The sequence below is a fragment of the Poecilia mexicana genome, unplaced genomic scaffold (genome assembly GCF_051168715.1).
Source record: "Poecilia mexicana isolate PSO_F unplaced genomic scaffold, ASM5116871v1 scaffold_10, whole genome shotgun sequence".
Classification (NCBI taxonomy): Eukaryota; Metazoa; Chordata; class Actinopteri; order Cyprinodontiformes; family Poeciliidae; genus Poecilia; species Poecilia mexicana.
In genome coordinates this window covers 2163964-2236052 of record NW_028263379.1, presented here as the reverse complement: position 1 = coordinate 2236052, position 72089 = coordinate 2163964, and the positions used below count along the sequence as shown (strand labels likewise).

The 72089-nt window shown below is 38.8% G+C and overlaps 1 protein-coding gene and 1 long non-coding RNA gene across 2 annotated transcripts; one reads left to right on the top strand and one right to left on the bottom strand.

Moving 5' to 3' along the window:
* Positions 1 to 35854: 35854 nt before the first annotated feature.
* gfra3 (GDNF family receptor alpha 3) lies at positions 35855 to 67867 on the bottom strand (the record flags this gene model as incomplete). The annotated part of the gene is made up of 7 exons (XM_014970531.2): positions 35855 to 39732; positions 52398 to 52534; positions 55621 to 55755; positions 57193 to 57302; positions 57830 to 58184; positions 59437 to 59508; positions 67480 to 67867. Coding segments are annotated over 7 exons (1419 nt in total), but the record flags the coding sequence as incomplete, so codon positions are not given.
* Positions 67868 to 69005: 1138 nt separating this feature from the next.
* On the top strand, positions 69006 to 69619 carry LOC148156657 (uncharacterized). The gene is made up of 2 exons (XR_015764392.1): positions 69006 to 69089; positions 69506 to 69619. It is a non-coding gene; the product is annotated as an uncharacterized LOC148156657 (long non-coding RNA).
* The last annotated feature ends 2470 nt before the right edge of the window (positions 69620 to 72089 follow it).

The following is a 72089-nucleotide window of genomic DNA, read 5'->3' as shown; positions in this document are numbered from 1 at the left end:
TAACACTATAACTTTTGAAAACAAATTAATCTAATCAAAGAGACAAATAAACAAATGATAATAATGAAACTAGAAATCAATAAATCAAACTCCAAAACAACCCAGGATTGTGGCACCAAGGTATTGTGCATACTGGGTTTTTATTTAAAAAATATAATTCCATCACATTGTTTGAAAAATAATATTATGCACACAGTATTGGTTCAAGAAAAATGCTCATCCGCCCAAACCTGCTGAATTCCACCACTGAGCTAGTTTTAAACATATCAAAACCCATAGGCGGCAGTGTTGAGCAAAGCTATAACCCATGTCAGCCAATCAAACTTCAAAACAAGAAGGAATAAATATGACACGGAGGTTCAGTTGTGTTGACAGACAGAGAGGTTGAACTACTGTTAAATACCATTTTGCTAAAGCGTGTTCTGATATTACTGGTACTGTTCCCGGATCCTGATGGGCTTTTTTTTAAATAATAAGAAATGAAGAGTTGCATGAAACTCAACCCCACTACCTGTTGTTGGTCCAACTTTTAAACTTCATTAGTAAATCAGTGATTCTTGAGAATAGGGACAAAACGGGTCCTATGGATAAAGCACAAAATTTGAATAAAATATACACAAAATATATATTTTTTTCAAATGTCTGACTAAGCTAACCTGGGTCATGTGAGCACAACAATGTATGCTTTCCTGGTGTTTGCTGAATATTTTTTTTATTTTAAACATTGTAGAAGGGGGATGGTGTCTTTAAAATCCCTTGTCCTGGAGCAGAACTCAATACATTATAATAGTTTAAAACAATTAAAGAAATACTAAAATAATATATTATGACAATTAAGTATAAGTATTCATATAAATAATTATAAAAGTATCAATAAATTGAATTAAAAATCATTTTTATATATTTTCCAACTCCACTGAAATCTGTCCAGTTTTTGTCAACACCGTCAGACATAAAAAGAATGTAAAAATAATCAGGCATTATTGGGGGGCACCCGAACTTCTGAGGACCCCATGACCACTTCCTTTCTCTTCCTTTGCTAAGAGAGCTAGTTAGCTCTGGTTAGCATATGTTGTTCTTTAGTTTTTTTTTTTCTTTTTCATTCTTAAGTTGTTTGTCACAACTATGATGTGTCAATTACAATTTACAAAACTGTGATGAAATTTTGTGAAATAAAAACTTAATTTTAGTATACTGTAAATATTTAATGGACCTGATGAGCTACAATATGGCCTCCTTCAGAGTAATATCATATAAACTGAGGTAGTTTGGCATTTTGTCAACTCCATCAGTTTTTGAGACTTTTGGTGAAATTGTTGACAAATCTCACTTAAATGTGCAATTAATTTATTTTTAATGTATTTTACATAAATGACATTACTTCACATGTATCAAGTATTTTATTTTACTCACTAGTTTGTCACCACCTTCAGTTCTGTGTCAACTCTGTCATGCACTGTCAACTCCGTCAGATGGAGTTTTTGTTGTTTTTGGTTTTAAATAATATTTATTTTGTTTCTTGAGAAGCATTTGTCTGTAAAACTAAGTAAAAACATCACTAATAGGGTAATTAAAAAATATTTTATATTTATTTTTGTCAAATAGTGATGACAAAGTTCTGGGTCAGGTCAATTAAAAATGTATTTTTTTTTTTAAATGTTGCAACCGGGAGCCTGCACCTTAGCATCTTTACAAGATTATTTGTCATATTTGCATACATAAAGTTGAGAAATAAAAAAAAAGGGAAAATTTAAACCCATTCTGTCCCTATTCTCAAGAATCACTGAAATCCATCTGTTTTACCTGTTCGTTCCACTTCAGTGTTTCAGGTCATCAATCTGATTTCAATATGAATCAGATTGAATAATTTACAATTCAATCTGACTTTGAAACTCCAAGGAAGCACAATAAGATTCATCATCCATAAACAGAGTCAACCTCCTGTATGATCAGCACTGGGGGCAAAAATGTGTTATTGAAACATCCAATAACATGATTGAACCAATGATCAACACTTCTCCTTAATTTCACTAATATTGAAATTAATATTCCAATATTAATTGGATGACTGTTCTGACTATGAACAGTCAGAGCAGATTAATTGGTGGCTTGTCTTCACAATAGTTTTGTGAAAGAGGCTAAATGTGAAATTTAACTTCTCTCTTTTAATTTGCTGTGTATAAAATATAAAATCCAGACATTGGTTAGTGTAGTTTGCAGCATAATGACTGTTCCAGCATGAGCTTTACAGTTATCTTGAACACATCAATTTGCAAAGTCCAAAATATGTAGCTGTACAAGCAGTGAGTCATGCATTTCAGTGAGAATTCCCCAGACGGGGAGATGTATTTAGTAAAAGATTTTAAAAAAAGCTTTGTGAGATATTCAGCCTGACAGCTTCCCGCTGTGTTGTCTCCACTTTCCAAGAGGACTATTTTAAGAGCTAATATATTTCTATTTGTCTTCTGCTCTTTCTTTCTCTATTACCCAAAATGACACAGTGTTTTTCCCCTTAATTCTCAGGCTGCTGCTGATCCTTTATTCCTGCTGCTCTCCTCCCTCTCTCCCTTTCCGAGTAGAGCCCTATAACCAGGAGTGATTTGATTACTCTGTGTAGCTACGGTCCCTCATTGTTATCAGCCTTCATAAATGTTTAAGGACCATTAAGGAGACGCAAAGAGCGCAGACGGACGGAGGGGATATCTTAATGCCTAAATGACCATTACCCCTCTCCATTTACAGATTAAAAGCTTTATTTTGTTTACTCCGCCTACTACTCATCATCCCCTTGCTTATCCCTCTGGCTGCATGTGTCCACTGAGGCTCTACAGAATGACTTTTTGTTTAGGAAGATGAGGGTGATGAAAATGCATTACACAGAAGAGCAGAAGTGTTTACAGACTTGTTCACTTGCAAAGTTCAATTTTCATAGGTTTTCTCCAAAGCTTCCAATGTTGTAATATTTTTATGGAAGCCAGGACGCCTGGAAGGAGAGTCTCAGGTCACTAGTTTGGTTCAGATCACTTTTCTCCCTAGATGAAATGCAAGTTTAGTAATAAGGCAGTTCAGTGGTAAAAATCACACTTCTTTTTCTGGCTGGTGTCTGAGGGAGACGCATTAAATATTTTCTCATAACCAGTGTTTGTTGCAGATAAACATGTTGCAGTATCACATGTTTAGCTAATGTCTGAAAGAACAGTTCACATTTCTAAAGAATTTCCTTGAATGATCAGGAATTCCTGAAACAATCAGATGGTTGAATAACCTGAATAATAGAATAAAAACAATAAATAAATGAATGAATACACTGTATTAACAGTGGTGGGAAGTAACGAAGTACAAGTACTTTGTTACTGTACTTAAGTAGAGTTTTCGTGTATCTGTACTTTACTTAAGTAGATTTAATAATCGATACTTTCTACTTTTACTCCACTACATTTTACAGTAAGTATCTGTACTTTCTACTTCACTACATTTCTACAAAAGTGTCGCGTTACTCATTACATCCAAGTCACATCGCTCTTTTTTCCATTAAAATGTGAAGTTCAGGGTCTTAAGGTGGCGCCATAAAATCAAAGCAATAACGTGACTTACCCATCGCCTCCACCTTTACTCTCACGCGGAGCTCCAGACATGCGGAGTGGTTTCCTCTGAGTGGGAGAAGATGTCTGTCAGTGATTCTTGAGAATAGGGACAAAACAGGTCGATAAAGCATGAAATTTGAATAAAATATACACAAAATATATTTTTTTCAAATATCTAACTAAACTAACCTGGGTCATGTGAGCACAACAATGTATATTTTTCTTTTTTTTTGCTGAATATTTTTTTATTTTAAACATTGTAGTCGGTGGATGATGCCTGTAAAAGCCCTTGTCCAGGAGCAGAACTCAACACATTCTTATAGTTTAAAACAATTAAAGAAATACTAAAATTATATATTATGACAATTAAGTATAAGTAGTCATATAAATAATTATAAAAGTATAGATAAATTGAATTAAAATAATTTTTAGATATTTTCCAACTCCGTTAAAATTTGTCCTCAGTTTTTGTCAACACCGTCAGAAATGAAAAGAATGTAAAAAATCAGGCATTATTGGGGGGCACCAGAACTTCTGAGGACCCCATGACGTTGTCTTTTCTCTTCCTTTGCTAGGAGGGCTAGTTAGCTCCGGTTAGCTTAAGTTATTCTTTAGTTTTTTCTTCTGTTTTATTCCTAAGTTGTTTGTCACAACCATGATGTGTCAACTCCATAACTGACAATTTACAAAACTTTGATGAAATTTTGCGAAATAAAAGCTTAATTTTGGTAAACTGTAAAGATTTAATGGACCTGACGAGCTACAATATGGCCTCCTTCAGAATAACATCATATAAATTGAGGTAGTTTGGCATTTCGTCAACTCCGTCAGATGTCAACTCCGTCAGAGTTTTTCTGACTCTTTCAGTGAAATTGTTGTCAAATCTCACTTAATTGTGCAACTAATTCATTTTAATGTATTTTACATGAATTGCATTACTTCACATGTATCAAGTTTTTCATTTTATTCACTAGTTTGTCACCAACTTCAGTTCTGTGTCAACTCCGTCATGCACTGTCAACTCCATCAGATGGACTTTTTCTTGTTTTTTGTTTTAAATAATATTTATTTTATTTCTTGAGAAGCATTTGTCTGTAAATTGAGTAAAAATATCACTAATGGGGTATTTTAAAAATCATTTTAGATTTATTTTTGTCAGATGGTGATGACAAAGTTTTGGGTCAGGTCGATTAAAAATGTAATTTTTTTTTAAAATTCGCAACTGGGAGCCTGTACCTTAGCATCTTCATATTTTCTAAACATTATTTGTCATATTTGCATACATAAGGTTGAGAAATAATTAAAAAAAAAAATATGGGAAAATTAAAACCCATTTTGTCCCTATTCTCAAGAATCACTGCTGTCTAATTTCAGTAATATAATAGCGCTGCATAAATCTTAAGATATGGCAACATGTAAATCAGCAGCGTTTCGCTTTCACAGACGGTGGGGACTTCGTCCAACTTTTAACGTCACTTCGAAGGAAAGCTTAAAGAAAGGTAAGCTCCATGGATGTGATGCTAGCAAAGCTAGCTGTACTGAGACACAGAGTACAGAGTACATTTTTGCATCTGCAATGAAAAAAAGTTGTCACTCATGCGCTGAATTATTGTGTGGAGGTGTTGACTGAGGTGTCGCAAATATGGGACAACGCTGTGACCAAAGTCTGCATTGATATGACATTCAGGAACGATCCGATTCTTCTGGATGGATCTTTACTGATTAAATTTATTTCAGCTCTAAGTATTTAATATCTAGGTGTTTTATGGGAATGTGGATATTTCAGATCAATTTGAGAAGCAATTTTGATAGGTAAGACTTAATTTTTTTGTGTCTCGTAGCACGGGGTGCTGGTCTTGACTTGGTCTTGGGTAGGTGGTCTTGACTACAACTCTGCTACGTAGCTCCTTGGTTCCATGTCCTCCCCACCCATCCCCTTTCAGTTGGATTTCTTTAAGAATAAATGCCACTAATGGCAAAAAAAGTGAAGTTCATGCTATGTTAGGACAGGAGACAAGATGTTTCCATCCCTGAAATTATGATGCATAGAATCACATATCTAAGTCTAAACTATGGTACAGAGAGTAAACATAATAAAAACATGCTTTACCTGTGGCATTGTTCATTAAAATTGCACATTTCTAATGTATTAAAATTAAATACTATCGGTTCACTTAATGATATTGTATTAGGGATTAGGTAATGCATTCAGCAAGTACTTTTACTTTTAATACTTAAGTATTTTTAAAAGCCAGTACTTTTTTACTTTTACTTAAGTACAAATGTTAATGTGGTAGTTTTAGTTTTACTTGAGTAATTTTTGTCTGTTTATTTGTACTTTTTCTTAAGTACATTTTTTGAGTACTTTCTCCACCACTGTGTATTAATCACAGAGGGAAATCCACAAATAAAACATTAGTACCATGTAAACGAGTGTTCAAAATTATGTTACCATGGAAGCGAGAGGCTAAATCACTGGTGTCGTGGAAACATGAGTCCAAATCGCTGGTGCCATGTAAACAACAAGCCAAAACGTTCTTATCATATGAACAAGTGGCCATAACTTTGGTACCATGTTAACATGAGGCCAAAGCTTTGTTACTGTGTAAACGAAAGGCAATACTGTTGGTTCCATCTATATTGGTGGCCATAATTTTGGCACCATGTGAACAAGAGGACAAATTGTTGTTACTGTTTAAACAAAAGGTCATAACTAGGTCATTATGTAAATGACAAAACACGATAGCCGTATAAACAAGAGCCCAAAACCTTGGTACCATGTAGGAGAGAAGCATCAATCTACAGTGATCCACCTTGTTCTCTGACTCCAGCTCTAAACCAGTGTTTCTATAACAAGATGTCCGACCGTTTTCCCAGGGTTAGAATGTTCTTCAGACAATCCGTCTATCTGATGAAACATGTGAAAGAAAACTTGGTAGAAGATTAAATAGACACCCTTATGACAAAATTTAATCGGTAGAGTGATTTATGACCCTAATCATTGATTGCTTTTGATTTCCGGTGACAAATCAAAAGCAATCACGCTAAAAATAAACATCGCTTCCCCCCCCCTCCTTGACACCTGTTAATCAAAAATACATAAGTACATGCATAAGCACTCTTTCTACACCTGTAAATCTTTTTTTTGGTAAACTTTTAAGAGTAATACAATTAAAGAATGAACAAAAAAAACAATAAGTGTTAGATCAAGAATAATATATAGTATATACTATCCCTAGAGAAGTTTAAATAGATTAGTGCTGTAATTACCTCTGGTGTAACTGTGTCTCAGGAGATGCAGCAGAGCCCCTGAATTCGGCAATACAAACATTTCTCTCTGGTAAGTGTAATTTAAACCCAGCACAGGACTCCTGTTAATCCCCAAAGATAAACATTCCCATCTTTGGTAAACTTTTTCCCGCCTCTTTGAATTAGCCAATGGAGACAGGATTCAGGAATAAATCATTTCTCTCTGGTAGGTGCAATTTGAACCTAGCACAGGACATCTGTTTGTGAGTGATTTAAAGTACAACACAGTCACAAAGGGGAGGGTCGATGGCACTGGTGCTCAGTGTGGGTACTCAGAGGGAATTAAAGTACAACACATTTTAAGTCGCGTTTGTGATTTCCTTCATCCAAACAATAACAAAAAAAAAAAAAACTGAATGTATAAGAACTTAACTCTAAATGTTCCTCATTTGTACATGTACTTCTTAAGAATATGTGACTGGCAGTAAACAGGCCTACGTGAGACAAACCGTCTTCCTGCTGCACAGCGTGGAGGAGAGCGACCCCTGCCCTGCTCGCCACACCTGCCGTGCCTGTTCACTCTTACGCATGAACAGAAACCTCTCAAGAAAACCTACAGTTTAACTGTTTTACTCCATTATTTATGGTAGCACGACTAGTCAGTGCTGACTATGAGTTTGTAATTTCCTTCATCCATTCTGAAAAACAGTCACTTAAATTTTAAGCTCTTATAGATTTTTTTCTGTAACACTTGCTAGTGTGAAACATTTCAGTAAATGGTCCTCATTTGTACATGTAAGACAGACAGTAAACAGGCCTACGTGAGGCTACTCAAATTTAACTTTTAGCTTTCTGCAGTTAAAAGTGAAAGACAAATTTTAACATCACTCCCTTTCCAGAATTTGTCCTCGCATCATTGTGAATGCTACTTTAGTTCAGTCTTTTTCCTGCTGTTGAATCACTTATATGCTGTATGTTTTCTTGGCCCTAATTATGCTTTTTTCCATTATCTTACATGCTTAATGTGTTCACTAACAAAATATAGTTCAATCTGGAGAGACTCAGACAGAGAAAGAAAGTGATTAAAATGTTTAATGACAAATAAACATTAACGTCTTTTGGTGTTCAGGCCCGGCCGAGGATGTCGAGCTGGAACTTTGATAAGCTCGATAAACATTCCTGATGCTGCATAGGAACATTCCTTTACATAATCCCCCCCAGGGCCTTTACAGGTGGCGGAGGTCGAAGAAGGATGTGTGCCTGAAGAGCCAGGAGCTGAAGGTGGAGATGGGGCAGAGGTGGGTTGATCGCAGCTGGTAAGCGGAGGAGGCCGTTGATGATGGTCCTTATCAGCTGGAGCTTGATCAATGATTGGCCATGGCGTGGCTTGATCCAGCACCGATAGTTCCAGGGTGATGAGAGGGAGGCGCTGATTAATGAGGCAGGTGAGGCTAAAGAGTCTTCCAGATTGAATTTGCGCCAAAGCTTAATTTCATTCTGGAGAGACTCAGACAGAGAAAGAAAGCAATTAAAAAGTTTAATGACAAATAAACATTAATGTCCTTTGGCGTTCAGGCCCGGCCGAGGATGTCGAGCTGGAACTTTGATAAGCTCGATAAACATTCCTGATGCTGCATAGGAATGTAATCCCCCAAAGAGAAGGCTGAGGCCGGGGCTGAAGCCCGGGTAGGAGAGGTACGTTATACAGGGTTTGCGGGATGGAATTTAAGGGACCGGAGGAGGAGACGATACAGTGAAGGTGTCAGTGAGGAATTGTGAAGAAGAGATTAACTAGGATCGCAATAAGGAATGGGATAGATAGGGGCCAACATGTGACGCCGCGAGGCGTCGGGTGATAGGTAGCTGGTAGATGGAGGCCAGCAGGGGATGCCGAAGGGCATAGAATAGAGGGGTGCTGGTAGATGAAGGGCGGCAGGGAACATGTGGGCGTTAATAGTGAGGTGCTGGTAGATGAAGGCCAGAGGGGGACGCCGTGAAGCGTTTGATGGCGAGAAGCTAGTAGATGAAGGCCAGCTGGGGACTAGTGGGGCAATAAATGGTGAGGTGCTGGGAGAGGAAGGCCAGCTGGGGATGTGAAGAGCGTTAAATGGTGGGATGGTGGTAGATGAAGGCCAGCGGGTGTTATTACACAGTATTCAGCCACACCCCTAACACCTTGCAGACTCCAGTGGACTGATTACTGACCAGCTCTCCAACTAACGGGTCCGAAAAGCCTCTAATTCCTGAGTATTACCACAGATACAAATGTAGAGGACATTTTGTTTAAGCTGGGTGCGAGAAAGATGCGTCTAAGCTCTAACTACCCTCAGATCCAGACGTTATGACCCGCTACAGTTCATGAATCAGACATCGGAGTAGCCCGCCGGTGCCCGACAGCATAAACCACACCTGTTAACGGTAGCTCTTTCTCTATTAATAACGTACACTTGTTACAGCTTAGATAATTTTAGAGACTCGGACTGAGTCCCAGGGTCATTATTTATCATAACTAAAGAAACGTCTGAAGCCCCCTTGTTTACTAGGATCATGAACATAAATTTTATGTTAACCTGAAGAATCCGTTTTCGAGTGACTTGATTAATTTAACTGTCCACAAAATCAATTTAGACTTTAATATTTTATTAGCAAGCATTAGCAGGGGAAAATGACTTGCAGCTTCTTCAGTCAAAAAATTAAAAGATTAATATAAGTAAGAAATTTAGAATTTACTTCCCTCCGGTCTCTATACTGTGTCATTGAGCTAAAAGAGAGGCTTTGGGATGCAGTTCCACTCGACCCCAGATGCTGAGTTGGTCTTGGCAGCAGGAAACTCTAGTAAACATGGACAAGGTCCCATCTTGACAAGGCAGAGTCCTTTTTAGAATAAATCCAAAGTTGAACTGGTGAGCACACTCCATTAACTCAGTTCTTTATCCATATGTGATCTCTGTTTATCCCCCATGTCTGCTGCTGCATCGTTGAGATGGACTTATGGGATGCTGGTAGGCCAGCTGGGGATGAGTAGGGCGTTAAATGATGAGGTGCTGGAAGATGAAGGCCAGCCTGGGAAAATAAAAAAAAAATTAGTTGCTTTTTTAAAAACGTCTGCAGTCAGCAAAACAGAGCTGTAATGGCAAACTGATCCACAGCCTGAAGGCCACTGACTGAAAGGCCCGGTCCCCTTTAGTTTTAACCATGTTCGTGGAACAACCAAAAGATTCTGGCTTTGGGAGCGGAGACCACGGGCAGCACAACATTTAATTAAAAGCTTCTTGTAATTAATAAGCTTATAAATCAGTGTTTCTCAACCTTTTTTGGGCCAGCGCCCCCCTAGCCTTTATCCAGGTCCCTCACCGCCCCCCACCAAAGAATTTGAAGGCTACTTTGCACTGACTATTATTTTATTATAATATGACTATCACTATTGTAGATGTTTTGATTTTTATCCTTGTTTCTGTATTTATCATCAAAATAATTTCCCAGAGAACAAAAAAGCCATGTGAATAGAAATTATTTTCACAGGTGTCTACGAAAAATGCAATGAACATTCAACTTAAAATCGGTAGGCCTAACAGCAGCCAGAGTGGAAAAATATTCTTGTTCTGTGCCATTTTCTAGTTGTTAAATATTCCACAAGATAAAGATGAACAACATGCCAGTTTAAACTTTGAACTATTTGCAAACCGACTGAGCTCTGCAACATTAAAACATGGATAGAACTCTAACTACATTAATCAAAGCTCTTCTTCACTTCAGTGTTTCTGTCGATTTCTGGTGGTGCAGCTCTGTGCTGCCTTCAGGAGAATGGGACATCAGAGTATCATCCATAAAATTTCACCCACATGGCATTTATTGTGCAAACCAGTGCTTTCAGTGGAAAAACAAAAGTTCCAGATCCTTTTAATGACATACAAATATGAGACAGAAACATGGATTGTATCTTTATATAGATCTGTCTATTGATTTATAGATTAATAGTTTTACTGGACAGAAATTACAAAGAACAAATCTGGTTCTTAATTAAATCCTAATGAGTCAAATTGAAAGTGTCATGGAGTGTCATTTAGTTTCCTTTGATTAGTATTGTCCTCTCTTGGTTTATTGTCCACTTTAGTTTCTTTCCTGTTGCTAGATTTATTTGATCGTTTATTGACGCTCACCACCAGTAATCTTCACTCATCACCTGCTACGCCGCCTAATCATCATGTTTCACATCATGTGTTGATTTTTCACTGATCAACGTCAGATTCTCTGTTTTTATGCCATAATTCACATCTAGTTCGTCACTCTGTTTTCTCCTGTTTCAGAGTTTTGCGCAATGTGCACGTCGTTTTTTTTTTTTTTTAACCCCCTAAGGTGCAAGGGCGGTCGGGAAGCGTATCAATGAGAAAAGGCAGACTGACATAAACCTTTTAAAACAACGGAAACAATTTCGGTATTCTGATTATTGAAATTTAAAAGTGCTGTGGTACCGTTGTTCTATCACACCCGTTTCATACCGGACCACTTGCTGCACCGATGTTAACGCTATAAAATGAACGCTCTCTATCGTGGTATCACCATGGAGGGATTTCTTTATTGAAATGGGTTCATTTTTCAGAGGGATACAAAGTGAGGGTATCGTGATTTTAGTAATTACATGTTTATAAGAGTTATTTTCTGTTGTCCTTCCATGGAAGTGGGCAGCTTTCAAACGGAAATAAAACACTTTTTAATATAAGTTGCTGCTTTGACATGATCACATTACTGCCAAAACATATGTACAAAAATACCAGACAAAGTGAATCACAGCAACGTCATTAGCTGGTGTAACGCTGAACTGATGCAGTGAAGCTACTGGTAGCAGGAGAACGGAGCTGCGCCAAGAAGCTGCAAACACTGAATAGAAGGAGAAGAAGAGCTGCCATCGATACCGTTGCAGCCAAGCATGATTTAATGTTACACAATACAATTTTAACAAGTTGCTCAAAGTCTAAACTGGTATTGTTCTGCATTTAAGGTGTAAAGTTTACCTTCGACCAAACGCCCCCCAAAGGAATCCCGGCGTCCCCCTTTTGTAAAAATTTCCGCCAGCGCCCCCTGCCGTCCTCTGAACACCCCTCAGGGGGCGGTACCGCCCATGTTGAGAACCACTATTATAAATGATCAATGTGAAGCATCAGTATGCGTTCAAGAAGATCATATCAGTCAGATTAAGTAAAATAACATAATACTCAAAGGAACCAAAGTTATATTTCTCTGAAAGGTAATGTATCCTTTTTAGGGACCTTAGACTGTATGAAAGGAACGATTGAAATATACTATGAAAATATTAAATTTGCAGAATCCTGATAATAAAACTTCAATTGTGAACTGAATGATTAGATTGCTTCTAGACACAAAATAATCAACTGTTAATTAGTAATCATACTATGGAAATGACTAGCAAGATCTGAACAAACAAGAAACTTGACTACCTCAAGGGACTTCTCACATTGGAGAATGAACCGTCTGACTTTCTTTAGCCGACTAAATTTAATGTTACTAAATTTTTGCCGTTGAGCAAACAGGTACTGAGTTTGAAGCCTGGGTCAGATGCCTTCAGCCATCTGCTAAAGCTAGACTCCGGCCTTCCTCACTGTAAAATAAAACATTCTGCTTAATAAAAGAGTTCAAGTGAACTTCATTTAATTCTGATCAACTTGTTGTTTATTTATATTTTGTTAGTTAACACATTAAGCATGTAAGAAAATGGATGGAAAAAAAGCATAATTAGGGCCAAGAAAACATACAGCATATAAGTGAGAGACAAAAGCTGTAGATAATTTTAAAGGTAACAAAAAAAAAATGTCCATGTTGGAGCAACTCTTGGAGTGTGGTTGTGCAGTGTAAAAAACACTTTCAAACTTTGGGGAAAGCTGAAAGATAAATGAGTAGCCTCACCTAGGCCTGTTTTGTCCCTGTCACTTATTATTACGAAATAAATGTACAGATGAGGAACTTTTACAGACATGTATTACTGAAAAAAATCTATGAGTTTCAAATGTATTTAAACCAACCTTTACTATTTTTGGAGAAAGCATGAAGCAGTGGGGAGATCACTGTTGATTCAACAGCAGGAAAAAGACTGAACTAAAGTAGCATTCACAATGATGCGAGGACAAATTCTGGAAAGGGAGTGATGTTAAAATTTGTCTTTCACTTTTAACTGCAGAAAGCTAAAAGTTAAATTTGAGTAGCCTCACGTAGGCCTGTTTACTGTCTGTCTTACATGTACAAATGAGGACCATTTACTGAAATGTTTCACACTAGCAAGTGTTACAGGAAAAAATCTATAAGAGCTTAAAATTTAAGTGACTGTTTTTCGGAATGGATGAAGGAAATTACAAACTCATAGTCAGCACTGACTAGTCGTGCTACCATAAATAATGGAGTAAAACAGTTAAACTGTAGGTTTTCTTGAGAGGTTTCTGTTCATGCATAAGAGTGAACAGGCACGGCAGGTGTGGCGAGCAGGGCAGGGGTCGCTCTCCTCCACGCTGTGCAGCAGGAAGACGGTTTGTCTCACGTAGGCCTGTTTACTGCCAGTCACATATTCTTAAGAAGTACATGTACAAATGAGGAACATTTAGAGTTTAGTTCTTATACATTCAGTTTTTTTTTTTTTGTTATTGTTTGGATGAAGGAAATCACAAACGCGACTTAAAATGTGTTGTACTTTAATTACCTCTGAGTACCCACACTGAGCACCAGTGCCATCGACCCTCCCCTTTGTGACTGTGTTGTACTTTGTTGTTGCGCAACACTCTGCTCCCCTCTTCTCTCTCTCTCTAGTCCCAAGGGTGTTGTTTTAGTTTTGGCTAAAAGCAACCTATAAAACATTTTCCACTTTTCCCTCCCAGAATCAAACTTCATAGCTATTTTACAACCATCAAAGAACTTTAAGGTGACTCATTAATTGAATGTCCACAACATCTTTTAGATTTTCTTAATGCTAATTATTTTATTAGTAAGGCAGTTTTGCAAGGGTCAGTACAGCTTAAATCAGTAGCAGAAATAATCAAATAAGTAAAATCAATAATCTAGCCTATCTTTCCCTAATGCTGACACTGAGAACTAAAAAAGGGAAACTTTGAGAGAGACGGACGGAGTTTGGCATCTTGAACCCCAGAACTGGCCTAATGATGAAGAAGGTGTTGCAGCAGCAGGAGGCTCCCAGTACAGGAAGAGTACTAACTTAGAGCAGCAGGTCTCGGGCCTCATGATGACTTCCTCATGCGCATAGCGGTCCTCAGCTTCTTGTCTTGAAGCTCTGTTGCTCCTTTCTCCTCGTCTCACGATCTTTCTGGTCCATCGAGATGTAGACGAGCTGGTCTCACGGAAGGAACACAAAAGTTCTTCCTCTTTGCCTTAGTCTTTATCTTCATCTTTGCCTTGGTCTTTGTCTTTATCTTTGGGGTCCCAAACCCAGCTGGTGAGAGAAGTGCAATTTGAAGCCATTCTCTGATTTAGCATTCATTTATAATTTTATAATAACCATATCTTACTAGTTACTCTTATTATAATCATAATGTGAGTTATTACAGACATTTATGAAAAGAAACCAAGAATAATCCATTATTCTAATTATTTGATACCAAAGTTACAGTTACTTGTTTCACATGTAAGTACTTCCACAAGTATAAGAGTAAGTGCAAATATTCTTATAATCAAACCAATATCAACCATTGGTTAAACCAATATTAATTATTGGTTTATTTCTAAGTTATTATTATTAATGTAAGTATTTTACTCTGGGTTTTATCCAGTTAAAACCCAGAGTAAATGTTTAGATTTTATTCTTTAAACCTTTAATGCTTTGAAATAAGGAATACTCTGAATTATTTTTATACACATGCAGGCTGGAAACTTTCTTCCTCTTTCTTCAGGAAACCTGCTCTTCCTGTTCCATGACTCTCTTTCTGCCTGACTATGATTTTTTATGATTAAATAGAAAAAAGTAGAATTAAAGCAAAGCTTGCAGGACACAATAACAACACATACAACCAGATTAATTTTATTACAGTCTGACTCTACTGTTGGGGGTTGATGTCACCTGTGTACTCAATTTTAAATGTAACTTTATTCATTGTTATTATTAAACTAAAATCTCGAAGTCAGACCTTTCACATGTTGGTAACCCAACACCCTCCTGCAGGTCTGTGTCCTCATCCCCTGGAAAGAGAAGATGGTCCTCTGGGATGTGAAGATGCAGATCCTCAGTCGTTACCAAGAACTCAGCAGTCTTCAAAACTCCACTGCTCTTTGACAACTTTAAATCACTCACAAACAGATGTCCTGTGCTAGGTTCAAATTGCACCTACCAGAGAGAAATGATTTATTCCTGAATCCTGTCTCCATTGGCTAATTCAAAGAGGCGGGAAAAAGTTTACCAAAGATGGGAATGTTTATCTTTGGGGATTAACAGGAGTCCTGTGCTGGGTTTAAATTACACTTACCAGAGAGAAATGTTTGTATTGCCGAATTCAGGGGCTCTGCTGCATCTCCTGAGACACAGTTACACCAGAGGTAATTACAGCACTAATCTATTTAAACTTCTCTAGGGATAGTATATACTATATATTATTCTTGATCTAACACTTATTGTTTTTTTTTGTTCATACTTTAATTGTATTACTCTTAAAAGTTTACAAAAAAAAAAGATTTACAGGTGTAGAAAGAATGCTTATGCATGTACTTATGTATTTTTGATTAACAGGTGTCAAGGAGGAGGGGGGAAGGCGATGTTTATTTTTAGCGTGAACACCTGTCACCGGAAATCAAAAGCAATTAATGATTAGGGTCATAAATCACTCTACCAATTAAATTTTGTCATAAGGGTGTCTATTTAAACTTCTCTTGGTTCCTCTGACTGTTTGAATAATTGAACTAGTTGGTATCTGGGATTATTAGACATACACATGTTAGTTAAGTGTATCCATTCAGCTTTTTTCAGTCTTTTAATTGAAGATTTCTTTTTTTTTCTGTGAGATGACTGTTGGAACTCTGAGTCGTATTTTATGGACAGATTGTAAAGTGGCTTATTTCTTGTCCAAAGCATCATAACACCTGCAGTGGTGCAGGTCTTCAAACATTTCAAAGCAAATGCTGGAAGTCTAGTTATGTAAAGACAGGAGAGGAAAAAGGAGAAAGTAAAATGAAAGATCAACTCTTCATGAGAAAGTGTTACTAAAGAAGACGACACCATTAAGGAGAGTTTCTATCAGATGGAAGATGGAGACTGATTGTTGGATAAAAAGGACAAAGATCACCGGAGACCTGAACCCAGACAGGAAGGTGGTTTGAGATGAACCTTTGAAAGTGAAAATACTCAGTGCTAATTCCAGAGCTGCTCCACAGAGACCAGAGAGCAACACACACATTCACACACATACACACACAGACAGCATTACAACATTAATGTCTGGGTTGGTGAGTGCACAACTACTCGCTGACATATACAGAAACTTGCCCACATGTATATTAACATTCTCTCTCTTTGAAGCACATACATCCACACACACGCACACACACATGCATACACACATGCACGCACAGAGCTCTCTGTGAGGTCCATTGTGAGGCCTATTAAATAATCAGGCATGTTTCCTCCCTACTGGCAAAAATCAGGACCAGTCCGCTACTGCTCAGCAAACTGCTGTGTGTGTGTGTGTGTGTGTGTGTGTGTGTGTGTGTGCGTGTGTAGGTGTGTGTGTGTAGGTGTGTGTGTGTGTGTGTGTGTGTGTGTGTGTGCGTGTGTGCGTGTTTGCTCAGCTACTTGAGTCTGTGTGAACACTACCACATTTCAGACTCACACAGACTCCTCCGAGCTTCACACTGAACAGCTCATCTGGCTTGTAGGGCCAAAAGTCAAGTTAATAACCCATGCCATATAAATAAATGCTCACTTGACTACATTTCGTCACAAATTGCTACAATGGACTAGTGATTCAAGCAAGACGATCTTTATGAAAGCTTTTGCATTTGCTCCTCCAAACACCTGGGGCTCTATCGTTGTGAATCAATGACGCAGAGCACAAGAGCGCAGGGTGTGGTGAGTGATTTGTGGTAATTTTAGTGGCCTGAGGTGCTCAGCGAATAACTGCAGCAGAGGTGCAAACAGCTTGGGATTAGTCAGAATACATTAACAGCCAGGGTGCTGATGACCATTACTTTTTGTATTATTAATTCTTTTTTTATTATTATTGTAAAAGTAGAACCCTCTGAAGAAAGAAGAGCCATTGTCCTTGTGCAGAAGTAGGACCAGCATTGTCACAGCGCATTAAATGCATTACCTTAGCATGTGGCTCATTGAGTTACAGTCCTTTTGTTGTCAGAAGAGAACTGCTGCTCAATATAGAAAATGGCTCCTAATAGAGGATGAGGTCACTAATAGATCTCTGGACACCATGTAACGTGCTACACAGTGAAAACCATCAGGTGAATACAACTGTCTGATAATGTTCACATTTAGAGCCCTGCTTAAATCATCTTATCTCAGCTGTTTTGACTGGTTTCCATGGGGAATATATGGAAAAATACAGTCCACACAATAACGTCAGCTTTTTGTCCTGTGAAAAGAGAAGATCATCACCACGCTGAATATGTGATTTGTGCTGTATTATTCAACAAAAATAAAAACTCTGCTAGATGGAACAAAAGTAAAAATGTAAAAAAGAAAAACGCTTCAATAAACATATTGCAGAAGTTGGAAAAGACTTCAGTAAATTTTCGTTCAGTCACCTGTGGAATGAGTCCCAGCATTCAGCCTGGTAGTGAAGAACACTACCAGGAGAGTTGGAACTCTGAGCGGAGAGTTCAGTGTGTTAGCAGTGAAGCTATTCAGTTCAGTGTAACGATTTGTTAGAGGCGCGAGCTGCAGCCTAAGGAATAGCAGCTCGCTCTTATTTCTAAGAGCGACTGGCTGTTGGTGGTATATCTGCAGTGTGTTGGCATCATGACACTATTTACTTACAGTACACCACTTTAAAAGGTACAGGATTGAAAAGGTAAATATCCAGTAAAATATTGGTATCTACAGACGCCAGCTTTTTTTTTTACCATGTTTCTGAAAGAATGGTAAAACAAAAAACCATTTGTTTTACCATGTAGCTGGTAGCTACCAGTATTTTCTTTTTTATCGTTCTTTCAAAAGAACGGTAAACTACTGGCAGCTATAGATGCCAGTAGTTTACCGTTCTTTCACAGTATCTCTACCGTACTTGCATTGATGGTAATCTACCGTCAGGATTAATTACGGTACAGCTACTGTGCATTTACAGTAAACTTCTGGCGTCTATAGCTGCCAGTATTTGACTGAAAATTTACAGGATTATTTCTTAGAGTGTGGGTTTAAATGTAAGCTGGGATATTCTCTCCAACCTCACTTGCATCATTCAGTGACCAACCAGAGGCAGGTCGCCACTCCACCTCTGCCAATCATCACTCAAGAACCCCTGTATAAAGCCTGTCATCCATGGATCCACCTGCAGTCGTGTTCTGACCCACCTCCTTCCCATTCCCACCTTCATTTTCCAGCCTCTTCCATTCTTCCCTCCAGTCCGGTCTTGCCTCCCGGTGTCCAGCCCCGGTCTCTAATCCTCGTCCAGAGCGGTTCATCCTCATGGTGATCCATCTGCAGGATTGATCACCATGATCTAGCATACACGTCTTCTGCCGGCCGGGTCCGGGCTTTAAATCCAACAAAACTTTCAAAGTGTTTCTTTACTCCAGATTGAATTAAAATTTGAATATTACATCAGTCCAATAATAAAAAAATGATCAAAAACAGAAATGTGGGCTTAAAAAAAGTATGTACCTGTATTAATACCTGCAGCCTCATATGAACATATTCCAATTTATTAAATATGATTGTAGAGTCACATGGATATTAGCGTTTAGGCACCCTAATTGGTTGCCAGGGGAGATTCAAAGATTTCTCAAACATGTGTGAAAGAATCAAATCAATACTACAGGTATATTTTTGATGAGGGAATAACTTTATAACTTGATGTAAAGCTAAAAAAAAAAAAAAAGTAATTTTTTCACAGTACCTTTAAAAAGTAGAAAAAGGTGTTTTATATTGTTCAGGAGAAATTACTCTCATTCTTTTACAGAGCAAACAAGTAAGGTTAGGCATAAAGGTGCAACTATTCTGAAAGAACTCAATATTTAATAGAGTATCCTATGTTTTTTCAGAATACTTTATATATGGTATCCCAGTTAAGACTGGGATATCATATATAAATGGTATTATTCACACTAGTGAATAATTGGAGAAATATTTGAAAAGTGACATTAAAAAAATTCTGCATTTCATTTTAGGCATAAAACTCTTCAGAAACAAGAGGGGAGCTGGTCAGGATTAAAGATCTGCAGGGGGCAGTGAGGATGATCACATGTAGAAGTCTGAAATGAATGAGACAGAGACCCACCACTATTACAAACACAGCAAAGAAGCATCCTTAAACAGCAATTCTGCCTGATGAATTATTTTTCAGCATGATGTCACAAGACAAAATGATCACTAAGTGTTTCAGGGTTTAAGCAGTGATGTTTCTGCTCATTACCTAGAATGCCCCCAACGTCTTTAGCTCACTGACTTCATGTTAATGGGTTATAGAGAATGTATGTATTTCTTAACCTTTCCCAGGTATGAAATGTTTCTCAGTGAGCTGTGCATGTCTCACAGACACATCAGAAGCAGAGATACTTGTGGAAATCCACATTCCTGAGACTGTGTTTACAGGTAGAATCAACCTGAAACGTAGTCAGTGATTCTCAGCAGTGACTTACAGACTGAATTATCAGTTATTACATTTGCATTTGGTGGCAACAGGTAGGAAGACAAATTGCTCATTCTGCTGCAGTTTGGTGACTGTGTCTGAACAGCTTACTGGGATATTATGAAAAAACTTTCATCATTTATGTCCTTCACACATGAAACCATGCCAAGCTTTCTGCTGAGGGATGGAGCATAATTTAATACCTTAAAAATCTGATTAATTTCCAATTCCCTAACATTTTTTCCTGTATGGCTGAATACAGTATGACGAGCAAACATACATGAGGACACTAATGCCTGGACAATGAGGCTGACAGGTGGAGGGAAGGAGTTGAATTTTGCTTTTATGTATTTTTGTCTTGTGGTTATGAGAAAATGAAGATGAACATAATTACATTCTTCATTCATTTGAATCATTTCAATTTTCAGTTCAGTTGATTGACATTGTACCAATTCATAATGTCATCTCAAGGCACTTCACAAAATGTTAATTCAGTGCAATCATAAGACGCCTTCAAATGGGTAGAGGGGGTTAGGGTTAAAAAGAAAGCACTGATCCAGGAGAACTGTCTGTGTTAGAGAAAAGTAGAATGTTAGCGGCAGTAGTGTTACTAAACAGTTCAGCTCTGAGCCAGTTTTCAAAGCTACCGGATGAAGCGAAATAAAACCAATAAGGAGAAAAATGTGCATAGATTTTCAGCCCTACTTTTGAAATGGCGATGGAGAACTGATGAAGACTGTGGAGACGAGAGCATAGGAGAAAACGTGGTCTACAAAAAACGAGACAGGAACCTGCTGTTTGCATCTGCAAGTGCATTTTGAAGTGTCACATTAGAAAAGGGTGATGGAAACTGTAAAATTCAAAATTACTTCCTGAATTTTGACGCTCGCTTGTAGTTGTTTTTTTCTTTTCTGAAAAACAGTTAGAGCACTAAGGGGAGATGGAAACACAGAATAACAAACACAGTGGATTCCCATCCACTGGTTGGTCCGTGCCTTACTAAAGGCATAACATTTCTAAGTTCAGATCTCAGATTCAGAGTGGAGGACTGAGATGTGGACTGAGCCATGTGGACTGAATCATGTGCAACGTGGCTGTAATAATAATAATAAATAAATAATAAATCTGACAAAATCACGCTTTATGTCATCTGGTTGATTCGCTCCAAACCAGCAGATGGAAACATGCCTAATTTGTTTTTTATTTTTCATTTTTGCCACATTTTGAAAGTTTGATGAAACTTCACATGACAATAGAATGGAAACATATCTAATGATTTAGACTGAGAAGGTGAATTTGCTCTCCTTTCTTCGTTGCTTAGCCTGTCAGCTTCAGAACAAGGTCAGGTTGATCGTCAGGTCCAGCCTTGAGTCACAAGCCCTCCATTACTGAGTTTAGATTGTTTTTATGATGTCTAATAATTATTTTTCACCCATCATGGTGCTGTGCATTCTGGCCCGACACTTTTACTCTTTTTTGTTTCATAAATTCTAGGCACCACATAGAAAGTATCATGTCATGACTCAATTCTCAGCTAATGCTTTCTGCTGTGTTCAGAGGCTATAAACGAAAAATGAGGATGAGCTTTAAACAAAGCTTTGGGTAACCTGGTGGTTAGCTACTAAACTGCATCAGCAATGTGTTGGGCTGTCAGGAATGTGGAGCTGCTAGCCCTGTGCAGTTATCTGGTGCTGCGTTGTCAGCAGGACATTTCCACCACAGACTACAAATCACCAGGAGCTTAGTTTGTTTGGATGGTTACTAGCTTCCAGTAAATGCAGTTCTTCCAGAAAATAAAGTTCATTCATGCTTGTTTGAGAGCTGCAAACCACACCAACACTAACAGTATTTCACACTAGAGGACAGTAGTCCACTGCTTCATTTTAAAGAACCATATTTATACTGGTCAGTATATTTAAATACGATTCTCTCCCTATATCATAATAATTTCTTCTTCATCTGTTGTTTGACTAACTGCACATTTGATTCCCAGTTTACCCAGACCGGTAGTAATGCTGATACAAGTCCTGCTTTTCAGACTACAGCTAGTTTAAAGCGGTGAATGTGTCTGTGTGAAGGACCTCGGAGGTGCAGTAAACATAGCATCTCTTTCTGCCAGTGTTTGCTTGTGTGTATGTATGTGCTCTGCTTTGTGCCAACATCAAATGAATTTTCAGATATCAATGTGTTTTCATCAGTTCCACACTGACAAGCTCTATTAAAAACACCCTTGGACTCATTCTCATCACAGTTTGACAGGAGTAATTCCCATGGCAAGCAGGATGATGAGATGGAAGTGAATGGATTTCACACCAATCCAATTTTAAACTCTATTTTTCCCCCCTTTTTGCTTGTTTTATTTACTACATAAGGCCTGGGATGCCATACAAGTTCTCTGCTAGTTAATAGTAGGCACAGAAGATATTTTACAGCTCCAAATGGAACAAGCTAAGCAGTATTCTCTTTTGTTCTCCGAGGCAGACTTTTTAGTGAGCTAACTGCAGGCGTGAAGGTGTTGTCACAGAGGCTTGAATCTTGCTGTATCAGGTCGTTTGTTTAGGTTGCAATCTGTCCTGTACTTAAAACTACTGCCTGAAGGAAAATCAATCTGCCTGTAAAGTCGATTCAAATTACCACTTTCCCTGCATGTCGTACGTATGCATCATTATGTATGTGCATGCTTATTACCGCCGCCATATGTCGGTGCACACACCCTCCCTGATGAATGCGACTGTCTTCCTGTTGTTGCTGGTGACTTGATCAGTGCAGCAGAGTTTTCCAGAGAACTGTTTTCTTTTCATTAACCATCTGCTCTGCGTGGAATCTCAGCCGTGCCGAGCAACAGTTAAAGGAGCTGTCAATCTGGGAGTGTGTTGCTTAAATCCCTCCTTTACTCCACCAGTCCCCATAGAAAGAAAGAAAAAAAACCTGTAATGTTGTATGACTCACCAGGAATCTGGAGCTGATGGGTCTGAGCGGCTTTTCCTACAGCAGTCCTGCTTTCCAGAGTCAAAACAATCACAAAAATATCATATCGCACTGCTGTACTGTTTAATGTGGCATTTCCACCATGACAGAAAAGATACAAACCAAACAGGAAGTCAGAAGTTTTGAAGTCATAACTGTAAGAATGGTATAGTTTGAAAGTCATCATTTCGAGTTTTAAACTCCTAATATCGGAATAAATGGAATAACTTCAGGTTTGAAGTCATAATTTTGAGAATAAAATTCACCGTTTGTAGTCATGTTTATAAGAATAAGTCATAATTATGAGAAAAATATTTATAGTTTCAAGTTTTAATGTCATCACCATGACTCTTAGAGACAATTACTAGAATAAAGGTAATAATTTCAATTTTAGAGTCATAATTACATGAATAAAAATCATGTATGAATTTTGAAGTCATAATTGTGAATAAGCCACTACGAGAAATGAATTTGTGTTGGATTTTATTGTCTTTCTTTCATGGCAAAAATGAGTTTTCATAGTTTAATATTTTTATGCGACACATTCTAATTTTTTAAGTCAATTCAATGTCTTAATTTCTAAAGAAAAACAATTAATATATCAGTGAAAATCATTTCCTTTTTTTAATATTATTTCCATCAAACTGTCACAGAGAGTTTTCAGTTTTTTCATAAATGAGCACAAATAAATCACTTCTGGATATCATTTCTGTTAAATATCAAAGGCACAATCAGGAACAAAAAGGAAACAATTAAAAAAATAAAATAAAACTCCAAATGTTATTAGTTAAAATCATTGGCTTCTTTAAAATATATTTGGTTGCACAATCTTAGACCAAAATAACAGTTTATAAGTGTGACAGTCAGTTCATATTCTTCTATTGTCCCCAGTCTGTGCAGCCTGCATTCGTCCCTTCCCGCCTGTTTTCAGGGATTTACGGCTGGTTATCAGGCAATTTAAAATGCTCTGTTTTGTCTCAGAAGCTTTTCTGCTGCTGCATCCGCACTTTAGGTTGTTAACCTGCTGACACACCCAAGATCTTTGTCTCAAATTGTGTTTCCTGACTCTGGGTCAGTCGGTCAGTCATTTTACTTAGAAAATGTCTTGATGACCCTTTGAATTCACATTTTCTTTCACTTTTGTTGCCTTTAGTGCCAGTCAGGTTGTAGATCTACAAAATTGGGAAAAAAAACATACAATTTCTTAAAAGTTATTTTCACAAACACATAATATGTCCTGTGTTGGGTCTCTTTACAGAAGATCAACCCAATATCACCTGAATTTGTCTACAGTTAGAAAAACAAATAAATTATTCATGTATTTTCCTGTCAAACAGATTCTAAATAAGGAAAATGAAAAATTTAAATATAGCAAATACAATACATGTTAATTAAAATATTTAGTGTGAGAATGATCATTAATAGGCACAACTGGACATAACCAGGTCAATATGTAGCATGAATTTGTAATATCTTGCCACGATGCATAGAAGCAGCCAACCTGGACAGGTTTCCAGGTCCTGGTGATTTCCTGAGCAGATAATTAGATTTTTTTTTCTTTTAAGTAAAGTTACAGCAATACATCCCTTACCTGTTGTAGACAGATGTCATAGTTGTGAGTTTGTAGAAAATCCTCAGAGCTTGTCAGGTGGAAGCCCAGTTTTAGCCCATTTAAGATTTTTAAGAAACTGATAATGTGCAAAACCCATGAATATAAGGGTCAGCAAATATGAAACATGAACATTATTTGTGTCAAACACACTATAAAAAGTTGAAACAGAAAACTTCAATTCACTTCATTAGGTTTTTTATGTGATAGCTCAACACGAATAAGTGCATAAATCTGAGATGGAAGCAAAATAATAATTCAGCATTCACCTAATGAAAAAAATAATGGATTTATTTTTTGTGTAGTTTAATCTCAGTGTATCAGATGTTTTTTGACAGAGATTTTTACAAACAGCATCATGTCATGTGACAAGTCAGAATGTTGTGGAACTTGTTTATGCAGAAAGCAGAAGCTGATTTTTCTCCCAGGCAGCAGGAGGGAGAGTTCTGAGGAGGATGTGAACTGAAGCTGTAACAGTGATGGAAGATGGAATAATACTAAAAACTATGGAGGAACACCATTAAGAACGGGTGCAAAGCCACTTTGCTGTGTGTGGTGTGTGAAGGCAGACGAGTGAGTAGCTGTGTTTCCATTAATGTACACAAATCTTTGTCTATATTCTGCTGTGTCGAAAAAACACAATTTCACAATTGCAGTGTTTCCATTAATTGAGAAATGAAATTAAAATCACAGGTCAATAAGCTTGTGTACGCAATGAGTCAATAAAAATCATGGAAGCAACAGATGTAAACAGTCACATGAATAATATTCATATTTCAGCCTCACCATCTATCAGCCAATCCAGAGGAGATGCCAGCATCTTATTCAGGCATTGGAGTGACAAGCCCCGCCTACTGGGGAGCGGTTATATATGAGGCGTTTTGGGGAAATTGCAGTTGGCTATTTTCAACATGTTGGAACAACTTTTTATGAACTGCGATGCTGTGAGAGCTCTTCTGGAACCAGCTGGACAATGTCTGAAATAAACAAAAACAAACCATCCTCCTCCTACTACATCCTGTCGTCTTCTTCGACGTTTCCACCAGTAGTAACATCCTCTTGTTGATTACACGACTCCTACGATGCAAAAATGCTACAGCTATTGCATTTTGTAGCTTTGCAAAATGCATCTATTTCAATTCAGCTGACAAACCAACTCATCCAACCCCAAAAACTTTTATCAAAAAAACATGAGTTTTGAAATTGTTGTGTTTCCATTAAGCAAATTTACTTTCATAATTTCAATTTGTGCAATTTTATGTTTAATGGAAATGCAGCTAGTTTCTCATATTCTACTGCATACAGAAAAGGGGAAAAAAAAAGAAAAACAACACAAAAACCTTCTGGATGTAAAAGAAAAGATAAGAAGAACAACAGCAGAACCCGGGGTAAAGAAAGGTCAGCTTGAACATTTATTTTATTATTCACAGGTGAATACAGCAGAGGCATGGAGTGCTTCATATTCCCTCTGGGCACATTCAGAGGGGCAAAATGACACCGGATGATAGGAAATTGAAATATTTCATGCGAGGCCACATATACGCCCACTGAGATACCAAGTTTTTAAAACAACACAGTTTGGAAACCACCCTCTGATCTGTAGCAACCAGGCCCGGCGCTTCCATCGTTTTTTTTCAGTCTTCTCCCTGTGTGTGTGCCAGAGGGTCTGTTAAGGTTTGTGTGCTTATGAAACAGTCATCAACAGTTCAAACAGGCAAAAAAGCACAGGCCCAACAGAGCTTAAGAAAATAACACACTAACATGGAACAGAGCAGGAGAGGCCGTCCTGTGGGCTCCGACTCCCTCATGTACTGAACACTGACATGCTGTAGACAGGAAGCCAGGGGCAGTGGGGTAGAGGTGGCAGCGGTCAATGTTCTTCAAAAGCATTTATATGGAACAGTTTCTGGCTTTAGTGTAGAATTAGGAAAGGTTAACAGGTGACAGACTCAAACAGGGTTTGGGGTGTGGGGCCTGGCGGGGATTTGTCCATCTCTACAGAGTTCCCCTCCAGTGACAGCTCAGTCCTCACGACTGTCTCTGTTTGGGGGAGACGACGTTTCAGACTGCAGCCACTCGCTCATGAAAGCCAGCCTCATTTCCGAGTCTGTGACTGTTTGAGCCCATGTGTGTGTGCTCTCTCGCTTGGTGTGTGTGTGTGTGTGTGTGTGTGTGTGTGTGTGTGTGTGTGTGTGTGTGTGTGTGCGTGTGTCATCGCCTCAATCTTCGCAGCGATGATGTCCCATTCAGCCAGGCACCTGCCGGGATAAGAGCTGGGGGAGGAGGAGGAACGGGTTTCACTCAGTGAGTCAAATCGGGGAGGGAAAAACATGAAAACGGCTGGCGTGCCCCACCAGGTGCTGCTGGATTGAAAAGAATAAGACTTCCGAAGATCATTCAGCTCCATTTAGCTTTTGGGATCCCCCGGGGTGCAGCAGCCTAGGTGAGACACGAGTATCCATGGCAACGAATTGCAGACAGTAAAAGGATTGTGCATTTGTTACTGCTGGAAAAAAAACAACATTCAGCTAAAGAGACAAAAAAAAAAACACCAAGCAGATATCTCAAATAGTGATCCATGTGGGACGAAGGAGAGAGTCTTTCTGAGAGTTCAGGAGGCGTATGAGGGCCGCCTCCAGCTCCACGTCTTATCCTGCACGGTCTCTTTAAATGTTCAGAGCTGATCCCACTCAGAGTGTTAGCATGAGATGACTGGATACTCCATTAGCAGCATCAATATCCTCATAAGGGTGTGAGAATATATGGATATACTACCAGAAATGCTAATGAATGAAGGGTAAAATAACAACATACAGCACACAATTCTTTTTTTTTTTATACACACAATGTTGTCCGAATTAATAACAGACGGTCCTTGATAGATCCGTTAACTGCTGTTGATGAACCAAACCTGTGCATGTTGAAGCATTTCTTACATTAAGAACCGAGCAGAACAGTAATATACTGATCAAAGATTTAACACACAAAAAAAAACACTTCATTCATAACAAATACAGGTCACAATACATTCTGAGGTTTTACTGCTACAGTCTCGCTACAGTATGAGTAGAAGTAATTCATGATAACAAGCTTTAAGGTTGGTTTTTAGGTCCCTCTGAGATTTTATCTAATTTCTTTAAGGCACTTATTGTGACTTGTCTCCACAGTGGTTGTTACTTGGAGAAAAGGTGCTATATTCAATGCTAGTTGACTGCGGCTAACTGACATCACAGGAAAAAAAAAAAAAAACAAACAAAAAAAAAAACATCATAAAAATAACACTGGATTTAATTTGATTTGTGTCAGTGTAAATTGGTAACACTTTATTTGAAGGGGTGTGCATAAGACTGACATGACACTGTCATAAACATGACATAACATCTGTCATGAACATAAAGAAGTCTTTATGAATGTTTATGACAGTTGTCATGTAGTGTCATTCGGTAAATAATGACACTTTTAATGCAAAGTTGCTCTAAAACAGGGGTGTCAAACTCAATTTCACCACTTCAGCATATTGGCCCCCTCAACGGGCCACATTGACGGTACAAATCAGGAGTGCATCCCTGCTGAAACACCCCAGACAAAAGGTTGACTTCTCTCATTCAGTTCTGTAGAGGCTTATAGTGAGTCAATGATCCAGGTGTGTTAGAGAAGGAACGCATCTAAAGCTGCAGATGGTAGCTCTGGAAAACTAGACTTGGGCACCCCTAGCATAAATTTATAAAAATACAATGTTAAAAATAAATTAAACACCTCATATTGTTAAATAACTGATTTTATGTATTGAAGTTTTAAATATTACATTTGAGTTTCCATGGATGTAAAATTACTGCTCAGTTTAAAAATTACAATATTTAAATCAGTGTTTAGGTAAGCAAACAAATAATAAAAACAATTCACATTATAGACTTTACGCAAAGATTTACTCTCAGAGGCAACTGAAATAAATTAATTTAAAAAATCCTTTCTGAATATCATCTCATGGTCTCTGAACTAAATGTGTCTTTCTGACCGGGAGCTGACAGCGTGTTGAAGAGTGATGGACCGGACGCTTTGGAGTGTCTGGTTAGGAAGCGCATTACAAACCTTTGGTTGAAATGGCGCATTAAATTCAAGTCTCCATTACAGACCAGAGAAAACTAAAGAGAATACAACGTTGTGTTAATCCATTTGAGGAGCCGGCAGTTTATCTTGAGGAAATAAATGACGATGCAAAAGTTAATTAGGGTGCGTTCACACTGCAGCCTGAAGTGACTCAATTCCGATTTTTTTGCCGGGGCTGTTCACACTGCCAGTAAATGCGACCTGTATGTGTTCTGCAGTGTAAACGGGCAAACGACCTGAAAGTGTCCCGCATGTGCAGTAGAGGGCGCAATAGCGTCAGCGTTCTAAGTGTTCTGCCAACCACCATAAAAAGAAGAAGTGCTCAGTGTTTGCGGAAGTAAACATGGAGGCTAACGGTGGAGCTTAGCTTACATATTTGAAGTTGTTGTCCGGCCGGAGCAGCATATTAACAACTTAATCCTCATATAATCCGTCATGGTTGTTGTTTTTCTTCCCACTTGCGCTTATCAGGACGCAGAATAGTGAGATTTGTTGAGCATCAGTGACGTTCAGTTCGGATGAATGCGACCTGAACGGTAGGTCGCATTTGAATCGGATACGTATCGGATATGGGTCACATTCAAAAAGAATCTGACCTGTGCTGTTCACACTGCCATGAAAAGATCGGATACATGTCGCATTACGTCAAAAAAATCAGAATTGAGTCACTTCAGGCTGCAGTGTGAACGCACCCTTAAACTGTAACATGCGCAGTCCGCTGTTCAACCACTGCGGAGGCGGTTACGGCGCTGCGAAGAATTAAAAACCGCTGGGAGTAACTCATCCAGCGGATTTAACAAATGGAGCCTTCTGGGTTCACGTTACCCAGGAGAGCAGCGTTCTGGAGGAGCTGCAGACGTAACATCTGTCCGTTTCGGAGAAGCAAAACCACACAAAAATAAATAAATAAATAAAAAATCCTGGTAGAAGCGCACACCGGACCGCGCAGGGTAAAACACTCACATAATTCAGTTGATCTGTTTGGATCAGACAGATCCAACTGACTGATGAATTAGCGCATATTTTTCTGCAGATGGGAACCAGGAGGAAGTGCGTTCAGACCCCAGCGGGTGAAGTGATGCTAATTTAAGTGAAGTCGCTTAATTTAATTTATTAAAAGTTATTGGGGGCTCAGCCAGTGGTTTTTGTCACTATGAGAAAAATGTAGATACATTTATCTGCTTAATTTGTGATGGGATCTGGATTCACGGTGAATATTAACTAAACTGCATAAAATGTGGCTAAATAGCGATGTTAATATGATTATAATTTCACGGATAAAAATAGTACATGACCGATTTGTTTTTTATGTTGTCGGTCAAGATAACGGATAACAAAAAAAGTCTAGCACGACCTGCCGCCCTGACACCAACTCACACATCTTCATTCACAGTCTTACTTGTAAATTGATTTTTCTTTTGTTGGACGTTTTGATGTTAGCTTGTCGATGTCTCAGTTTTATTCGCTGGGAAAATCAATAAGCAGCTTGAGGTGACTCTGCTGCTCTCTAGTGGCGAGAAGCCGTAATGTTGGCTGGTAACAATCGGAATGCATTGTGGGAGATGTAGTTTGTAGTCAATTCGCGCTCAAAACCTATTTTAAGTCAATCATTGACCTATAAAATGCTGGGGGGGTCACATAAAATAACATGGCGGGCCACATGTGGCCCGCGGGCCTTGAGTTTGACACATGTGCTCTAAAAGATGCATTGAAAGTCCATTAAAAATGCCAACTTTGCTTTAAATCAACATAATTTACAAAATCATGCAAAGTTGGCATTTTTAAAGCAACTTTTAGGGCAACTTTGCATAAAAAGTGTCATTATTTACCGAATGACACTTCATGACAACTGTCATAAACATTCATAAAGACTTCTTTATGTTATGTCACAGCCCTTCAAATAAAGTGTTACCTGTAAAGTCAATCAAAATTCAGAAAAAAAGAGAAAAACATGAGAGGAAACAAAGTTGCTGCATAAACAGTGTTCAACCACTTCAAAATAAGAGCATAAGTATAAATGTTCAACTATTTCAAGATTTCTTAACAGATGTTGAACTTTATTCTACTGAAAGTTTACAAAACAGTCTGGTAAATCAGCGTTTTAGGATCTATAAGGAAACATTTAGGGGTAACGAGATGCGCTAAACATTTTCAAGGCTAAAAACGCTGAACGCACAAAATGTTGTCCGAATTGATAACAGATGGTGCTTGATAGATCTGTCTGTCAAGCACTGCTAATTTCTAACAAGAAATTAGCTCCACTAGGAGCTCATTGGCGGATTAGTGGAAGTGTACACACTACTGGGTATTATTACTGGTAAATTTTATTATTTTTTAAAATGTATTTTAAATCTACTTCAACTCAATTTACAAAGATCGGCCAAAGACTTGATTCACATAGATAGGTCAGAAGAAAGCAGAAACATAAGATGAGTCTAGTTAATATCATTATATTATATTTGTGTAATGTCCAAAATACTAGACGATGTCAGTTTTTTTTTTTATTTATTTTTCATTATAAATATACAAAAATATTTTTGTAATAATAAATAAATAAAATGAATTAATTTTAATTCCTGTTCTCTGCAGGCGATGATCTGAGTTAGGACAAAACTTTACCGCGGCAACTAAAGCAAAAAATAAAGAAATAAAATCTATTATCAAACTGCAATGCTGAGGGTGTTTTATTGTATTGTAATTAACAGTACATTAGTGTCATAAATTTAGTTGTCTAGCAGCTCTGCACATGAGCAGTCACATAAGTGCCTTAAAAAAATCTTCTGACTCCTCCAGAGGGAACTCCTCTCTCAAATCTGGAGGGTTAAAGCTGCAGGACTCCAGTTCAGCAGACAGGACTGTGAGTCTGTGCTTCTGTTGTTATTCATATGAATGATTCAGATATCACAGCAAGTGTGTGTTTTGGTGGATCTGAAATCGAAAAGGAGAAAAGAAAGGACGCAGCCTTTGTGTGTGTGTGTACTTGTATGGATGACAGTATATGTGTCTTCTAGTACTGGTGCGTCAGGACCTAGAGAGTGTGAAATGGAGCAGGGAGGTTCAGACTTCAGCCGCAACTCATTGCAACACACACACACAATCTCTTTCTGCCTTGATTTTCTACTCTTTCTCTGTTTTCCCCTCTCTCATCTCCACCTTTTCACTCATCCTCTCCCTCTTCAGTTGTTTACTTCCCCTTTTTCTGCTGTCCTTCCACATCTTCCACTTCCACTGTAGCTCTCTGTCACTGCTTTATTCCATCACTTTATCTGTCTGGATAAAGCTCTCCCTGCTGTGGAGTTTGTTTTTCCCCCTGCTCTGCCTTTATCTTCCGTTTGGATGCCGTGTATGAGCAGCAGCATGGAGGGAGAGAGGGAGACAGCATCCCTATGTCAGGTCAGTGATGGATTAGAATACTAAAATACTGGAGAGAGAAAACAGAGACTCTAGACATTCATATCTGACAGTGTGTGTGTGTGTGTGTGTGTGTGTGTGTGTGTGTGTGTGTGTGTGTGTGCGTGCGTGCGTGCGTGTGCTTTTCTGCATGGAAATCCAGTGCGTGCTAGTAGAACAATAAAACAGAGCATTTGTTTCAGAGCACACACACATTCTCCTCCTGTCTGTTCCCCTCTCACCCTGGAGGCTTTCTCTCTGTCTCTCTCTCTCCGAGTTGATTTAACGCTTGACTTCTCTGCTTGTTTATTTCACTACATGTTAATGTAAATCACCAGTGTCCACTCCCTCCGCTCCCGTCTACTCTCCCCCATGTCCATCCCTCTTGTCTTCTTGCCCCCCGGGTCTAGACCCGACGACAAAGAGCTGAGACAACAATTAAAATGAACAACAGGCCCCGGTAAAAAGCCATCGCCCTGTTCCCGTTGGGCATGTCAATCAGATGTGTGCTCCCCCCCGCTGATCTCAATTAACCCCCGCTACTGGGTGGTAGGAGGTGAGGGAGGGGCTGACATGGCTATCTTAATCTATGTAAAGGGAGAATGGAGGACAGAGGGAACAGCAGAGATGCAGACGGCCTGATGTTGGACATCAGGCCGTCTGCATGGCTGCAGACTCAACAGAGCAGCTCTGGGTCAGTTCAGTTCTGTCACATACCTGGAAGCAAAGCATTTCCTTCTCCCTAAATTTAAACCATGGCGTTTGCTTTAATTTTAGGTAATAATATATATTTGACAAAAATATATATTATGTTAAGACTCTATTTTACATGGTATTCCCATTTATTTGGCATCTGAACTTGTTTTTGACCAGTTATTGCTCATAAAAGGCAGCCTGACAATTGCCAGAAGTAATTATTACAGGTATTCACAACTGGTGACTATATGATGTATTATATGTTATATGTTGCTGAAATGTGCTGTACAAATAAACTTGATTGATTGATTGATTGATTGATTGATTGATTGATTGATTGCCTTCCCAAGAAATTTTGCTCGATTCTCATCATCCCTGAGTGCTTCTCCCATTGAGATTGATTTCTCAAGATCAATTTCTATCAGACCTTTCAGTGAACAGAAGGAGACATTGTAAATGTTGACGTCAATTTTCTGCGCTGTTTTAGAATTGCAGTCTGTAGTTTTAGGAATGGCAGCAGAGAAAATGAACAAAGCCATTCAGTCCGCGTTCCAAATGTCGAGCAATTAAAATTAGAGCAAGAGGAATGCACAGCAATGAATTAAACAGGTAATATTTTTATGAAGCCAACGTTAGTATGACATTTGCTGTTATGTTTACAGTTATTTCACTTTTTTGGGCCAGTTGTTTTCTATTTGTTTGGTCAATAAAATGTTTTTAGTTCATTTCCAGCAACAAAAAGAGGAATTTTCTTTTAAGACCTTCACTATGTTTAGCCAGTGTAATGGGTAAATGTGCCCAAGTGTGTTTCTGAGTAAAAAGTTGCAGGATTTTTGAGGTGTCTTTCTATGAAATAAAAAGAGAAAGAAAAAAATCTTTGGGTTGCACTTAACACTTACTTGTCTGTGTCCATCTGCAGCCAGGAGCCGTACAAAATTATTCCAAGGGCCACACATGGCCCCCTAGAGCTCACTTGGACTTAGTCTAGTTTGAAGAATTGAGAAAAATCTGATATTCTACATTATATATATCCTTCTTATTAAGAATTAAATATGCATTATCACATGCTGATATCTGATGCAGAGTTGCTAACTATTACACACAATCGGTTTATTTTCCACATGTTCAGTTGAACACTGTAGACACTACCTAGACTAGAGGAAATGTCAACAGGTTGGGGAGGGGCTGACCGAATGACACGGGCACCCTCTAAGTAACTAAACACCTAATATATTATCTGACTACAATGAACCTGTGCGTTTTGTTGCCTGTTTGTTAATTAGAATTTTTAACCTCCAGGTAAACAGTGTTCTCTGCCTCTGAGATGGCAGCACAGTTGACACTTTAACAAAGTAAAGGCAAATACCTGGAGAACTCTGCATTCGGTGGAAAGATTGCTTTCAGTGATGGACAAAGTCTTTGTGTGAGGGCCATGTTGGGTCAGAAAGGCCCTTCAGGCATGGTGTGTTGCTCAGCAGCTGAGCCTAACACAGGGCCTGATGAAGAAGAAAGGAAGGTTAAAGAACTTGACCCCCCTCTCTCATCCTTTCATTCCTTGGCAGTGTTTCCTTCCTGGCTTCACAAAGAAAACTTTTTCTTCTTTCTAATGGAGGACGAACGGCAAACAAAGACGGATATATATATCAGTGACGTGCGGTGAGGTTCATTGCTGGTGAGGCACTGACTTATGAGTTAGACACCATGCATGTTATTGGACGTACGGAAATTTCGCGCTTTTACATGCCATCCATAGCCGCGTTAACTCAGTGAAACTTAGAAATGTAGGTATTGATTTTGTGCTATGATCCACAGCAAAGTGATCTGTATTCGCTAAGCTACGCAGATTCGTTGCCATAGCAACTGACAACAATGCCACTCCATGTTTTAGGATTTAACACCAAAAAACATTCAAAAATTTTGCACACAGAACAGAACATTTAGTCTGTTGTTGTAGTACGTTTTAGGTTTAATGTTTAATTAATAAATAATTGCTGTGGTAGATTAGCTACCGCTTCTACTTAACTGAATTATTTAGACATACAAACTGTAGCCCACAAAACGCATATTTCATTAAAAAAAAATCTTATTGCTGTCTAACCTTTATGTATCAATGAAATCCATGCACCGCTAATTCTGCACAAAAATAAAAATATAATATAATATCCGTTCATCCAAAGCCAAGTCTATCTTCGGCATGTCTTTTCTACTCCATTTGAGAATCATCAAACTGTCTCGAAGCAAAACTTTCAGCTCTGTTGGTCTTCCTTTAGTTATTATCTCCTGCTTCAATTGAAAATCTACTTTAGAAAACTAAGTGTAGAAATGTAGTCTTTCATGTTGACGTCGGAAGAGAGGAGAAAACAAATATATCGCTGTACTTTACTTATTTACTGTATGGCTAGCTCCATGGCTAGCTCACTGTGTCTTACTCTACAGTTGTGCAGTCACAATATCTGGGATCATGAGCGCCCCCTGCCATGAGGCAAGAGAACTGCCTGCCTCCCCTGGAATCTGTTTTCTGCCGTTTCTGATCGCTCCTCCGCACACAAAACACGATACACACACAGTTAGTGACAAAAAACAATATACATTATATACATAAGCGAAATTATGGAAAAATAATTCCATATATTAAATGTTTTTTAGCCATTTTATTGCTGGCGTACAGACAGGACGAACTTGCCCCCATAGAATGGCAGCCAGTGCAGTTCGCGAGAGATTGCGCAATCCCAGGTGAGGCTCAGCTTCCTGCTGCCTCACCGGCTTTGCTTCTGAGCATTTGAATGGGAAAATGCGAAAATCCAGCGATTTTGAAGAAAAAATAATCAGAATTGGTTAAGCTAAGTAAAAAATAGATACTTTATAGTACAAACCACAGGGTGAAAATAGCAATATAAATGGTTTTATTACTATATATTATTTTTTCCATGATGACAGGTGATTCTCTGCCTCACCTGCCTCCTCTGACCGCATGTCACTGTAAATTTACATATACAAAATGTAAATTATATATATATATATATATATATATATATATATATATATATATATATATATATATATATATATGAGAGAGAGAGAGAGAGAGAGAGAGAGAGAGAGAGAGAGAGAGAATTCAATAATTCATATGAATTATTGACTGAAGTAACCTCATCCTGTCATTCCACTTATTACGCCTTAAACATATGGAGGATCTTGCATATTTTGTTTGTATTGAAAAAATTGAGTTTTCATGACAAAAAGAAGATAAACATCTATAATAAAAATATAAAAAACTTTTTTCAGCTTAGATAATGAGAAAATGATGGATTGAAGGTGAGATAGGAAGTAAATGTAAATTGAGTTGTTGCATTAGGAGTTCATTCTGCCTCCATTTTGTCACATTTCCTCCAGTTTTGTTAGTTTTTCCTCCTCTCCCACTGATCATGAATCATCCTCTGCTTTCTCTATTTATTCGTATCTGTTCTCTTGTAAAACTGTTTTCTGACCTCACTTCCTTTTTTTGACCTCTTGCACTCTTTCTCTTTTGTTTTCTCCTGTGTGCATCTCGTTCTTATCGCCTTTTTGCGTCTTTTTCATTTCTAAATGAGTAATAACCTGGTTCCATTAGTTTTCACACTGTTAAGCTATGAAGTACCTTTTGATTAAATTTGAATTAATTGGTGAATTGATTAATTTTCCCCATAATTTCCCTTTTCATTTTTTCCTAATAACTAGCTCCATTGTTGTCTCCTGTAAGTTGCTGGAGTCTTTCTCATTTCTTTCCACTCTTCCTCTCCTGTCATGCCTCTCCTCTTCCCCTCTCCTCCTCCTTGCCCTCCGCTGTCACTGCCACCAGTAAGATGGAAGTTAATTTCACACACTCCCCAGGAATAAGAAAAAAGAACAAGAGGAAAAAAAATTGTGTCAGCAAAAGATTTATATGACACAGAAAATCAAGAGCCTGCGATTCTCTATGCTGTTTGTGCTCCAGGGTCCTTTCTGTTCTCGCTATAGCACACTGTTTCTAAAACTGCCTGATGTACACCTCCCTCCACCACACACACACATACACACACTCCTCCCACCCTGCCCCCTCCAAAGGAGCCTGTCAGATGATAAAGAGATGTTGTCAGGGACTGATTATCAGCCTCCCAACTAAAAACAAGTAAAACATCAAACGCACAAAGACCACACAGGGACTTGGCCTTATTTTTTTTCTTAATTTCTCCTTTATATCTCTCTTTCCCATCCCCTTTTCTGTGTCTCAGTCTTTGTCAGAAGTTAGTTTTTTTTAATTCTAAGTCTGTATGTGTTTTTTTTTGTTTTTTGTTTTTTTGCCTGCTGGCGAGCAATTTGATTTGTTCTGTCATTTTATTTTAGAGCTCATATTGTTTCTTGTGTATTGTTTTTATTATGATGGCTTAATTCATATTGGCGCCTGTAGCGGCCAGGGCCCAGGTCCTGCATCACCTGGGAGGACGACAGGGACAGCAATAGAGCAATAAAGCCAGAAAGAGCTGCATCGGCTGAATGTGTGAGGGGTGGGGTGGGGATGGGGGGGCAGTGTGTGTGCAAATGTGTGTGTATACATCTTTTTTTTTTTTTTTGCAGTGCTGACGTGGGTGGGAATGATGAAGTGCTTGAATCTAATTATAACAAAGGACATTTGCATGCTTGATGCCTGATGCTTGCACACAAACACACAGATCACCAACCTGCTGCCTTACGTTCAGCACACACTGAGCGTCTGTCACTCATGCTGCCTGGAGAGTCAAGAGAACTCAGAACATCACTGCAACAAAGTTCATGAGCAGAAACCCCCCCGTGGCCCCGTCCCTCTCAGTCATGGTCAGGGTGACCCATTCACACCCAATGGGACCAACAACAGGCTCTGACTGAAGCTGTGGGGTTTTCACATGCAACCACTTAAACCAGTTTTCACCAGTTCCTCACTTACTGACTCATCTGCATAAATTTAAACTAGTGGTGGGACTGGATTCAAATTTTTAATGGAGTTAATTCCAGGGTGTGTAATTAATAAATTGCATTTTAATCAAAAACTATATGTTGACATAACAGTTAACATTTCACATCAGAAACCCCTTTCTGCTGCTAAATTACAGAATAAATAAACATGTGAGCTCAACAACAAATATATTTATAGGTTTCCATTTGTTGTTTACATTCTCCAGCCATCAAACTGGAGCAAAGTGTTATTCTATCAATTTCAGGAAGTCCTGATCATTCATGGAGCTTCTGTACATGTTCACATTACCGTTAGCATCTGCTGCGGCTACATGTTTAGCATTGAGATGCTATTTTAGGATTGAATAGCTTTGTTGATAAGCTAACTCCTTTAACACAACTTGAATACAACAATAGTCTTTAAAAGCGTCCAATCAGATCGGTTTTTGAAGCAAAAATGGAAACCCCATTGGGCCAGGTGAAGAGGCTTCGTCTGCGGTTAGCGGCTGTCGCTTGTGTGTCAGATTCCTGGTCGTAACAGAAACACATGAATACAAACACTTGAAACTTTTGTATGTAAAAAAACAAAAAGGTGATTTATTGAATCAAAATTCGCATCTAGTCAATGTAAATAATTAATAAAAATTAACAAATTAAAATATCCTATGCAGTGGAATAAATGAATTCTACACTAAAGATATGACAATATTTGACTTTATGAGCTTTCACATGTTTTTTATTCCATACATTTTGGGATGGACAAAAACAACTTCTCAGACAGACAGCATCAGTAGCTCTTCCCAACCAATTCAGCTTTCATACAAAAAAATATTTTTTTAAATAAAAATCTGAAACTGTCATGCGTTCTTCGGCCATCTTTACTCTGATACCCCTAAATACATCCAGTACAACTAACTACCTCCAGAAGTGATCCTAATAAACCCGATTTTGACTATTGCAGCATATCCATCAATGTTTTTTGTTTTTGTTTGAAGTATTGCATTTAATAAAAAGGAAAAATTTCAAAATAACTTCCATAATTTTGCAAACTTTTAATCTTGTGGTGTTTGAAAAAGACTAACTGAGCTAAGGCAGATGGAAACATGTTTGTCAAATACATTCTGACCCTCCCATCTACTGGTAGGTCTGTGCCTTACGAGAGGCACGAAACTCTGAAATATTTCTACATCCATGTCTATTTTGTTTTTCTTAATTTAAAGGTTTTCTCAAAAGTCACATGACAATTGGATGGACACATAACTAATGAAACCCAAAAGTCCTTTCCCTGTAGGGTTTAATTTTCCTGTTTCTGGTCTCACAGAAGCACAGATAGTTTAACTCGCCCCACAGACGTCCTGCTCAGCTGAGTGGAATACAGAGGCTCCCATTTTGGAATTAAAAGCCATAATTTGAAGGAGTTCAAAAGTGATTTCCCCGATGCAGACTTCCATGTTCTCCTGCGTTTGGGGGAGCAGAGAGACAGCTCCACACATGATTACACCCTGCCTGGTATTCTAGCATTTACACTATAAAACTGAATGATAATTACTTAAATATCAGGGCAAATTTACAAAATGTGCTGATTTCAAATAACTCGCCCCATGGTAAACCTTTAAATTTTTCTACCCATTTTCAAGCACTTCCCTTACTCACACATTATTCTGCAGTTCCATAGAAACACTGGGTTCAGGTTTAATGATGTGCCATGTTTGCAAATTGCCAGTGCTGGTGGTAGACATTTTGTGAACACTTCGTTTTGGCTAGTTGCTTATGCATCAGCAGATTTCTGATGTATAATCTAAGCTAATGTGAAGCAGCCGTTCACAGATCCTGTCAGTCCCACTTCAAACAAATACATATTAAAGTATGCTCACTGGTTATAGGAAGCATGTGGAACCCCCTATACCCCCAGTGACTCCAGTCAGAGCGAAATAAATAAAAAGTGCCATTTGTCATGTTTGGACTGAAGAACGAAAACAAAGACAGGAGTCAAAAACCAAGAAGATGCTTCTGACAAAGAAAAGCAAAGTTCATTTCTTCCTACTATTTTTTGAACCTTTTCAGCAATCAGACCAGTGTTATTTGCGGAACCATTTGATGTGAGTGTGTACATGTATGAGTGTGTATATGTTTGTGTGTGTATCTTCTATATATTGTTCTACCCCCAGCTGTGGGCAGTAGTTAGGAGCAGAAGGAGCAACAGTACTGGTTTAGTGGGGCTGGCGCTGGGCGCTGCAGCGCCCCCTGCTTCAGATGAGCCCAGGTTGGAGACGGTGGCCCTCTCCGAGTACAGAGGGATCACATCAAACTGGCCACCTTCATCAGCCTCCTCCTCTTCCACCGTCTGTGTCAACTCCTCCTCTTCCTTGCTCTCGACCACCTGTTGAGATGCAGGCAGAGTCAGTGAGAGATGCAGTAGCATTTAGCAGCTTCAGTAGATTTACATTATGGTTCTGGGATCATTTGTGCTCCACTGATTTTTACGTTTGTCTTTTCAAAGTTAAAGTATCAAAGCCCTTTGTTGTGCTGCTAAGCATTACAACATTCAAAACAAAACACAGAGGTTTTAAAATAAGTTTCTTCTGGGAGCCTAGAAGAAACTAGGCCTGATCAGGATACAGACTCAGCATTTCAGCAAAGTGCTCTGGGTACAAACATCGACAGCAGGAGATAGATGTCAAAAAACTCAGATACAGAGCGTCTCCTTTACCTTCTCAAATGTAATTGGTGAGTGAATTAAGCAGAGAACAATTAGAGTCCTTATGTACACCATGTAGCGCTGATGAAATGTTGATTAGAAGGAAAATCTAAATCCCTTTTCTTAACTGATTAGGGTCTGAAAATTCTAATTGGGAAATAATAAAAAGTCCGTAGCTGTAACTTAACTCTCTCAGACAACAGCAAACATATGTCTTGGCCCCCAACAGAAATTGAACAGAAGTTAATTGAATTAAACTGAATATCACTCAGTGATAGTCTTTTATTCATTTTAACAGCAGATCACTTCCACCAGAATTTAGTATGAAACCTCTAAGCAACACCAGTGTTACATGTAAGGTAAGTCTGTCCCTGTTTTCACTAAAACAAATGTTAAACTACAGATTATAATGCAAATACTTCACAGTCTCTGGTTTTAGCTTTTTTCACTCAGTGTCCGACTGATCATTGTTACTCTGACTGGATGGGTCGGTATCAGTTCTGTGCTGAGTGTTGGTTCCAGCCATGAAGAACTGAGCTGGAGAAAGAAAACAAAACAGATGGGTAAAAACCCTGAATGCACTGCGTTTAACCATTTTCATCTGTTTGCAGGAAGGAGTTTCACAGCATGAACACATGAAGTTGTGGTTTAAAAAAACTCTAGATAATGTTAGCTAAGGATAAACAATTTAAATATAGCGGTGTTTTTTTTGTTTTGTTTTTTTTTGCATTGTTGATGTTTGCATTGTGTCAGGTCAGAGCAGGCCTGGAGGCAGAGATGGTTACTAGTGTTTCAGACTCTAGAGCAGTGGTTCCCAAACATTTTCTAGGCCCCCCCTATGGTGGGGATGTTTGTTGGGGGGGAATCGACTTTTTTGGGGGCAAAATGAATGTACGTAGCCGTACATAGACAACACCAGTAGCCTACAAGCTACTTGTTAACAAACTTAAGGTGATGTATTGACATTAGCTAGTCATCTTTTAGCTAACATTACCTGCATCCAACAGCTTTACATAGGAATAACAGAGAGTTGGCCACTCTAAGGTAAAAACCTAGCGCATACAGCGTTCATGTTTTTTTTGTTTTTTTTTCATCCAGACGGCTTCCCGCACCCCCCCTGCAATGGCACGGCGCCCCCCCTGGCGGACGCGCCCCACAGTTTGGGAACCTCTGCTCTAGAGCAACAAGTGGTGTGAGCACTGATGATCCACTAGCATGACTTTATTCTGTTTTATGGGTATTTTTCCTTTCCTCTTGTCTCACTAACCTGCATAAAATAGACCCACAATAGGAGTTTCAAACACAGCATTAAGAATCAATTGTCTAAAAGCCTACTGATTTCAAATTCAGAAAATAATTTAATAAAACAGTACTTTATTAGAAAGTTTCTATCTTCACTTCTGCTTTGCATGTGAACTGAACGTTTGAAGACTGCTAATTTAGTTTTAAACTAATAAGTCCAAATTCTTCATAAAAAACCTTGTTTTTTAAACACACATTTACTCTAATCTGTGATATCATTACATCAAAAAAAAAAAAAGCTTTCCATTTCCTATGTGCAGAGCCACGCTCCATCAGTGGTGAACTACATCTATTGTTCTTAAATACTGCACCTCATCAGGCAGGTAGTCATAAAATAACAGACTGAAATATCTGGCTGCTATTTCCTGTCCCTCAACTTGACAATTTTGTTCTAAATTAGTAATTTTGTTCATAATTGCCTTTGGCACTTAATAGTTAATGGTTATTCATATCCAACCCACATCCATTGTTGTATAACATTCTCTTGCAGGATAGAAAGGTCGTGGTTGTTAGCATGCTATACTCTGTCACAGTATCACAGTAGGAAGGATGCACGTTTGATTATTTGTAAGAGAAGATCCTTTGGCCGACTTCAGAAAGTTTTGTTTGCATTATGAATTAAATGTGTTTCTTTTGATCACAGCCTTGATGGAAATGAGTCGGTGCAGCATTGTTAGTGTTGGGGATTCCCAGCTGTTTATCCTCAATAATATGCAAAAACATCTGGAGCAGCTCAAGGCGCATGCTAGGTACTGTTAATTATATACCTCTCTGTCATTCTCAGTGAAACACTGCCTTTGTTTCACTCATGGCTGACTTTATGCAGGTTCCATCTCTGACTTGTGTTGTTATTTTTAGGCCCGAGCAGCTAAGCGCTGCGAAGGCCTATTGAAATTGTGCTGCAAATTATTATTATGCTTCCGTAAAATGAATTGGCTTTTTGGAGGCTTTATCATATTCAAAATCTCACCAAGCTTGGCGGACTCGTTGATACTGTGAAAAATTTACTTATTTTAAGGTCAACACAAAAATTGCAAAAGAAACGGCTCAACGGTGACACCTAGCAACTTTCAAAAGACCCTTTCCTATTACGTTACTTCATCGTAGAGACATGAAATTTGGTACAGTTGTAGAGCTCCCCAAGCTGCTCAGAATTTACAATTAATGTCATGGTGCAAGTATGACAGGAAGTCGCCCATTTTGGATTGAAGTTGTGTTTTTGACCCCATTTTGGCCATTTACAGCCTTCGTATTTGATCAGACTCTTCCTAGGGATTTCGATCGGTCGGCTTCAAACTTGGTCAGTTGGTTCATAAGGCATGGTAAATTAAAACTGATCACAGGTTTGTGTTTTTGTGCCTGCTAAAGGGGGGTTTCCTGGGGTCATAGTTCACCTATTCGCCATGAAACTTGAAACTGGTATATCTCCTACATAAAAACTCACAGAGACACCAAACTTTCAGTGATTGATCATCATCGGGTTGCCCTTCAATACCCAATGGTCAAATAATGAGATCAGTTAGGCCACGCTCCCTGAGAACAGGAATTGTCATGTTTTACTGTGATCGGTTGTTTTCTGAGCACTTTGACCTAATCAACATGAAACTGTGTCCAGAGACAGAAGACATGTTGGTGTGTTGTGGATTTCAACCCCATTTGTTTTCGATGGAGTAGGTGGGCGTGGCGGCGTGGCAAAGTGAGCCGGCATACGTTTGGCTGTGAATTCCACAGTTTCAAGCCGAGCTGCACCAAACTCACTAGGATGGATCCTTATCGACCCCCCACAGGAATCCATAAACATCTTTGGTGGGTGTGGCCTAATTTCTCTATAGCGCCCCCTAGAATATTTTAAATGATCAGCCCTAAGACATACTTTAATCTAGAATTATGAAATTTGGTACACATGTGTATCTTGTCAGGACGTACAAAAAAGTCTCTTGGAGCCATGGTCCAAACCCTACAGGAAGTTGGCCATTTTGGATCAAAGCCGCCATTTCCTCTTTTTCATAGACGTCGCATCTGATCGAACTCCTCCTACAGCTTTTGAGATACAGACTTCAAACTCAGTCAGCAGTGTTGAGACATTGAAGGTCAAAAGTTATCACAAGATTTTTCATACGTCAAAGCACCTGGGCGTGGCTAAGTCCCAAACTTTGACTATTTGCCATAAAACATCATGGTGAGATAACTTCCACATACAAGGTCACAGCTGCATCAGACTTCCTATGTGTCACTACAGACCAACCCTCATCACATTTAGGTAGTCAATTAATGACATCACCTTAGCTCTGCCCACCTCCTACAGGATGTCACCTGTTTTTTCTGCTGTATGTCTTACTTTTACTCAATGATTCATATGGGTTTAATCCTGTGCCAACTAAGGTAAAATTACATAATGAACCCTGTTAATGCAGGCAGTTGGCTGAATCCATGTGGGGGTGGCCAAATGGCGAGTTGCAGTCTCTCGCCATATACAAATGGTTGTCTCTAAATCAAACATGGAACATCTGATTGGCACCAAACTGGACATGTATGACCTTTATTCACCGCTAAAGAGCCCAACAGCATTGCATTGCAATTTGACTCCACTGCGCCCACTAGGTTATTCCATCAGCTATACCTCCTCGCTACATCGGCTGATCTGCACCAGATTTTTGGTGAGTCCTCAGGGAATGCTGCTGAACTCATCGATATGTACGGCCTGGCAGACGGGTGTGGGAACTGCGCAAGTGTCTGCGGTGGCTGGCGGGCGGCGGTGCTGGGACTCCCGCGGTGGCCAATAGGCTGGAGCTGAGCTGTGAGGGCCGTTCGAGGCTGCCCACAGCTTTAATTTTAAATTATTTTTGCTTTTTAGCATCTTGTCAGACAGTTACAGAAGACATAAACAGGTCAGGGAGTTTTAGCTACAGACACATGCCGTGGTTTAGTGTTTCCTTTTTTTGCAAAATAACTAGGGCTATGAACGACAATATGGTGATGCATGCGATCAATCTGAATATTTTAAGGCATTAATATTACATGGCACTGATTAATCGAATGACCGATTCTGACCTAACAGCCTCCCTCCTACTGAGGGTTACCCAGTTCACAGCAGCGCATTATGGACTCAACACATGGGAAGCGACAAAAGATAGCGAAAGGTGAAAAGTTTCCCTGACAACAGACAGCAACAAAAGTTAAATATTTTCAATTATCTTGTGTTGCTTCACACACAATATAATTGTGTGTGAAGCAACACAATTATTGTGTTGCATGTGAATGCTGTGAACATGCATTCACATGCATGTTCACAGCTCATGCATGTGAACATCTACATGCATGAGCTCAGATTATCTCATGCATGAATCACGGCGGTCGGACGGCTGGATGAGGACAAGTGGCTGTTGCCTCATCACACAAGATCCAGAGGAAACAACATTAACTTTTAAAACAAAATGGCTTCCTTTAAACATACCTGAATATAAAAATCTGTACAACTGAGGATCTCCAGACATGTTTGGTTTGAGACAAAAAAACATTTCTTTGAAAACGTGCAGACAGCAGGTGGTTTTTGATACAGGCTATGTGGGCAGTTACCCAGGGTGGCATGAGAAAGGGTTGGGGCACCCAAAAACTAAAATGTAATCTGTCATTTGGCTCCTGAACAAGTTTGCTACTACTCATATGGCTGTGTAGTGCAGTAACTGAAACTTTATAATGGTCTGTAGCACACAGAGTAAGTTTCCTTTAGTTGTTGTTCAGTATTGGGAGACTGCATTACCTGCTTTCTGCTACAGGATAAAAATCTGATAATTGTTTGCATTTTAATTTTGTTTTAGGGGGACGTAAGAACCACAAATGTGTGAGTATGTATATTCAAGCTGACAAAGTTAGGTACAGCAACCCTTCGCTATAACGCTGTTGAACTTTCGGGGTCTCGCTGGTTCGCGGATTGTTTTTGTGCAGTTTTTTTCACAGTGCATTGTGTTCTGCGTCCTGATTGGCTAAAATATACGGAATACAGATTGGCCATTCAGGAGATGGAAACTGAAACTTTGAATGCCTGCTGAAAATAACTGTGGCCAGAGGCTCTGCTGTAGATACAGCTGTGAATCTCGCAGGGCAGGTTGGAGGGGACGCTTTAATGACATTACTCCGGATCACATTAAGGCCCGATTGATGCACACGCACATCCGCTGACCTGAAAACAGGTTTTGTTCTTTAGTTTCAATGTAGAGTATTTAATTATGCTGTGTAATAGTTGTAAAAAAAAAAAAAAAAAAAAAAAAGGTAACTACATTGCGGATTTCACTTATCGCGGGTTATTTTCGGAACGCAACCCCCGCGAAAAACGAGGGATCACTGTACACTGATTAATTGTGATTAATCACAGCACCAGAGTGTGATTAATCTTATTCTAAATAAATTTTGACTGACAGAATTAAAAATAACAATAAAATGTCAGAATTTCCTTCAATTCCTTCAGGAGAAGCCTGAGGCGTTGTCATGCCAACCCAGAAACACTCCCTCTGGCATGTCCTGACCCGTCCCCCGGCCCGTCCCCTGTACCTCCTCTGGGACGTTTCTGAAACATCTCCTGATGGAGGTGTCCATGTATGTTAACCTCTGAATTTAAATTCTAAAATGCTAAATTATTTTTCAGATCAGTAATCCTAACGGACATAGGACAGGAAAGGTTTATTCTGATTTACTGTTAGACAGAAAGGAGAATGTGTTTTTTTATACAGTACCTGTCACTATCTATTTTCTGAAGCCATCACAAACATTATATTCATTAATTATTGAGTTTTCTGCTCTTTGTTTTCCCTTTTAGAAAGGCAATCTCTAGGGTTTCTGACTGGGAAACAAACTCTAAGAGAAAAGCAATTCTGCAATATTTTATGTTTCCTGTTAAAAGGGGGAAACACAAACACACTTATCTGCAAAAGAGACAATTAACAGAGCACTAGTGTTCCCCTACCTTCTCACATTTATCTGTATCCACTGTGAAAATCCAGCACTAACAGCACAAAAAGTTTCAACTCTCCTAATTTGAAGCATAAACTTTAAATTCCTGAGAGAAAAAAAATCCATTCATAGAAAGGACTGAAAGCTTTTCAAAGAGACCAAATGAGCATCTGAGCGACAGACTGATGAGGAGATGAGGAGCAGGTATAGCCACTGGAGGCTTTAGGAATTTGAACACAAAAACAAAATGAAAGACAACGGCGAACGAATGCAGGGACTGAAAGGAGGATAAAGGAATTGAGGGAGGAATGAAGGAAGGAAGAGGAAGAGGATTTCAGGGGGAGAAAGAAAAACAGACAGGTGACATATGGGTATGAATAAATTCATACTAACGGAGCAGTCCTTCCAACAAACACCTCATCTAATCTGCTCACTGGGAGAGAGACACAGACAGACAGTGACGGGACGAGAGAGCGAGCGATTGGAGCAAAGTTGGAATTCCCTCTTGTCTGCCGGCCCAGATTATCTCTGGCAGCGCGGCACGCCGAGAGCCGGAGAGTCGGGAGCCACGGGAGATTGTGGTCTGGCCAAGGCAGCGGGAGCCAGGCCAGTGATTGGATTGGACCGGGTTGGACAATCCGAGCTGGACAAGGGCAGCCAGGAGCCAGGGCTCTCAGACCGTAGGTGTTCCTGCCGCACGTCAGCATGTGTCTGTGCCCACGCCACAGTTTGCACATTAACAGACTGGCAGACAGAGAGCAAACAGGGTTGGAGTGAAAACACCACAGGGCCAGAACTCAGCTGTCAGACAGAGACTGGTGGAATCTGATTGGCTTTAGTCAAAGACATTCGCGCAATAATTGTTTTTCGGCTAACACAAAATAAACAGTGGGAAAGAAATGAATGGCTTCCTGGGATCCTGTGTAAAGTTAATCACAAGTCTCCCGTTCCATCCAGCAGCAGACTGGGTGGCAGGTTGAACTGCTGCTGTAGTTTATAGGAGGAAAGATTTCTATTTGTTTCATAAATAAAGCCATCACTATTCATAACTTGTCTGTCCTGATTTTACCATGAGAGTAACTCAGACATGCTCCCTGAACATCACAAACATCACGTGCAACAAATGATAATGATTTATGATTTTTCAGATGGTATGCTGAGAGCCAGGCTTTACAGAGGAGTTTGGTAGAGGAGTTGGTTCACTGGAACCTTCTAATGGGTTTCTGGTTTAACACACCTCAGGTCATGAGTGACAGTGTGTAGAACTTCACTGCATGCTGATCCAAATCATTTAATCCACAGATGTTGACCAGTGGTGGAGTTATGTTCACACAGCAACTCAACTCCATTTTTTCTTTTTTTTTTGCCCAAATTTATTTTCTCTTTCCCAGCAGCCACATTTTCATCTCCGCCCCTCACAAAAAAATAAGCAGATTTGTGTCGCTTTCATATGCGGAACTAATTCGAATATGCATCCAATTGTAGATTGAACGGTAATGTCGCATTTTAAACAGTTTTTACGTCATTGATGTGAGACATGCGTCATAATTTTACACCAGAAGAGGCTGGACACTGTAAATCTACATGCAAAAAATGGCTGAAAATCATAAAGATGAAAGATGTCAGTGAAGTGCATCACGTCACAATCTCATCACTCCTCTCACATGATTTGGAAACTTACATCAGAATTAAAACTGCCAAAACAAAATTGTCGCTGCGGCAAACAAGACAATTAGGACAGCCCAGCCTCTCCTTAGTGATGTTTTTATTTGCCTCCGAGAGCGAGGCTCATCACACTCAGACCAGACCAGCCTGTCAGTCTGGAGTTCCAGCTTCTTCCCTCTGGGCGGAGATTCAGGTTCACCAGGATTCAACAGATGGAAGAACTCCTTTGTATTCACAGCAATCAGGTCCTTACATTTATGAGCTATAGTTCCACTTTATATATGTATTGATTGGTGCTTGAATGTTTTGCCTGTTTTGAACATTGTCTATGTACTTTCTATGTTTGAAATGCCTGGCTGCGGGACAATAAAGGAATTGATCTGAACTCTGAACAGTCGGTTCACTCCATCTGTTGTCCCATAACACCAACACAGGCAGGAGTTGATAAAACAATAACTAACTGAGACTGTTTGGTTATTAATTACTGATAATCAGGTGGTGACCCTTGGTTGAGAGGTCATTTTAATCAAAATGACCAACTTTACTCTTAATTGCCTTTGGCACTTTATAGTTCTTCACTGCCAAGCCAACCTATTGTTGCCCAACAGTGGTATAAATAGGAGTGGGCATTTATCGCATCATTTATCAATAATCGTAAAATTTTGTCATCATGATAAGAATTTTGATTTATTGTTGTCTCAATAACATCCAATTAATTATGTTAAAAATGTTATTTTCTTCACTGTGTCTCAAAAGACCATCAATATATGACAGGGCAAGGGCGTAGGAACGAGTCTGTCATTGGGGGGGACGCATATCGGAAACCTGACAGATCAGTAAATAGCTTGAGCAGAATTGTCAAATAATTATGCCATCCAGGGCCATGCAGAGACCACTAAAGGGGCAGGTGCTAAAAAAAAGGCCACATCTCACTGCATTCTAGGACAGAATATTAACAAAGCCACAAAGCTTTCAGAGTTTAATAAACAATCATAATTTACAAAATTGTGAGAAATACAATCAAAGCTAAGGAAAATCTCTATATAGAGCATACAGGTATGCATATGTAAGATATTTTATTAGTAATTTCTTTCTGCAGGTCTATTTTGTTATAAGAAAGTATTGCAATATTCAAACCCGCAATTTAGCAGGACATGTAAATCAGAGCTAGACCACCAGACATATTTTGTCTTTACAGAATTACACTATTAAAAATGTAAACAACAAATAATTTTAGTACGTTATGTGTCAGAAGAGGGCTTAGAAAATAATACAAAAAAAAAAAAAAAAAAAAGTTTGACCAAAAGGGCACTTGGGGGCAAGGAGCAAAAGGGGCAGGTGCTCAAGCCCCCCCAGCCCCTCCCTCTGCACGTGCCTGATGCCATCAACACATCAGTAATGCGTTACTCTAATCTGACCCTTGTTTCAGTAACAAGTATTCTAACATGTTACTATTTACAATCCAATAGTCAGATTAAAGTCATTCCAGGATGAACACTCACTTTAGCATTTGCCTCTCACAACTAGCAAGCTAAATACTCTGGTAGCACAGAGCCGACCAGATTCTGATGTATCTTATTGGTCAAAAGACATTGATATAAATTGGCTGGTAATTGAACAGGTTCTACTTATTTCTAAAACCAAAGTAGAAAACAGCTCATAAAATAGGACACAACAGTTTTAAACTCAATACAGCAATTTGACCAACAAAAATAAAATCTAAACAAGTTTTGTTCTTCTTGAACATCTCTCTACATCAGTGCAACAGTTTGATCTACAAAATAAATAAAAATTATACTTTTCATGTCTAACAGACACCTTAGCTCCTCACTGTTAACTCAGTCTCACTTTCCAGCCCTGCATTCAGTAACTTACCAAAGATCCATGAAAAACACTGAGGCAAAAAGACTAAATGTTTTTTTTCTCCTGTCATTTTCAGCCGCAAACATTTAACTAAAATATCTACGGATATGTGTTTCTGTCTCTGCCTCCCTCTGACTCTCTGCAGCCTGATGTTCCTGCATGGATTCATGGATTTACAACAGACACTACAGTAATGTACAGTGTCAGAATGTGAACTAAATATAAAAAGTATGTTTTATCATACAGAATGAGAATTTAAACAACTTAATTTTCAGATGTATACATTATTATACATCTCAACTCTATTTACTGTGTAGCAAAAATTTTCACTAATTTATTTTTAAACCTCTCCTCAAGCATTCTTTTATTGTCTCCTGTAATTAATATAATTTTAATGTAATTAATTAATATAATTTTTATATCTTTACACTGAAACTCCACCTGGCTCTCTTATGTCTTCCCTGACCTGCTCCTCTCATAATAAAATAGTTTAGTTTATTTAAAAATTAAAAACAGTTAATACATATTTCAGTAAACTAAATGAAGACCTCACCAGAGCTTCTTCACCTTTCTTCAACATCATTCTAGCACTGCTGTTCTCCTAAATATCTAAATAATATAATATAATATAATATAATATATAAATACATGTTAAGTGGTGAGTATGATCAGATGTTGCTCACTTTAAATAATAAACAGGCTAATTTCGCTGCTGTTTCAGTCTCATTCTAAATCATTGTGACTAGACTAGCTAACTTTTAAACAAAGTTAGCAGTAAAATTTTGGACATGTGACTATCCCAGAATTAAAACGGCTTAACCTAAAAGATTTAGTTCTATATATGAAAGTAAACTGACAACAAGATGTTATAAATGAGCGATATTCATGGCAACATCCCTGACAGACAGTTTACCTCCTTCAAACGGAGTTTCTGACTCGTCTGCTGCTGCCTTTACTCTGAGCCGTTCAGAGGGGGGAGGGGCAGGAAGCGCTCTGCTGAATGCGCTGTTATGCGCCTTCAAAATAAAAGCACGCGAGTGGAAGATTTTAAAATTCTTCGCAACTGCAGTGAAATTATTGGGGGGAACGAATGTGGCTCTCTCCAATATTGGGGGGGGGGACATGTCCCCCCCGCTTCCTACGCCCAGGTGACAGGGAATTTGAAAATATGATTGAATGCAGTATATTGAGGTAAAATCACACTTCTTTAAGTAAGTGGTGGCCTGGAGAAGTCGATTTCAAATGGGAATGATGTTGAAGAACATTATTTCTGTTTGTGGTGAATGTGTTGTCGTTCATTCCCATCCACAGAGTTACCTAAAAAAGTAATTCAAGCTTTTTTATCATTATTTCTATAGTTATCACTACAGTATCACAAAATATCACAAGTCTTGCACAGCACTGTGAAAGCAGGCGTGTTTTTGCTCTGGAGCAGAGCAGATGGAAACCTTCAGAAGAACAACATGCATGTTGTCCCATTGGGGACATAAAACGCCTGTTTGGTTCTGGACTGCTCAGGAAATCCTCACTGATTTTTCCATTTCCAACTGGTTTCAGGGATCTTAGCTAAATTAACAAACATAATGGTACTGCAAGAGCATTTTGTTAGTTCTTCAAATAGTCTACATGTTTTTATTTCACACCTGTATATAAAAGAAAATTTCTACAATTATGACTTTAATGCTTTTAATCTGAAGGTCTGAAAATTAAAACAGTGGCACAGTATTTAGGATTTCTAATTGATGAGTCTTTGTATTTGCTTCCCACATTCAACAGCTGGTGAAGAAGCTGTGATTAAATTTGGATTTATTTCAGTGTTCATCTGTTGAGACTGGAAAGCGACTGGTTGATGCTACGTTTCTGTTCTGGACTATGGGGAGATTTATACATGCATGCTTCCCTTAAATGTCTTTATTCACTGGATTTGTAACAAGTTTAAAAGGTTTTACACATGACTGCGGGTTGGATGGACATCCTGGGCCACTCATGGACTCCATCATTAACATATTTTTATTTTTAAGGCCATTATAGAACTTCTTCCATCATACTTGTTGGCCTGAATAAATAGAAAGTCCACTGGTAGATATCCTCTTCATTGTGATAACATATTTTTGCTGTCAGCGCCGAAAGTCAAGACTGAGCTTTGAATTAATTTTTTTCAGTTTTCTGCTCCATCTTCTTGTAACCAGTTGCAGAAATATTGGACCTACGACACACTCACTAAAGACACTGTCGTCTCTAAATGATTTCAAGTTTCTTCTTACTGATTTGGAGAAGGAATCTTCTGTCTGCAAACGTTTTAACTGAAGAATCTTTTAATTTGTGAATTCATGACTGTGTTATTGTCTTCTGTTTTTGTTGCGACGCTGCCAGTATTGGCCAGGATTTTCTTGTAAAAGAGACTTTCAGTCTCAGTGGGGTGCTCCTGCTAGAATAAAGGTGTGGTCACTAATCCCCGCCAATACCAGAGCTCCACTATATAGGATTTATAGTCCATGTATTCTGGATTCTAGACTCTATAATCCCACACACATAACTCATTTGAAATGTGAACACGATGATATACTCACATCATTGTTGAGCTCAGGCAGGCGGTTACTGTTCAGCAGCTTGTCCTTCTGGACCAGTGGAGACGGTCTGGGAGCGGGGGGCTGAGTGGGGTCAGAGGGCAGCGATCCAGGGCTTCCCATCCAGCTGATGGAGTTCCCTGCCCACACACACATCACCACATCACCTCTGAGCAGATGTGGGAAAAGAAAGCCCCCATCCTTCGGAGCCTGACAGCTTAGTGGGAACAAAGATCATGGACCTCGGATGTTCAGATGTTACAACGTGGTCAGGGTTCGAATGAAATCAGTGCAAACATCATTGTTAAATGTTAGCTCTGATGGTCAGAGAAAGGAAGTCTGAGTGTTTGCTGCGTTGGGGCTAAGATTGGTGCCTGCGTATGTGTGTGTGTGTGTGTGCATGTGCATGTATGTGGGCGTGTGTGTGTGTGTGTGTGTGCTTGTGTGTGTGCGTATATGTGTGTGTGTATGTTCGCTTTTCCAGCCTGTGATGCAGCATCTGAGTGGGTGTGAACCAACATATCTATCTGGCAGGTTTATTGTCGGAGCCATCGTCAGCTTGATAAATCAGTTTTATGGGAGGTGTCCTGACACATTGATCCGGGCTTTAGTGTTCGGACAAACAGCTCAGCGTGTATCGATAAACCCACCTGACAGCCGCTGTGACTGACTGACAGGTGGAGGACTTTATGTTCCCGCCCAACAGGCTCCTCGTGGCGGTGAGAGCCTTTCAGATGCTAAGACTGGAGCGTGCTGCTGCCATAAAGCTGCAGAGTGCTGCTCACGCTGTGAGGACGGCTGCAGGAGGCAGCCACCCAGACGCATTCAACTGCCACTGTGTCAGAGTCACTTTTTCATTTGCTCTCTTTGAGCTCTTTCTTTGGTTCTTTTAGGCAAGACAAATAAATCATGTTTTCTTAACTCTGATTAGCCAAATCACTGCATTGGAGGAAACATGGTTTTATAGTGAACTATTTTCAAACACGCCTGTAACACCACACAGTCATGGGAGACTGAGAAGCATTTAACCATGTGAAATGATTTTCCTCTCTTTTTAGGCTACGTTTCAGCAGAAACGAGCCAAACACAGGGCAGGTTAGGAAATGCCTTTAACTAAATAAGATCCTCACAGACACAGAGGACATGTATTGGCAGCTCTGCTGAGAATGTGAAAAAAGCCTTAAAATAAATTCCTATTTTATTTCAGTAGTATAATCTCACACAAAAAAAATGTAGAATTAATTATTTTAACTACATTAATTTAGTGGGGAAAACATGTAAAACAAAATACAGAACTGTAAAAATATTTACCTCCTTAAAACCTACTAGTTTTAAGGAGGTAAATATATATCACACAACTAAATGTGTGATATAGTCACACATTTAGGTGTGAATATATCAGTCACACCTAAATGTTTCAGGTCATCCAAAACATTTTAACATCATGAGAAGATAATTTAGTAAATACAAGCAGCAGATTTCAAATGGTGATTTCAGTTATTAAGGGAAAAGGTTATTTTTCAAATGGTCACAAAGTCAACACTCTCATCCTAGATTTTCTGCTACAAAGCAGAATTTATAGTTCTATAAATTGTGGCAAGTTGAAAAACTGCTACCACCATGATGTTTTTAAAGTTAATGTTAAAGTTAATCCTGACTCAACTCAATGTTAATTGAGCCAGGATGTAACAGGACTGCCATCTTTCAGAAAAGGTTCTCTTGTGCCTCATCAATCTGGGTATCAACCAGTCAAATGTATGACTATTTAATGGCTCTTTGAATGAAATTTAAAGCAAAACAAAAAAATTAAGCAGAGGGAATGATTGGGGTATCCTGATGTATTACAATCAAGCATAGCATATGAGTCACAGAATAAGACACATTCAGATTTGTATGTTTATTAAGTAATAAATGTGGTTTAAGGTTCAATAGCTGCATGAAGAAAAGCTTATAAAAGATATCTAGTGAAGCCATGACAGGGGAACAACTCTGACATTTCTGGGCTCTGTTTGTGGCTCTTGGCAGGAGCTTTGTGTTTCTCAAACAGGCTCTCTACAAGCTAGATTAAAAGTTTTTCTGCACAGAATCCTCCTAGCCGGGCCGGGGTGGGAACAGAAGAGAACCAGTAGTGAAAGCAGATGTCGTCCAGACAACTGGAGATGACTTTGCAATTAACCCATGACAGGCACGAAAAATAAGTTCATCCCTCCTGTTAGCTAACAATCCCACTTTGCCCATTATAATGGATGGTTTGAACTTTCTCCTCTCTGCTCTCCACCATGCCTCCTTTCCAACTCCTCTGAGATTTCTGGATTCAGAGGAGTTATTTCAGCTTTTCCAACGTTAATCAGCTGCTCCCTGTTGTAAACCACCGAGCTGCCCACCTATTTTGATACAATGTGCTCTGTTGTATCATAGCTAAATAGGAAAGTATGAAAAATATAAAAATCAGTCCAAAACAAAATCAGTATCCAAAACAAGAAAGAACGGTTGCCAAAATAAATAAAATGTTCACTCAGAAAGACAGGAATGAAAGTTTAAAAAATAAAAATATCTCAACGAAAGTACAGAGCTAGTCCAACGTGCTGCCGCCCTGAGCGGCACAATCCTGGAATTCAGAATAAATGAATGAATAAATAAATGAATAAATAAATAAATAAATAAATAAACAAACATAAATTAGGTAGAATTCTAGAATAAATCGTTAAGGGGGCTATACTTTTTTGTAGTAATACTTCTGGTAGAGAATTAATTGTGCCATTAGGCAATTTTAAAATAAATGCTACTGAGGCAATTTTTTTCATTCATGTTTTAAAAATAATCAGCAATAAATTTATTTGAAGGATCTTTCTTTAGCAAATTGTAAAAACACTCAGAATTATTATAGAATTATTCTATAATTCTCTCAATATCTTCAATATCTAAGCACTTTGAATTGCCTTGTTGCTGAAAACATGCTATATAAATAAAATTACCTTACCTTACCTTACCTTACTACTGAAGATATCTACTATCTCCAATAGTCGACATAACATTTTTAAACTGTTACTCATTGGCTGGACTGAGGAAAAATTTGACATGCGATCAGCAATTCAACTGTAAAATACCACTGTGGTATTACGATGTGTTTAGGTGAGATCTGACAGGAACATGAACCTTTGATGGGCCAGCTAACGTGAATCTGGGATGAACAAAGAACAGCAATCAGCACACAGAGCGGACTCACGTAGGCAGCTGTTGTGGGTGAAAAGGCGCTGCAGCCGCAGACATTCCTGCCACTGGTTGCCACTGCCCTCACAGTTGCACCACAGCGACACATCAGCAGAGTTGTTGCTGATGTAGTTGGGAGTCATGATGGTTCCTGCAGGTCAGAATATCAGCTCAGCATCAGAAAACGTGTCTACGGATACCCTGGATGTTTCTCTGAACACGCTGCATTCGATACACACACTTTAATCCTGATTGTTTACAATCAGAGAACGGGGATTGTGAGTGTCTGACAGGGTGTGAAGAGTTATATCTGTCTGAAAGCTCTGAGTCCAATCCAGAACTCGTCCATCACCAACAGAGCTGGCAGAAAGCCACTCAACACTCGGCCATCCACATGCGTTTGTCAGCTGTCATCTCTCTTTACACTCTGGCCTCTCTTTACTTTGCTGCCCTGGCCATCTATCTCATACCCATCAACTCTCTGCTCTGCTGTTTTCTTCTAGCTATTTTTGCACAAATTCATTTGGCGTTGCAACAAGAATGTAGCAGTTATTCTGGGTCAATTAAGCTTTGCTGTTTTTTTTGGCTTCAAACTTTAATCTTGAGATTTCCAAGACAGCATTCCCGTGAGATAAAGTTTTACTGCTATTAAATCAAACCATTTCCTTATAATGAAGCACATTATTGCCAAAAGTGAGAAGCAGACTCTACTGCACCACATTAGATCACATTTATTCAATTCACAACTTGTTCTGTAACAATATGTAAAAACTAATCATGTGAAAGTTAATGTTGAAATAAACATGCTAATAGCTCAACATGCATTTCTGCGTCCCGACAGATGTCTCACAACAACCATACGCATCACAACTACTTCACTCATAGTGAAGCAGACGTCTTTTTCATCAAGAGAAACATCCTGCTGGGTAAAATACTCCACAGCACAGGTCAGGACGTTTCTCTAAACTGCTCAAATCGATAGTGAATGTGTCAGTTTTCTTTCTCAGTTTAACCTGTGAAATAAAATGACAACAAGCCTTTATGTTATCACTGCATTAGCAGAGGCAGCCATGCTCAATGGGATGGGAGCAGCCACAGCGTTGGCCTTTACTTTGAAACCATGGGAAATGTTAAACACAGACTGAAATGTATCAATATCATTTTGTTTCTATTGATATTTGTGTGGTTTGTTGACATAAGCAGGTTATATTAGTGAAGCATGTGGGGGTTTTTTTCTGTTTCAAAACTAATCTCATATATATAGGGGCCTGATGGTCACTGGGTGAGAGTCAGAGTTATCAAAATATATTTTATTCTCTTTATTAGCACCTGAGAATAAGAGACTTGATATTGCTGTGGCTTATTTAAAAAAAAGAAAAAAAAAAGAAAAACTTGCTAAGAAGAGTTTTCAAAGACTGAACCTGGACTTTTAGAGAAGTTAGTGTCCGTTTTTTTCTCTGCAGTTTTTGGGCTTGAAAATCCATCTACGTCATGTTGACTGTGGTGCTCCAGATTAATTACTACCTGGTTCTTAGATTGAGGCCAAGCAGCAACATGAACAGGTGATGTGTGCTCTCTGTGTCGGTACCTATAAGCCCAGCATAGGCTCGGAGGCAGAGGCCTGTTGAGTCTTTCAAACATCCGCTGGCTGTCAGATGAGATGGTTGGCAGTTACTGAGGAAATCAGCAAGCCTGGACCTGGCAAAAACATAAACAGCTCCACATCAAATGGAAAAAGTGGGCAGAAAATTTAGGTGAATGATTTTAGGTGTGTCTGAATTTGAGTTAGACAGAAAAGTGTTTTTAGTTCAGTAACATTTTTCTCTGCAGAGTTGACAGATTCTTGTTTATGTCCAAATTAATGTGTCTCCTTTCATTTCTGTGTTGTTTACAGAACCATTTCTCATGTCAGGTGGAGGCGGCAGCAGTGCAGGGGCAGATGCTGTTTTGAAAGCTGATGTCAGCTATTACACTTACAGTTTGTCCAGAGTGAAAAAAAGGGAAAACATATGTGATATTTATAATATTGCCATCACCTCTGAAGGAAACATTATGTTGAGCTCATATTCTTAAAAAAATGACACAAAAAAAAGAAAACATCTGCCCTCTTTACCAGCAACTAGAAAAATTCAATAATTGTCCACACTCTTAGACATATCCTAAAAAGTATGTACACTGTAATTTGTAATGCTATAAACTACCATTTAGTTAGCTGAATGTCTAACCTGCACAGGTCGTCTCGGCGACAGAAGCTCTGCTGGTGGAGGCAGTTAGGCTGCAGACTCTCTGCATCCTGATAGGAGCAGGAGGGTACGATGGTCTTCCTCCTTCTCTCTCCACACAGGGTGTTGGTACAGGGGCAGAACAGGACACCCAGGCTGTATTCCTCTGGTACCCGCTCCAGGAAGCGCCTGAGGGCCCGGTGGCACTTGTACTGGTTGCATCGGCTGGTGTTGGGTATTGGCTTTGTGCAGGAAAACACATAGTCTGATCGAAGAGCACCGCACTTCTCATACAGGCCGCAGTCCTGTGCTGCTTTCAGGCACTGGTTCTCACCATCCAGCTGCATGAAGGATGAACCTGCAGGGGTGAACATGGAGAGAATGGGAAAACAGCCAGCAACTAAATATGGTAAGAACATATGATATTCTGTGTCATATATCCTGTTTCTCCATTGTAAGCTGTTTGTTTTGGATGTAGAAACACATCAAACTGAAACCATCTGGCCTTTTTGATACATATTTGCCAAATGAATCTCAATGTATCCAAACTTAATTGAGTTGTGCTGTATAAACTTAATTAATGTTTAGATTTAGCTGTTTCCAGATACACATTATGTTGGGCTGTGGTTGCCACTAAAATGCATTTTGTGTTAGCTTGTACCAGATGTATATCTGTACCTTTACAGTAATGTTGCAGTTATTAATATATATGCATATGTTGTCTGTTGCTATGGTTTCTCAGTTTTGTTTGTTTTTCTTTTTTTCTCTCTCTCTTTCTGAAGGTGTAGGAACAGACCTCTATAACATGATTCAAAACATTTTTACAAATAAAAAACTTAAAAGTGCGGTGTGCAAAAGAATTCAGATATATTTTCTCTCAGTGCAACCAATTGCCTTCAGATGTTGTCTGGTAACTGCTAAGCAATCAATCAATAAAGTTTATTTGTGTAGCACATTTCAGTAACAAGGTAGTGCAAAGTGCTTTACATCATAAAAACACAAAAATACAAAGTCATAAAAGAAGGTTGATACAACATGAAGTCAACAGTTGAGAAAACCAGAAATAAACATTACATTTTTATTAATGTCATCATCAAAATCATCAATACACATCAAATATGTTGATGAATGTTTCATTTATTATGAATCAAAAGTAGCTCTAAACTAACAGTATTTTAAAGTCTATTTTCTCAGGCAAGTACTGTAGAACTGGGTGATGTTCTCTGTCTTACTGGTTTTAGTCAGAACACCAGCAGCAGCGTTCTGGATCAACTGCACCTGGAGGATTGATGTTTTAGTGAGAACCTGTGAAGATGCTGCTGCAGTAATAAGTACAACTAAAGATAAACACATGGAGGAGTTTCTCTAGATCTCACTGACTTTAGCTCTTAAATCCTGGAAATGTTCTACAGGTGATAGAAGGCTGACCTTATAACTGTCATTATGTGGCTCTGAAGGTTCAGATTAGAGTTCATCACTACTCCCAGGTTTCAACTTGATCTCTAGTTTCCAGCTGTAATACCTGAAGCTGTGTGTTGACTTGTTTATGATGACTGCTTTTAGTTAAGCTTTAAATATTTCACTCTATACATAGAAAGTGAGTATCTTACCGGACACTAAAGAGGCCATGCGAGAGTCAATCATGGAGTCATCATAGGGTGATATTTCCAGTTCCTCCCTTCCTGTGGAAAAAAAGAGAAAATTTTAAAGATTGGCAAAAGGATGATCTACATTGAGCAAGAACAGCAGCAGGTTGGAAGGAATAAAAGTAGGACAATTATATGAGAAAACAGAAAAGCATCAGTTCACCCATCTTCCCACCCAAAGTGGCCCATTATGAATTAGAACAACATTTAGACTGCCAACAGTACCACAGTCAAAGCAAAACAAGTTCACAGAAAGGTATGCTGCTACTTTAAATCAACTGGGATAAGAGAAAAATGACTCCATCCATCCATCCATCCATCCATCCATCCATCCATCCATCCATCCATCCATCCATCCATCCATCCATCCATCCATCCATCCATCCATCCATCCATCCATCCATCCATCCATCCATCCATCCATCCATCCATCCATCCAATAGAACAGTGGTTCCCAAACTTCTTCTCCTGGGCCCCCTCATTGGTTTCCAAATATTTTCTGGGGCCCCCCTATGGATTACAAATAGCTGTCTGGTTGAACAACGTGTGTGAGGGGGGGTGGAGAGGATTGTTAGAGACTCCCTGTCTCTAAGAAAGGGGGTGGGAGAAATCGACTTTTTTGGGGGCAAAATGAATGTACGTAGCTGGACATAGACAACAAAATCTGTAGCCTACAGGCTACTTGTTAAGCTTAAGGTGATGTACTGATATTAGCTAGCTAGTCATCTTTTAGCTAACTTTACCTGCATCCAACAGCATTATTCAACAGCTTTTGGGGGAAAAACTGTGAAAAGTGAAAAGTTATTTGCGTTTTGCTGGTTTGCTGCCATGATTCTAACACACCTGCATAGCTCTGTACAGCAGCTGCCGCACAGGTGTAAACCCAGCGCAGGCGTCGTAGCGCTCATGTTGCGTTTAAAGGGGGCTCGGAAAAACAGGTATACCACATGTTAACAACGGATTCAACAGTTTTAACTGCTGATAAACGTGACAGAGGACACAAATATGGGAAGTGTGGAAGCCTCTACTGTATCAAATTGACATAGGAATAACAGAGAGTTGGCCATTCTAAGGTAAAAACCCAGCGGGTGCAGCGTTCATGTTTTTGTTTTGTTTGTTTTCATCCAGACGGCTTCCCGCGCCCTCAGTGCATTGCCCCCACCCTGCAATGGCCATTGCTGGGCCCACCTAGGGGGCGCGCCCCACAGATTTGGAACCTCTGCCATAGAAGAAGCTCATGTCAGCTGATTGTGTCCAATATCTATGTGTAGAAACATAGATAAGGGTTAGAATGTGGATATAAAAGCAAATTATAAGCTTTTCATTTAAATTCCGATTCTTCTTCACTGTTGGATGGAGTTTTGGATGAGGTCAGAGTATTCAATAAAAATAATCTGAGAAAATACTAAAACTTCAGTCAAAAAAGTCTCCCCAAGTTCCCAGCTTGAGTCGTTCTTATAATTCATATGGGCCACCACTGTCATAGAAAACCCTACAGATTACACGTATAGAACATAATGAATTTCACCAAAATTCAAAAGAGGCATAAGTTAAAAATAATTCTGAGTTAAATGACTAATTAAAAGAATCTAAACCCAGTGGAAAATTAACTAAGAATATAAAAAAGTCTAAAACTTACTCAAATACGGAATCTGTCACGGATCATTGATAGAATGTCAGACATAGCTGAACTTGGCTTAACTCTATTCTGCTATGTCACCAAAATAAACGACCGTGAGATTTATTTAATTAGATCTGCAAATTAAACAGGACTGTGTATTTTCCAGCAGCTCTCTGCACTGAGCAGACTGAACATGTTCTTCCCAGAAGCTAATTGGGAGAACAAAGACCTCCTTCTGCATTTCCTACAGAGCAGAGAGCTCCCCAAAGGTAGAAACATCCAAAGTGAAAAATGCTACTCACTGACTTGGTTTTATGAGTTTCCTATCGTACATGTGGCAGAGAGTAATCACTGGTGTAGATAAACAGACATCCACTGTGCTGGCTTTGATGAATTGATAGCCTTTAAATGTTCCCTCCTGACAGTCATACAGCCATACTTTACAGATATAACTCCTGCACCGTGACTCCATTCAGTCCTTTACATTGTAATGCCTACTGGCCAAGTAAATGCTGACATAATGGAATACATGAGAAGGTGACACTGAAATCAGTACATGGCGATTCAGAGTGCAGATACTGACTTTACAAGTGTTGAGTATTTCTTCTACGTTGGTATCACCATCTCACAGATCTGACCTAACACAGGCAAAGCAATGTATGGACAGATGTCCATATATGTTAGTGTAGAAGAGCCTTACTGTCATAAACATCTTTGTTTCCTGCTTCAGTCTTGTGCACATTATGGCCATCAAATGTTGGGATACTGCTAAATGTGAGCTCGTCATTACATCACTTCTGTGTAAGCTGGGCATCAGAGATCTCCCTCATACAGTATTTTCTTTAAAGCAAGCCTCCTTATGTACCCCGCTCTTCAGCCAATGACTGCAGGGGATAGGAATTGGCCCCCAGCGACCTGTAAGGTAAATACAATGGATGGACATTGTTTTTCCCTCCCTGCTCTTGGTTTGATTTGTGGTCATTCGGGGCAGCTGTGTGTTTGAATGTGTTTTATTACCAGGCATAAATTGCTGGCATGCCCGGTCAGCTCTGCCCCAGAAATCTGGGCTGCTCTCGGTCACTCTGCTGGAGAAACTGGGCCGACCCTTGTAAAATAGTACATTATACTATTCATACTTATTTTTATACATACATTCATTATATCAATGAATTCACTACACTGGTACTTTCCCTTAAACGCCTCACTCTTCAAAAGGTTTCTGTCAGGAATGCATCAAACCAACCTAGAACATTGTTGTTCTTGTTTGCTCCCAGAGAGCATACAGCCTTGGATGTCAGGAAAACATCATACACAAAAGAGAGACATGGAGGAACAGAAGTACACAGTGCCTCTGTAATTTAAAGCCAGATCAACACTTCTGCCTCCTAATGTAACAGAATATACTGTACAAAGGAACCAACACAAAATATGTCTACCACATGAAGACAATTTGTACCGACAAATCTTTAAACTGACCAGGAGTATATTTCAGTAGATAACAGGAAGGCTGAACATACTCCAGCAAATTTGCTGTTTTATTCCTTTGAGCTCTGAAACTATTTTGACATGAAACATTCTGGATTTGGAAAAGCTTAGCCTGGTAAACACTTGTGTCGTACAGAAGGTCTGTACACTTGGCTATGGAGAAACCATTGGGTGCTTGAGGTGTGGATTCTGAAGTTTTAAATGACTGGATCTGGTTTTACCCCTTTGATAACATTTGCCTCATGATGTATGTAATGTGCCAGCTCAAACGTTAAGGACGCTACGATATGAAGCTTACCAGAGGTTGCATATGCTGTGACAACCAAACTTTTATCTACAAACATGTTTTTTGTAAAAGTTACATACTGCAGTTTTAAGATTTATTTGTTGATCCCAGTAAGAAAAAAAAAAGAAAGAAGGATGGAAGGAAACAAAAGTGCAGTGCACCCTGATAGTCAGGGCCGTGCAGAGACCACTACAGGGGCAGGTGCTCAAAAAAAAGGGCACAAAGGGCATTCTAGGACAGAATATTAACAAAGCCCCACAGCTTTCAGAGTTTAATAAATGATGATAAATTACAAAATTGTGAGGTATACAATCAAAGCTAAGGAAAATCTCTATATAGAGCATACAACTATGCATATGTAAGATATTTTATTAGTAATTTCTTTCTGCAGGTCTATCTTTTTATAGGAAAGTATTGCAATATTCAAACCCGCAATTTAGCAAGATATGTAAATCAGACATATTTTGTCTTTACAGAATTACACTATTAAAAATATAAACAAGGGCACAATGCAACCTTTTAGTGACTGTAATCTATAAAAAAGCTGCCTGTTTGCTACACTTGCAGTGGAGATGAAGATGGTTCATTCAGGAAAGCAGAGCTGCATCAAACTTTAATGTGGACACATCATTTAATAATTGGGGGGAAAAAATTAACCTCATACTCTGCGAACCAGACCCTAAACTTACTTAAAGTCTGGATTTAATTTTTTCCCCTTCATGAATGACACTTTTATTACAAATATTAGCTATATCTATCATGGTAGTTCAGGGTGAGTTATTTTTAATTCTAAATGGATATCCTTGTTGGACTTTTATTTAAGTGCTATTCTCCTTCAAGATACATTTACATAACACCAGAATAAATGCCTCTAGAATAAATACCTCTCTGCTTAAACCGCTACTCCATGCTCAAGCAGAAACAATACAACGTTCAATGTTTTGCAGCAAAGGAAATTAGAAAACAAATATCCATTATGGAGTTGATAGGTTTTGGAAGAGCGATGTGCCCCTATTGCATAAGCGATACTGAAGAATGACTGCTATCATTAATGATACAGGGAAGAGGCTTTTTAGTTATCTTGCTTTGCTAGCAAAGTCGTTAGCTAGCAGCTAGCTTCATGAACAACACATCAACAACAGCCTAATGTCTGTATGATAAAAATACTGAATCGATAGATAGAACAGTTTCTCCTCACCTGTCTCCTTCCGCTGAGTAGTTCTTCAGAGAAAGGCAGACTAGAGGCCTGTCAGTGTCTGTTGTATTTCATTATCTCTCTGCTTAAACCGCTACTCAGTGCTGAAGCAGAAACTATCCGACGTTCAACGTTTTCCGTCATCTGACAAGTAGCAAGCCTACTCCACTTTATTCACCAAAAACGTTTTTTTTTTAATTTACCAAAAACTGTTCTGTAATCTGGAACGTTCTCTACGTTGAGCTCCGCAGTTAGCCGCCTTATGTCATTGACTCGGGACATTAGCTTGACCTCCAAATTTCTCCCATATCTGTCAAACTGAGTGTTATTGAACCATCTCACAGCTTTAAGAACTGACGGCTTGGAGCCCCTCAGACACGACTGAGGGGAATTTCCAACTCTAGCAGATCAGGACTGTTTTACTGTAAAAATGAGAGCTGTTGTGTATTGAGCTATTGACCATTACCTAATAATCTGATTTATAGAATATTAAGGTGCCACTCTACTTGCGTCACAGGCAATAAGTCAAAGGTAACAAGGCTAAAAACCCCAACACAAAACCAAATAATTTTAGTACATGTTATTATGTGTCAGAAGAGGGCTTAGGAAATAATAATACCAAAAAAAACAAAAATAAAAAATTGGACCAATAGGGCACTTGGGGACAAGGAGCAAAAGGGGCAGGTGCTCAAGTCCCCCTCGCCCCCGCCTCTGCACGTGCCTGCTGATAGTCAATTTTCAGATTCTGAGAGACTGTTTATGCTAATTGTTTTATACTAATCCAGTAACAGACACCATTTGTAAGAAGGCATAAAATTAATTAATGTTAAAGTTCTCTTAATAGATAATATTAGGAAAAACACAATTAGCCCATGACAATTCACTGTTTAATACAAATCTATATAATTCAGTCGAACAAATTAAATATATACATTCAGAAGGAAAATGCTAAGTAATCATAACCTCATGTATTTACTGGCTATTTCTTTCCAATTGTGAATCCCATTAGCAGAGCCTCGATGGGCTGCTGGACAGGCTGTATTGTCCTGCAAATTATTTAAACACAATTCAAAGAACAAACTCAATCAAGAATCCAATGGCATGTAAAATGTTTATGTATGTAAATCCTATTCCTGGCCATATATTTATGGTAATGAAACGCTGGAGCAGCATAGCAGCACTGGGAACTGAAGAGTGTGTAATTACACTAATGCTCCACTGACTAATAGGCCACAGGGGAAGAGGAGTCTGCCGGCTAGTGTTAGCTCACTTACTAATGCACACAATACACCAGCACTTCAGATGTGCTGGTGAGCCCCCGCTCTTTGTGTTCTGAGCGAAGGCTTTTCATCAGACGATACTTGAACGTATGGCCAGCTCAGGATGTTTAGGGTCAAAAGAGAAGACTGTTACCAGACAGAATGAGAAATCTATGGAAAATAAACTGACATAAAAGTCAGGTAGTGAGTAGGAAAGCAAATAAACATAAAAGCGTCTCATACTGATTCCTCTGACTGAGCCACAGGTCAGAAAGTTCACACCACTGAGATAGATTTATAAATGTCAAAATATCAGAGTCAGAGGTCACACATATCAGTGAAAGACTTTCCCTTCCCCTCCAACTTTGGAGGGTCTTTACTCGTAATGGTTAGGGTTGGGATTGTTTTGTAGAGGTAAAGTGATGGACTCGGTGAAGTCTGGGTACATTGATCCTGTTTCAGTTGAAAGTTTCTTCCTGTTAAAAGAGTCTTTGATCTCCAGTGATGCTCGCTGCTCAGACCTCAGAATGACAGACTGCAAAAATGTAAAGATCTTTGCTTTCCTTAGACTGATAACATTTCACTAGAGTGGCACCTTAATATTCTATAAATCAGATTATTAGGTAATGGTCAATAGCTCAATACACAACAGCTCTCATTTTTACAGTAAAACAGTCCTGATTTGCTAGAGTTGGAAATTCCCCTCAGTCGTGTCTGAGGGGCTCCAAGCCGTCAGTTCTTAAAGCTGTGAGATGGTTCAATAACACTCAGTTTGACAGATATGGGAGAAATTTGGAGGTCAAGTTAATGTCCCGATTTATTTGTTGACTTCCAGAAACAATTTTTGTTTTACCACAGCTACTCCTCTTAGGACTGTTTCTATAGGAGAGTTTAACTACCGTAGGAATGGTTTAAGGGAATATAAAGATTAAACAGTGTCAATATGTTATCCACATGAATGACAGAAACCAATGATTCTGAGCAGAACAACACCAAACCCTTAACTTATATTGTTTTCATAGTATTCTGGTGTCATGTCTTCCCCAGATCAGTGATGCACAACCAGCTGCTGAACAGATCCAGGGAAACATTATCTGATGAAATCATGTTCTTTGTTTGAATCAATGTGGATTTGACGTTCCTGTCACAGCTGTACATAAGAGGTGGATCCTCTGTGGCTGGTTGGGACAATGTGCTTACCTTTCCTGAACACCAAGCACTACTACAGTCCATTGTTTGAAGACATGGTTTCCTTTGGGGGAGAGGGAAAATTTGAGAATGCCAGCCTTCCCAGGCCAAGACAGGGGAGCTGGATCCATCCATCCATCCATCCATCCTACAACCTCATCCCTACTAGGGTAGTGAGGGGTGCTGGTGCCTATCTCTAGCAGTCAACTAGAGGTGGGGTCACCCTGGACAGGTCGCCGGTCCATCACAAGAGCCTTGGCAGCTTCGAAAAGTTATAGCTTAAAAACCATTTACTTGTTTGTGGTACAGCTCCTACAGCTTGGAGTCCTTTTGATAAAATACCAGAGAAAGTTCTGGAACAGATTCCTCTCCTGATTCGGGTCACGCTTCTTTAGAGACACAGAAACACAGTTGGCTGCTTAGAAAGTTCTGGACTGGAAACTAAAAGCTGCCAATTACTGAGAGAAAGGTAATGCTCTTTTGAAAGCAAAGTTATCTAGCTAACACGGTCTGGCTAATTAGCCTGCTCATATTAGCTTTCAGTGTTACTCCAAGCAGAAGATGATGCAGAATATTCTCTGCAAAGAAACATCTACTTGTTTCTACTACTGTTCTTTCATATTGTAGAGTAGTCTTCAGTTCACTCTGTATATTTATTTAAAAATCTTTTTAATGACCTGAAAACACTCTTAGACTGGTTGATTATTTAATTTGGGTAAGGTTTTACTTTGTTGTCATTGATGAAACAAATATGTTTTAGCTAAATTACTCTTCCTAATTTATTTGTGCGTAAAAATGTTTGTTAATAATGAACGTAGATGAAAATTAGCCTATGCTACAATCTCATACAGTGGACCAAATGGTGACGTTTCTGTTTGAACTATATATTGTCTCCTTCCAAATAAAGTTATATTTATAAATATTATTATTCTGCACCCTAACTCACTGCAGCCCCAGCAGGGATCTAGCTTACCTGGCAGGAGGCGAACCCTCCAGTATATGCGGAGGCACCGCTCCTCCTTCCTGAAGCCACGCTGGCACTTGCAGGCCAGAAGTGACGGGTGTTTGGCCAACAGGGCGTCCTGTCTCTCCAGGCACTCAGATGCTTCTTGTTCCCCTAACGGTGCAACTGACGCATCGACCGCGCACAGCTCCAAGCCTCGGTACAGCGCCTCACACTGTGGGTCAGTGGAGCACACACGGTGAGCTTCAACACAGTCGGTCACAGGAGCTAGGAAGGGGAATATCTGGGATGTGGAGAGTATCACACCTGAGAAACAGAAAAAAAGGAAAAAATAACAATAGTAATTGAAAAATGGAGCAGTAAATATCAACAACAAGGCCTTGCAAAGATAGAGCCATCAAACTCACATTCTGCTGTGTGACAAACAAACATGACATCTAACCTTTGCTAAATAGCCATAGTCATTGTTGGAAGATGGACATTGGAGGTCCTCTTTGCAGTTTGCCACACACCATGAAGTTGACACAACAAACATGGAAAAACTTGAGCTGCTCTAAATGGGACTTTTTAACCAACACGGAGGGGAAAACTCACAGTGCATCTCCATGGACAACCTGTCATCATTGTAAGATGTGATGTTGAACTTCAGAGGACAATCCTGGAAGGAAAACAGCTAGAGGCTTAAAACCTGAGACTGCTGTCAATGATCAACTTCCAGAAGAGCAACAAGCCGAAACATGCAGGTCATGAATGCAGGGAGGCACTGACAGAAACATTTGAGCCGATATCGGTATCAGATATTATCCTTATAGTCAACAACTGATATTTACAGACATTATTCATATGTGACATTTCACTTTAACGCCTTAAAAAAAACAACCACCCTGCTGACTTCACCACTACTTCTCTGCTTCTGTTAAACTCCGACAATTCTTCGCTGCATCACTATCAAACTCTTAGAAATGGCTGTAAATTTACAGTGAAATTCCAGCAGTAACATACTGTTATTCCAAAATACAGTAGGATATTGTCAATTTGATGTCTTCTTCTGTTGTCACAATCAAGACTGATGACTGGCAGTAAACTACCGCAAAATAATTGTACAATACAGTTTTTTTCCTAAGCAAGACATTTTACTTGTATTTTGCATCTTAGAGGACCAGCATTTAAAGACAATATTAAACGGAAAGAAAAAAATACTTTCCATAATAAATCTTTTAGGGAATGAATCGAAATCTACAGAGCATAATCAAAGTGTTAGATTACCAGTGTTGGTGTTGTATGTTAAAAATACAATGTTAATTAAACACTTGTTTAGTCAAATTCAAAGATAGGTTTGTCAGTTTGCCTAAAGAAATGGTGTTTGATAAAGAGTTGCTCCCACAATCGCAACGTATCTGTGACATCACATGTTTGACCGGGAGACAGCAGTATGGCGTCTTGTCTGGAGCTTATCATAACATAGACATCACATACGTAGACCCCTCACGGAGCGCTGAGTCCTACGTAACAGCGTCCGTGGCAGCAGGGTGATCGGAGCTCCTTAAGTCCTGTGCTGTGTGAACTTGTTTAAACTGTTTTACGAAACAAACTGGATTCATTGGCATTACCTTTCACAGGTAAGGATGACAGATCAGAATTACTTGACTTTGCAGCCAGAAATTCGCTTCTAAACAACCGAGAAATATTTCCTATGTAGCTTAATTGGTTCGAAATAACCGCTGATTGTTAGCGCAGCAGCTAATGTTTTCATACTGTTTTCTAATGAGAGAGAGATGGTGAAAAACCACTGTTAGAGGAGAAGTTCATTAAAAACCAGAGGATTTAGTGAGGAAAGATCAGTCAGGATCAGAGCTGGAGCTGCTGTTCTTCAGTCTGTTTCCAGCTCAGCTTCACCATGTCGGTATTTAGCTATAAAGATGCTACGAGTCAGAGCCCAACATGCTGAAAATGTCTTTTTTTCTGAATGTGAAAGAAACATGTATGTATTTTCTATTACACTTTTGGATAATTTCTCTTTTATCCTTGGCTGTAGCCTGTGAACCAGGACGTCTCAGAAGTCATTGAGTTCTCCCAGTGTGACCAGCAGACTGAAGCCCTGCCTGTGGCCAGTGTTCCCAGTATAATAAATAAATGTTTTATTCTTTCACTTTTTGTGCATTTTTAAATATCTCAATCTGAAGTATTAGTGTATTAAGACAGCTTATGTAATGACAGTGATTCTTGGGAATAGGGACAAAACAGGTCCTATGGATAAAGCACAAAATTTTAATAAAATATACACAAAATATATTTTTTTCAAATATCTTACTCAACTAACCTGGGTCATGTGAGCACAACAATGTATATTTTACAGGTATTTGCTGAATAATTTTTTTATTTTAAACATTGTAGTTGGTGGATGATGCCTGTAAAAGCCCTTGTCCAGGAGCAGAACTCAATACAATATAATAGTTTAAAAATAATTAAAGAAATACTAAAATTATATATTGTGACAATTAAGTATAAGTAGTCATATAAATAATTATAGAGGTATTAAATTGAATTAAAAATCATTTTTATATATTTTCCAACTCCATTGAAATTTGTCCCTAGTTTTTGTCAACACCGTCAGAAATGAAAAGAATGTAAAAAAAAATCAGGCATTATTGGGGGGCACCAGAACTTCTGAGGACCCCATTACCTCTTCCTTTCTCTTACTTTGCTAAGAGGGCTAGTTAGCTCTGGTTAGCTTATGTTATTCTTTAGTTTTTTCTTCTGTTTTATTCCTAAATTGCTTGTCACAACCATGATGTGTCAACACCATAACTGACAATTTACAAAACTTTGATGAAATTTTGTGAAATAAAAGCTTAAATTTAGTATACTGTAAATATTTAATGGACCTGATGAGCTACAATATGGCCTCCTTCAGAATAACATCATATAAATTGAGGTAGTCTGGCTTTTTTTCAACTCCATCAGAGTTTTTCTGACTATTTCATTGAAATTGTTGTCAAATCTCACTTAAATGTGCACTTAATTCATTTTTAATGTATTTTACATGAATTGCATTACTTCACATGTACCAAGTTTTTGATTTTACACACTAGTTTGTCACCACCTTCAGTTCTGTGTCAACTTCGTCATGCACTGTCAATTCCGTCAGATGGAGTTTTTGTTGTTTTTGGTTTTAAATAATATTTCTTTTGTTTCTTGAGAAGCATTTGTCTGTAAAATGAGTAAAAATATCACTAATAGGGTCATTAAAAATTATTTTTAAATTATTTTTGTCAGATGGTGATGACAACGTTCTAGGTCAGGTCGATTAAAAATGTAATTTTTTTTTTAAATGTTGCAATTGGGAGCCTGTACCTTAGCATCTTTACATTTCCTAAACATTATTTGTCATATTTGCATTGAGAAATAACACAAAAAAATTATGGGAAAATTAAAACCCATTTTGTCCCTATTGTCAAGAATCACTGATGAAATAAAAATAATTTACTCTGTTAGAATTATTTTTCACTCTTTGCTGTCAATAGCAGAGTTGACATTCTGTAATAAATATTTTTCTCTGGAAAAAAGTAAGAAAAATGTGTAGTTTATTGTTTGACAATGACTGATTTATAAATAAAAAGTCATTTCTCAATAATGTATAAAAATAAATATAAGAAAATAATTTGATTCTTGTCTTGAAACATTAAATGTACATTAAATTAAGGAATTATGTAAATATGTAATTTAATTAAACACTGTAAAAGTGTCTGTTCATCAATGTTAATATAAAAATTATCAGACTAATTTCTATCAAATAAAAACATTGTGCTCTTTATTCAGAAATGCCCCAAAACAATAAAATAATCACATCAAAAGTTAGAAACTCTGTCTTTAGTAATTTCTTTGATTTCCAAATATATTAATGTGTGTGAGAAAATGTGTCAATGACAGGTATTAACTTAAAATACTTTGTAGAACGGCACTTTGTGAAGTTCGGTCCATTTACTTGTATTAGCTTACTGGGACATATTCCACATTCAATATGGTGGACGCTTTTACGTATCGCAGCAACGGGATGACCCACTCCATGAGGCGTCTACATATTTATGTCTATGATAATAACAAGGTAAGTTTCCCCAAAGCTATTAAAACATGCTCTTTATGTTATCTCTTTAATGTATTTATGTAATGTAATGGTGATGTATTGTCTTCAATGTTTGTAACTCCCTGGCGGACATTATACCACAATGTATGCTGCGTTTATACTGTTATTTTTTCTGTATCTCAATAAAGATCTATTTCCCTGCACCAATTGACACACCTGAATCAAATGAAAGGCTGGTTAGCAGGTCTGTTCAGAGCTGATCCTGGTCTGTTGGAGTAAAGATACATCGAAAAGTGTCGAGGACTGGACGTGAGCACCCTTGGTTTATTATTTTTGTTAGCAGAAAGCTAGCCAAGCAGGTGTAGCACGGGGTGTCGGGTGATTGAACGAACATTAAAACTGTCAGAAAGGCAGTTTGAGTTAACATTATTTAGCTGTGGAGTCGTTTTCTTCAAGTTTTCGGCAATGCTGGACTGGTGGTTTGATCTATGCGATCTAAGCTAAGCCAAAATGTTTTTGTCTCTATAAATTGTTG